Here is a 70,189-nt window from a genome sequence, read left to right on the forward strand (position 1 = left end):
TGAGAGCTGAACTTTACATTGGGAGCTGAACTTTGCATTAAAGAAGGACTGAGAAACCTTTGCAGGTATTCTCTCAAAAATCAACCAAGTAAACTTGTCACTTAAAGGAAGGCAAATGACAGGGTTTTTTTATTTATTTATTTATTGGTCAATATAAACGTAGAATTTTCAAGAGAAGAATACAATTTTGGTTTTTTTCCCCCAATACGGCTGACTAGAGGCTTTTTCTGTTCACCTTATCCACTTCTATGAACCAAAATAGTGTCTGGGCAATCACACTTCGAACATATTATCCAAGAGGGAACATAGGAGTTCAAAAGAAAAGCAAAGGGAAACTCCAGAATCTGGGGAAGAGGAGGGCAGGCAGCCTGCATGGCTGCAATTGGCCAAAAACTGGGAGCGAATCCCTGATATGGGAGAGGGTAACTGAGTGCCTTTCTGTGGTCCACTTTCCCTCTAGGGAACTGTGCAATCCAGGCCACAGGAGAGCACCTTGATTCCCCTGAGCCCTGGATCTAACTTGGGAGCAGTCAGTAGACTGAGGAGGAGCTGCTTTGGGAAGTAGCCCATGAACTCCCCCAGACCTGGGCGTCTACAATAATAGGATGTTATTCTCAATCCTAGCTCTTATAAAGCTGTACTGAGTCCAGGGAGTTAGCAGTGGCATCAGTCGACTGTGTTAGAGACTCATGCTGGGACTCAGGGAAACGGGGCTCAAGTTGGTGAGGGACTCCTACGGCCAGAATGGAGAATCAGGTCTGGTGTGTGCTCCAGCTGCTGGCACTTGAACTGGGCTGTCCCCACCTTCTGACTGGAGCAGGGTGAGAACTTCTGGGGAGGCATGGTATTGAGCCAGACAATGACTCCTATTGCCTGGGGCTGCACTGCAGAGTAGAAGGAAACTGCAGTGACTGAATAAATATCCAGATTGGAGGACACAGTCTGGGTTAGGGAGTGAGCCTTACTGGGACTGGGATGTGACAGGGAAGCAGGCCCCACTCCTGCCTGCCAAGACTGCGGTGCTGAGACTGCCCTAGTCTCTCCATGCTGAGCCCTTGACACAGGAGCACTTGCCCCTAAGCTGGGCATCTCACTAGGGGCCTGAGGACGGCCCCACCAGCCCTGTCAGTGTTAGTGCATGCACCTGTCATCGGTGATCTCAGTGCAGTCTTGCTTGGTCCAGATCTATCCAGCCTTGCCATCCCTCTGAGAGGGCATGTGGGATCCTGGCCCCTGGGGGTTTCATGGCCCAATCCACCACCTGGAACACCCAAGTACTTCTTCTAAGGAACAGAGGTTGGGCATAAATCCCACTGCTACTACTGCAGCTAGCTCATACCTACAAGTACCACCTACTGGCCTGGATGCTGGCCCACACAGCCCACTGAAACAACTCCTACTACAAGAGCACAGCACTTAGGAATGAGAATAACTGGTATGATTCAGATCTGTGTCCCCACCAAATATTGTGTTACTTTGTAATCCCCAGTGTTGGAGATGGGGCTTGGTGGGAGGTGACTGGATCATGGGGGAAGATTTCTCATGAATGGCTTGACACCATCCCCTTGGTGATGTCCTTGAGGTAGTGAGTGGTTTCCCATGATATCTGGCTACTTAAAAGTGTGTAGCACCTCCCCCCCGCCCCCTTACTCTGCCTTGCTCTTGTTCTGGCCTTGTGAAATGCCACCTCCCCCTTTACTTCCTGCTATGAATGTAAGTTTCCTGAGGCTTCTCCAGAAGCTAAGTGATGCTAGCATCATGCTTCCTGCACAGTCTGTGGAACTGTGAGCCAATCAAACCTTTTTTCTTCATAAATTACCCAGTCTCAGGTACTTCTTTATTTCTTTCTTTCTTTCTTTCTTTATTTATTTTGAGACGGAGTCTCGCTCTGTCACCCAGGCTGGAGTGCAGTGGCGTGATCTCGGCTCACTGCAACCTCTGCCTCCCGGGTTCAAGCAATTCTCCTGCCTCAGCCTCCTAAGTAGATGGGACTACAGGCATGTGGCACCACGCCCGCTTAATATTTTGTGGCTTTAGTAGAGACAGGGTTTCACCATGTTAGTCAGGATGGTCTCGATCTCCTGACCTCGTGATTGCCCACCTTGGCCTCCCAAAGTGCTGGGATTACAGGCTTGAGACTGGCCCGGCCAGGTATTTCTTTATAGCAATGTGAGAACGGACTAATACAATAAGTTGTCAGAGCAGTCTTACTCCCATTGCCCATGCCACCCCAGTTTCCCAGGAGATTGTGATCCCATTCACCTGCCTGGTGTGCTGGTACTACAGCCATCATTTGAGAAAGGCACTACACTGAGGGTATTTGTAGCCAGTGAAATAATACAGACTTTGCCACTGTACATACCTAAAAGCAAAGCAAAATGGCCCTATCCGACCAACATCATAGTCATATCATTAAGAAAAAAGTGTCCCCCCAACAAAAGTAAATTCAAAAGTAAGAAGAAGCAACTATTGCTTCATATGTGCAGAAATCAGTGTAAAGGTATAGGAGACATGAAAAAGCAAGATATTATGATACCCTGAAAGGAACATAATAATTCTGCAACAATACATCTTAACCAAAAAGAAAGTCTTGAAATGCCAGATATAGTATTCAAAATATTGATTTTAAAGATGGTCAATAAGATGCAAGAGAAATCTGAAAACCTATACAAATAAATCAGAAAATCAGTTTAGGATATAAATGTGAAATTTACCAAGAAGATAAGATACCTTCGGAAAAAAAAACCTAACAAATTATTGATCTGAAAATTTCATTGAAGGAATTACAAAATACATTTGACAGCTTCAACAATAGACTAGATTAAGCAGAAGAAAGAAGACAATTCTTTTGAAATAATCCAGTCAGACAAAAATTTAAAAATAAAAGAATGAACAAAACCCTCAAGATATTTAGGACTACATAAAGTGACTGAACTTATGAATTATTGTCATTCTGAGGGGAAAGAAAAATAAAAAAGTGTAAAAAATCGATTGAAATAAATAATCGACGAAAACTTACAAAGTTTAACAAGAGATTTGGACATTCAGATACTGGAGGTCCAGCAATCCTCAGAAAATTTATTGCAAAAAAGATTTCAACACAGCATACAATTTCAGACTGCTTAAAATTAAAGTAGAAGGAACTAATTTTAAAATCAGCAAGAGAAAAGCGCCTAGTCACTTACAAAGAAAACCCCATCAGACTAACAGTGAACTTCTCAGCAGAAACCTTACAGGACAGAACAGAAGGGGGTGGCATTTTCAAAGTGCTAAAAGAAAAAAACTTAGCCAAGAATTTTATATCCAGCAACGTTAAGCTTCATAAATGAAGTAGAAATAAAGCCCCTCCCAGACAAGCAAACACTGAAGGAATTTGTCACCACTACACTGGTTCTACAAGAAATGCTCAAGAGTCCTAACTGTGGGAATGAAAGGCTAATATTCACCATCATAAAAATACATGAATGTATAAAACTCACAGGTCTTATAAAATAATTAAACAGAGGAGGAAGACAAATAAATCAAATGGCAACACAACAGAATTCCACCAAAGCACAAAGACAAAGAGACAGAGAAAGAATTAAAAAACTTATAACACAACTAGAAAACAACAATATGACAAGAACAAAACCTCACATATCAATATTAGCCTTGAATGTAAATGGAATAAATACTCCACCTAAAAGCTATAGATTTGCAGAATGAAATTTAAAAGATAATAAAACTACATGCTGCTTACAAGAAACTCACTTTACCTGTAAAGACACATACGGACTAAAAGAAAAGGGGTGGATAAAGATATTCCGCACAAATGGAGACCAAAAACGAGCAGACATAGATATACATCAGATAAAACAGACTTTAAATCAACAGTAAAGAAAAAGAAAAAGAAAATCAATATATGATAACAGGATCAAATCAGCAAGAGGATATAATAATTCTAAATGTATATGTACCCAACATCAGAGCACCTATATTCCTAAAACAAATATTTCTAGTTCTAAGGAAAGAGACAGACAGCAATACAATAGTAGTAGGGGACCTCAACACCCACTCAGAGCAGTAGACACATCATCAAGACAGAAAAATCAACAAAGAAACATTGGACTTAAATTGGATTTCAAACCAAACAAACCTAACAGATATTTATAGAATATTCTACCCAACAACTGCAGAATATACACTTTTCCCATCAGCACATGGAACATTCTCCAAGATAGACCATATGTTAGGCCACAAGGCAAGTCTCAACAAATTTTTAAAAGCCAAAATCATATGAATTATCATCTCAGACTGCAGGGGAATAAAGTAGAAATCAACAACAAGATGAACTTTGGAAACCATACAAATATATGGAAATTAACCATATGCTCCTGAATGATCATTGGGTCAATGAAAAAATTAAGATTATAATTTAAAAGTTTTTTTTAAAACAAATGAAAATGGAAATACAACATATCATAACCTATAGGATTCAGCAAAAGCAGTGCTAAGAGGGAAGTGGATAGCATTAAACACCCATATCAAAAAAGCAGAAAGATTACAAATTAACAACCTAACATTACATCTCAAGGAACTAGAAAAATAAGAACAAACCAAACCCAGAGTTACCAGAAGAAAATAAATAACAAAGGTCAAAGTAAAACTAAATGAAATAGAGACAAAAATGGATACAATATAATGGTCCAATAAAACCAAAAATTGGTTCTTTGAAAGGAAAAAACCCTAAAACTGACAACCACTAGGTAGACTAACCAAGAAAAGGATAGAATATCCAAATACACAAAATCAGAAATGAAAAAGAAGACATTACAACTGCTACCACAAAAATACAAAAGATCATTAGAGACTATTAAGAACAATTATATACTAACAAACTATAAAACCTAGATTATAAGGATAAATTCCTGGAAAATATAACCTCCCAACATTGAAACATGAATAAAGAAAAACCCTGAACAGACCAATAATAAGGAGCAAAATTGAATCAATAATAAAATATCTCCTCCACCAAAAAAGCCTAGGATGAAATGGATTCACAGCTGAATTCTACCAAATGTACAAAGAACTAATACCAATTCCCCTAAAGCTGATTCAAAAAATTGAGGCGGAGGGAATTCTCCCTACCTCATTCTACAAGGCCTGTGTTACCCTGATTCCTAAACCAAGGACACACACAAAAAAGAAAACTATAGACCAATATCCCTCATGAACAAAGATGCAAAAATCCTTAACAGTATACTAGCAAGCTGAATCTAACAGCACATGAAAATGATAATACACATGATCAAGTGAGTGTTATACTATGGATGCAGGGATGGTTCAACATACACAAATCAGCAAATGTGATGCACTGCATAAACATAGTTAGGGACAAAAACCACACGAACATCTCAATAGATGCAGAAAAAATATTTAATAAAATTTAGCATCACTTCATGATAAAAATCCTCAACAAACTAGGCATAGAAGGAACATACTAAAAAATAATAAAGGCCACATATGACAAACTCATAGCCAACATCATACTGATGAGAGAAAAGTTGAAAACATTCCAAGAACTGGAACAAGACAAGAATGCCCACTTACACTACTGCTATTTAACATAGTACTGCAAGTTCTAGCCAGAGCAATCAGGCAAGAGAAATAAAAGGCATCCAAATTGGAAAACAGGAAGTCAAATTGTCCCTGTTTGCAAATGATATAAACTTATATCTAGAAAAACCTAAAGATGCCACTGAAAAAGTATTAGATTTGATAAATGAATTCAGGAAAGCTTCAGTATTCAAAATCAAAACAAAAAATCAGTAGCATTTCTATACCCTAACAACATCTAGCTAAGAACAAAATCAAGAAGGCAATTCTACTTATAATAGCTACAAAAAGCTCACCTCAGAATACATTTAACCAAAGAGGTGAAAGATCTCTACAAGGAAAGTTACAAAACACTGATGATAGAAATTGTAGATTATATAAACAAATGGAAAAAATCCCATGCTGTTCAGAGGAATTAATAATGTTACAATTATCATACTATCCAAAGCCATCTACAGATTGAATGCACTTCCTATCAAAATATCAATGTCATTCTCCACAGATTTAGAAAAAAAAAGTCCTGGGCTAGGTGCGGTGGTTCACACCTGTAATCCCAGCACTTTGGGAGGCCGAGGTGGGCAGATCACGAGGTCAGGAGTTCGAGACCACCCTGGCCAACATGGTGAAAACTCATCTCTACTAAAAATACAAAAATTAGCTGGGCGTGGTGGTGCACACGCGTAATCCCAGCTACTCAGGAGGCTGAGGCAGGAGAATTGCTTGAACCTGGAAGGCAGAGGTTGCAGTGAGCCGAGATCATGATACTGCACTCCAGCCTGGATGACAGAGTGAGACTCCGTCTAAAAAAAGAAAAAAAATCCTAAAATTCATATGCAACCCAGAAAGAGCTCAAACAGCCAAAGCAATCCTGAACAAAAAGAACAAAGCTGGAGGCATAACTTTACCTGACTTCAAATTATAGTATAAGGCTATAATAACCAAAACAGCATAGTACTGGTATAAAAACAGACACATAGGTCAATGGAACAGATAGAGATCCCAGAAATAAAGCCACATATCTACAGCCAATTGATCTTTGACAAAGTCAACAAGAACAAGCACGGGGAAAATACGACCTCTTCAATAAATGGTGCTGGGAAAATTGGATTGCCATATGCAGAAGAATGAAACTTGACCCTTATGTCTCACCATATACAAAAATCAACTCAAGTTGTATTAAAGACTTAAATGGAATACCTGAAACTCTAAAAATACTACAAGAAAACCTAGGGAAAACTCCTCTGGACATTGGTCTAGTTAAATAATTCATGACTAAAACCTCAAAAGCACATGCAACAAACAGAAAAAGAGAGAAATGGGACTTAGTTAAACTAAAAAGCTTCTTCATAGTGAAATAAACAATAAGCAGAGTGAAGAGACACTTGCGGAATGGGAGAAAATTTTTGCAAGCTTTGCATACAACAGGGGACTAATATCTAGAGTTTACAGGGAACTCAAACAGATCAACAACAATGAAACCCAAATAATCCCATTAAGAAGCAGGCAAAGAACACAACACTTTCCAAAAGAAGACATACAAATGGCCAACAGGCATATGAAAATATGCTCAACATCATCACTAAACATCAGAGAAATGCAAATTTAAACCACAATGAGGCCGGGCGCTGTGGCTCACGCCTGTAATCCCAGCAGTTTGGGAGGCCGAGGTGAGCAGATCACCCCAGATCAGGAGTTCAAGACCAGTCTGGCTAACATGGCGAAACCCTGTCTCTCATAAAAAATACAAAAATTAGCCAGGCATGGTGGTGGGCACCTGTAATCCTAGCTATTTGGGAGGCTGAGGCAGGGAGAATTGCTTGAACCCAGGAGGCGGAGGTTGCAGTGAGCCGAGATCACGCCACTGCACTCCAGCCTGGGTGACAGAGCGAGGTCACGGGGGAAAAAAAAGAGATATATCATCTTACATTAGTCACAGTAGCTGTTATTAAAAAGACAGGCCGGGTTGGGTGCGGTGGCTCACGCCTGTAATCCCAGCACTTTGGGAGGCCAAGGCGGGTGGATCACGAGGTCAGGAGATCGAGACCATCCTGGCTAACACGGTGAAACCCCGTCTCTACTAAAAAAAAAAATACAAAAAATTAGCCGGGCGTGGTGGTGGGCGCCTGCAGTCCCAGCTACTCGGGAGGCTGAGGCAGGAGAATGGCGTGAACCCGGGAGGCAGAGCTTGCAGTGAGCCCAGATCGCCCCATTGCACTCCAGCCTGGGCGACAGAGCGAGACTCCATCTCAAAAGAAAAAAAAAAAAGACAGGTCGAGCTCGGTGGCTCATGCCTGTAATCCCAGCACTTTGGGAAGCTGAGGTGAGCAGATCACCTAAGGTCGGGAGTTTGCGACCAGCCTGACCAACATGGAGAAACCTGTCTCTACTAAAAATACAAAATTAGCCGGGTGTGGTGGTGCATGCCTGGAATCCCAGCTACTCAGGAGGCTGAGGCAGGAGAATTGCTTGAACCTGGGTGGAGGTTGCGGTGAACTGAGATCGGGCCACTGCACTCCAGCCTGGGTAACAAGAGCAAAACTCCGTCTCAAAAAATAAAATAAAATAATAAAAATAAAAAGACAAAAAAGATGTTGGTGAGGATGTGGAGAAAAGGAAACTCCTATACACTGTTGGTGAGAAAGTAAAATTAGTATAACCTATGGAAAACAGTGTGGAGAATTCTCAAAGAACTAAAAATAGAATTACCATTTGATAAAGCTATCCTGTTACTGAGTATCTACCCAAGGGAAATCATTAGATATAAAAAAAAAATACCTGCACTCATAAGTTTATCCCAGCACTATTCACAATATCACAGGTATGGAATCAACCTAAATGTCCATGAATGGATGAATAAAGAAAATGTGTTATATATACACAACAGAATAGTATTCAGCCATAAGAAAGAATGAAATTGTCTTTTGCAGCATCATGGATGGAACTAGTGGCCACTATCTTCAGTGAAACAACTCAGGCACAGAAAGAAAAATACATGTTTTCACTTTAAGTATGAGCTAAAGGATATGTACACATGGATGTAGAGTGTGGGATGACAGACAATGAAGACTCAAAAGGTGTGGGGGAGTTTCAGGGATAATGATAAATTACCTAACTGGTACAATGCATATAACGTACAAGAGGACATGGATACCTTAAAAGCCTTGACATCACCATACACAATTGATGCATGTAACAAAATTACACTTGCACCTCATAAATTTATAAAAGTTTTTAAAAGCCAAAAACAAAAGAATTGTAGAAAACTTGTATCTGCCTCTGTGAATGTCACCTCTTCCTAATACATAAGATGAATAATGATTAGTGGATATTTTCGGTTGGTGCAAAAGTAAGTAATTGCGGCTTTTGCCATTAAAGCCGCAATTACTTTTGTACCAGCCTAATAATTCTTTTTGTATAATGAAATGTGTTGACATTTGGAAGATTCGCAAAGCTCAGTAAACCGATATTTTCCAACTGGCCAATGCACGATGTTACGAAATCATGCGTGATAAAAGAATCCATTCAAAGTGCAATGTAGACCAACGGATTTTATGTAATAGAGTAGAAAAAGTTCATCTACATGGTTTCAGATTGTACACTAACAAAACTATTCCTTGTTCGACTTGTATCTTTATATACTTTAACAAAAACAACATATGCAACAGATTAAACATAGAAGCAGATATGAGAATCCAGCTTTCTAATAAGTCAGAAAAGAGTTAAACAAAAAACGAAGCCACTCCTTACTAAATTTTTTTCTTTTGTAAAATATATGTAATTTTCATTAAAATATTATTTATGTTAACACGTAATAGGAATTTTATGAATCTTTGTTATTAAAGTGTAAAGCAAAATAAGAATTTTACCATTTCAGTAAAGCAGGGACTAGAACACTTGTAACCTAATTTACATCCCTCCAACCATTGAGCCATTGGTGTCAAGCATTTTAATTCTCTTTATAATTTAAAACCTGCAAGTGCGGGAGCTCAGGGACCGGGGCAGGAGGGCCTGAGCTACCGGGTCACCTTAGCACGCCCCCTCCCGGTGGCCCTTGGCCGGATCCCTCCGGCACGGGAGTAACTCCTCGCAGAGGCCTCTGGGAGATGTAGTTTTTTGCCTTCGACTCTTAATGACGCAATTCCTGTGCGACATTCTTAACGGCCGCCATTGCTCCGCGCCGATGGCGAGAGCCTTGTTCCGCAGATAGCGTTCATCACCCGTCGTGGTCAACGGGCCAGCCGAGTCTGGAGTGGTTGCGAACCCTTGTGGCTGCAGATCCGGAGGTGGAGGCAGTACCCCGGACTCTATCCTGCTGCCCCTTCAGGGTTTGGAGGAGCCGGAGCTGCGAAATTCCTCCGGTTTCAAGGCGGCGGGACGGGACAGAATTAATCTGCCTTAACTCTGTCCTGCTGCAGACCCGGGGCGGTTGCCTGACCCTAATCTGTGTGTTGGTGAGGGGGTGGAGATGGTGAATCCCGTGGCTGTGGGAGGGAAGGAGCCTCAGCTCCGAGAATGGCAGGCAGCCCTGCTGCCTCGGACCCTCCCCCTCTGAGTTTGGAGACTGCTGGGAGACCTCTTTCTTCACTGTGCTCTCTTCTATAGCATCCCTCGCGTCCTGTCACCTGCAGCGAGGCACACAAAACTGACCATAGCGATGGCCACCAGGGTCCGGACAGCTTCTATTTGGGTGAGTAGGGGTTTTCTTTCATTCTTGAAAAGCTCCCTGAATGCCAACGTGTGCACACTCCATCTATTCCAGAGTCTGAATTTGCCAGGAGCTTTCTCACCCCACCGCTCTTGTAGGCAACTGGATTGTCGTTTAGAGCATGTTAGACTTTCCAGAAATGCTTTTTGTCATCTGACTTACTTTTTTTCTCCTTTCATCAGTCTTTTTTCTAACAACTTTGTACGCTGAACTTTTGAGTTAAACAAGGGATACTCACCCATCTTTCAGTTTTTTCAGCCTTTATTTACTGAGGGTCTTCTGTATCTGGGATCTTGGAACCTTATTTTGGAAATTACAAACTTTTTTATTCACTTGTTCAACATTTTTGTTTATTGCATTTTGTTTGCTGGACCCTGGGGCAGGTGCTAAAAATGCAAAGATGGGTTGCTCATCATCCCTGTCTTGAAGAACAGTGGTCTAGGAATGGTGGATAAGAAAGACACAATGACAAGTTAATGAGTGCTCTGGGAGCAGGTTGTGGAAATACACGGGGGCATGCAGAAATGGGTCAGTTTTGGAAGTAAGGACACCCCCAACCCCTTACTCCCAAATGCTTCAATGATTAAGAGATTCTTAAACTTAGGTTTGAAAGATAACAAACCTAAAGTAGACAAAGGATTAAAACCAGCCTAGGAAAAAGAATTAACGTGCAAATTTGAGAGGCTTGAAACGACCTTATGTGGTGAACTTTGGGCACTTTAGGGTTGCTGAAATGTAGAGTTTAATGGTGATAGTAGAGGTGTGTATTAAAAAATGAGGCTAGAGCCGTAGGCCTAAGATCATAGAGGGCTTTGAGGACCTCATTAAAAACTTGGATTGTATCATATAGGGCAGGCGGTCCCCAACCCCCACGCTTCAGACTGGTACCAGTCTGTGGCCTGTTAGGAACTGGGGTGCATGGCAGGAGGCGAGTGGTGGGTTAGTGAGCATGACTGCCGGAGCCCCGCCTCCCATCAGAGGCTGCATTAGCTTCTCATAGCACAAACCGTGTTGTGAACTGCACATGCGAAAGATCTAGATTGTGCACTTCTTATGGGACTCTAACTAATGCCTGATGATCTGAAGTGGAACAGTTTCATCCAGAAGCCATCGCCACCCCCCACTGCCCGTCCGTGGAAAAATTGTCCTCCACAAAACTGGTCTCTGATTGGGGACCGTTGGTATAGGGGAAGGAGTTTACTTATTGAAGTGTTTTCACAACGGATTTGAGGGTAGAACAGTCTAGTCTGCAGCAGGTAAGAGAATGTAAGGGTTTAAGTAAATTAGTGGTTTTGAGAAAGGAGAGGAGGTGGCTGGGTGCAGTGACTCCCGCCTGTAATCCCAGTTACTCGGGAGGCTGAGACAGGAGAATCGCTCGAACCCAGGAGGCAGAGGTTGCTGTCAGCCGAGATTGCGCCACTGCACTCCGGCCTGGGCGACAGAGCAAGACTCTGTCTCAAAAAAAAAAAAAAGAGGAGGTAAAGATAAAGAGGCAGAAGAAATTAGATTTCGTAACTAGCTGGGTGCAGTGCTAAGAGAGGCAGAAAAGCCAGGGATGACAACTGGAGTTCTACTCTGTGGGCCTGGTGGTTGGGAGTGTCACCATTTGCTGAGTAAGGGAAGACTGTCAGAATTGTGATTGGTAGAGGGGGAAGATTTCAGTTTTATATGGATTGGCTTTTCTAGGTAGAGGTTGCTAGTGGGCAGGTGGGCAGGCATGTGTCTCAAGAGAAAGGTCTGGATGAGGTTGCACAAATTAGGTGTGGCCAAAGTAGCTCAGGGAGAATATGTACCATAAGAAGAGAACTGGGGACAGTGGTCAGAGAAATGACAAGAGAAAGCAGGGGAAGAGGTGTTGGAGACTGAGATGGAACCCAAGAAAAGTGAGACAAAATAGAGACATGTAATTCACACTTAAAGAAAAGGAAAGCTCAAAAATGCTTGTCAAGTGACATGTATGAGGGAGATCAAGTAATATTAGATCATTGTGTTAGTCTGTGCTGCTGTAACAAAATATCACAGACTGAGGAACTTATAACATACTACTTTCTCGCAATTCTGGAGGCTGAGAAGTTGAAGATCAAGGTGCTGGTAAATTTGGTATCTGATGAGGGCTGCTCTCTGTTTTCCTTTTTTTTGAGACAGAGTCTCTCTCTGTCCCCAGGGTGGAGTACAGTGGCACAATCTTGGCTCACTGCAACCTCTGCCTCCCGGGTTCAAGTGATTCTTCTGCCTCAGCCTGCCAAATAGCTAGGACTATAGGCATGTGCCACCACGCCTAGCTAATTTTTTTTTTTTTTTGTATTTTTAGTAGAGACGGGGTTTCACCATGTTGGCCACAATGGTCTCGTTCTCCTGACCTTGCAATCCACCTGTGTCAGCATCCCAGAGTGCTGGGATTACAGGCGTGAGCCACCGCACTCGGCTGTGCTCTCTGCCTTTAAGATGGCACTTTCTTGCTACATCCTTACATGGTGGAAGGGGGCAAAAAGGGAAGAATGCTGTGTCCTCACATGGCCAAAGAGATGGAAGGGCCACGTGGCTCTCTGAACCCTCTTTTAAGAGGGTATTGGCTGGGTATGGTGGCTCACGCTTGTAAGCCCAGCACTTTTGGAGGCTGAGTCGGGCAGATCACGAGGTCAGGAGATTGAGACCACGGTGAAACCCTGTCTCTACTAAAAATACAAAAAATTAGCCGGGCGTGGTGGCGGGCCCCTGTAGTCCCAGCTACTCAGAGAGGCTGAGGCAGGAGAATGGCGTGAACCCGGGAGGCGGAGCTTGCAGTGAGCCGAGATTGCGCCACCGCACTCCAGCCTGGGCGACAGCGTGAGACTCCGTCTCAAAAAAAAAAAAAAAAAAAAAAAAAGAGGGTATTAATCCCATCCCTGAAGGAGAGCCCTCATGACTTAATCACTAGTAAAAGTCCCCACCTGTCTGTTTATTTATTTATTTGAGACTGAGTCTCGCTCTGTCTCCCAGGCTGGAGTGCAGTGGCAATCTCTGCTCACCACAGCCTCTGCTTCCCGAGTTCAAATAATTCTCTTGCCTCAGCCTCCTGAGTAGCTGAGATTACAAGTGTGTGCCATCACACCCAGCTAATTGGCCCCACCTCTTAATACCGCCACAATGGGGTTTCAACATGAATTTTGGAGGGATGCAATCATTCAAACCATAGCAGTCATAAAAACCTAAATTGAATTTAGTGGTGATGGGCTGTGTGTGGTGGGTCACATTTGTAATCCCAGCACTTTGGGAGGCCGAGGCGGGCAGATCACCTGAGGTCAGGAGTTCGAGACCAGCCTGGCCAACATGGCGAAACCCCATCTCTACTAAAAATATGAAAATTAGCCGGGCGTGGTGATGAGCACCTGTAATCCCAGCTACACGGGAGGCTGAGGCGGAAAAATCGCTTGAACCCCAGGAGTAGGAGGTTGCAGTGAGCCGAGATTGCGCCACTGCACTCCAACCTGGCAACAGAGTGAGACTCTGTCTCAAAAAAGAAAGAAAGAAAGAAAGAATGCATGGTGGCTACTTTAGCTTGGGTGCTCAGGGAAGGCCCCCACTAAGGAAGTGACGTCTAAGCTAAGTCTGAGTTACAATAGCAAGCCAGCCTTGGGAAGAGCAGGTAGAAGAGCATCCAGGATGGGAACAGCCAGGGCCAAGGCTGTGAGGCAGGAGAAGTTTGATGCCTTTGTAACCTGGAAGGAAGGACTTTGTGGCTGGGGGTAGGGAGTGAGAGAGGAGAGCAGATGAACACAGGTGGCCAGAGGCCAGATCAGGCTAGGAAACCATGGGGTCCAGGAGAGCGTGTGGTGCTAAGAAAGGGAGCAACATGATCTGCTTAGGATTTCCAGAGACCCTTCTGAGTGCTGAGTGGAGAACAGGTTGTAGGTGGGCAAGAGTAGACACAGAAACCGGGAAACGAGACTGATTAGGTGAGTACAGTGGTTCAGACAAGAGGTAGCAGGGATTTTGTGTAGTGTGGTAGAAATGGAGACACAGGTCAGAGTTGGGGGATGTTTGAAGGTGGAGCCCTCATTTCTAAGAACCAGCATATGCTTTTCATCTTGTTGATTGTCATTTTGTAGTGTGGTTTATTTTCATTAAGTATTCCTGGTTTTGTGTTTTGTTTTGTTTCCTTTTGCCATTTCAACCAAATGTTAATGCTCAGTGTCTACTACGTATGAGGTTCTGTGCTAAACCTTTTATTAGTATTATCACCCTAAAACCTCACAGTAGCCCTAGCCCCAGGTGGTGAATATTGTTATTCTCCTTTGATGGGTAAGGGTACTGAGGCCCAGAAAGGGCTTGTTGGAGACCAGGTGGCACCCCTGGTCAATGTAGACCCAGGACTTGAACCCAGATAGTCTGGCTCTACGTGCATTTTCCTGGCCTGTGTACTCTATTTAGTCTCTGGATGTAGGTTGAGGATTTCTTAAGAGGCAGAGATTCTAGGATCCTAGACCCTGAAATGTAGAGTGAAATGTAGAGTGGGTAGACTGTGCACAGTGTACAGAGAGAAGGCTCTGAGAGATAAGCTGTTGGTCTCCAGGGAAGAATCTTTTTTTTTGGAGACCGAGTCTCACTCTGTCGCCCAGGCTGGAGTGCAGTGGCACTCACTGCAACTTCTGCTTCCCAGGCTCAAGCAATTCTCCTGCCTCAGCCTCCCGAGTAGCTGGGACTACAGGTGTACGCTGTCACGCCTGGCTAATTTTTTTTTTTGTATTTTAGTAGAGACGGGGTTTTACGGTGTTGCCCAGGCTGGTCTTGAACTCCTGAGTTCAGGCAACTCACCCGCCTCAACCTCTCAAAGTTCTGGGATTACAGGCATGAGCCACCGCGCCCAGCCTCCAGGGAATAATCTTAATGTTCGTTAATGGTGAATGATGAAACGTGATGGAATACTATTCAGCAACAAAAGGAACAAACTATTGATATGTGCTATGACAAGCATAAACCTCGAAAGCATTATGCGAAGTGAAAGAAGCCAGACACAAAAGACTACATATTATATGATCCCATTTATATGGCACACACATGCATGTACATATACTTGCAATCCCCCTTCTTTTTTGTAACACAAAAGCTAGCTTTCTGTATGTACTATTCTTTCCCTTGTCATTATCATTAAGAGTATATGTTGATCATTGTATTATACCAATACTGGCACATAGAGGTTGTTCGCTCCCTCTTCCCTATCTCTGTCAGCTTTTACTGGCTGTATAGATGGCCCATAGTGTTTTCAACCAGTTATGTAGTCATAGATATTTGGGTTATAAAAATGCCTCGGTGAACAGCCTTTTCATGTCATTTCATTCATTGTTTCTTTTTCTAATTTTTTATTGCTTTTTTTTTTAGGCTTTCCCCACTTTTCACCTGTGCTACCTTCTAGGTTGTTGGTGCTTTTTTGTGTTCCTCCTGAATTTAATCTTCATTTCTGAATTTTTTTTCCTAATTTATTTATTTATTCTGATATTTCTTATTTCACATTTTCCAGACGTCTAAGCATCTACTTTCTAGGCTCTTTTATTTTTTATATATCTGTCCTTTCAAAGTTTTGTTTTTCTGATTTCTTTTACTTCATTTAAAAATATTATGTTACAATTTTTGTGTGGTCAGATATTTTGGTTATGTTTTTATTGTCTATCAGAGCCTCGTTTGGTTCCTTGTTCCCTCATAATAATGTTGTATGGGTATTCCCACTGCCCTCCCAAACCAGCCTATTAAGACGCCATTTGGTTTGTGGCAGGAAGTCCCTGTTTGGAGGCTAGGATGAGCCAGGGCATTTTTCTCTAGCTTTGCTGTTTGAGGGTCTTGCCTCTATTTTTATCATGCAGTGCTCAAAACTTGACCCGAACTCTTGGTGCTAAGCCTTGTCAGGAAGCCATTTCTTTTCTGCCTCTAACCCTGCATTTCCTGAAGTTAAACCTGCCTTGTTTTCTAATGTGTTTCTCTCACATTTATGTGATGTGACCCCTATTTCCTTTTCCCAAAAGGAAATAATGCTCACTAAAGTAAATTTGCTCTTGAGTCCACAGGTCCCACCTCTCCAAGAACGAAACAGTTCATGGGATAGGATCAGAAAGCTCCAAGGTCAGGAATCCATCTTGGGCCAAGGGACTCCTGGTCTGCAACCTCTCCCTGGAGCACCCAGGCAGAAGCAGAAGAGTCACAGAACAGAGAAAGTCCTAGAGTGGCTGTTTATTTCCCAAGAGCAGCCAAAAATCACCAAGTCCTGGGTGAGCTTCTCATTTGTTTATTCCTGGTGTTTTCTTTATTACTTTTTTTTTTTTTTTAATTGGTGCAGAGAGGGATGGAGATCCTTAGGTCAGAGGGTTAAGTTAATCACTCCTCAGTTCAGTTCAAAACCCCTTTGCTTTTTTTTTTTGAGACAGGGTCTTGCTCTGTCGCCCAGACTGGAGTGCAGTGGTGCAATCATAACTCACTGCAACCTCAAACTCCAGGCTCAAGTGATCCTTCAGCCTCAGCCTCTTGAGTAGCTGGGACAGCAGGCAAGTGCCACCATACCTGGCTGATGTTTTTTATTTTTAGTAGAGAGGAGGTCTCCCTATGTGGCTCAGGCTGGTCATCAACTCTTAAGCTCAAGCAGTCCTCCTGCCTCAGCCTCCCGAGGTGCTGGGATTACAGTCATGAGCCACTGTGCCTGGCCCATGGCCCTTTTATCATCATTGGTTCATGTAAGGTCCTTATCTACCTTTATTTATATATTCTCTTATTTCCTCATACTTAATTTTCATCTCCTTCCCCATCCCCAAAAAGTTATTTTGTATTTTATGTGTATCCTTTTTTTAAAAAAGTGTGTGTTTACAAAGTATGTATTGTTTTGGAAGCTTGTTAGAAATGCAGAATATCAGAGTTCACCTCAATGCTGTTAATATCAGACTCTTCATGTTAATAAGATTCAGTGATTCATGCTCTTTAAAGTTTAAAACAAACTTACCATGAAGCCTATATTCAAATTTTTACCTCAGGTGCTTCTTTTACTTCCAATATTGGCTTGCTTTTTTGCTCTCTTAATGCTTACTTTTGATGAACAGATACTTTTTTTACTGAATCTGGATTGCAGATTTTTAAATTTTATTGCTAATGATTTTTGTGTCCTATTTTTTTCTTATCCTAAGCTCATAAAGATCTTTTTCTTTGTTACTTTATTACTTTACCTTTCACTTTTCGATTTACAGTACCTTTGGGATTGAGTTCAAATCCGTGAACACAGGGTCCCCCCCATTATTGAGATCTTTGATTTTTAAAAGTCAATGTTTATAGTTTTGAGCATACAGATCCTACACAGATATTTTAGATTTATATGTAAGTTCTTTCTGTTTTGTTGTTGCTGTTGTGAACAGTATCAGTGTCTTAATTTCTTTTTTTTTTTTTTGAGATGGAGTCTTGCTCTGTCACTCAGGCTGGAGTGCAGTGGCACAATCTGGGTTCACTGCAGCCTCTGCCTCCGGGGTTCAAGCAGTTCTTCTACCTCAGCCTCCCGAGTAGCTGGGACTACAGGTGTGCACTACCACACCCGGCTAATTTTTGTATTTTTAGTAGAGACAGGGTTTCACCATGTTGGCCAGGCTGGTTTCAAACTCCTGACCCCAAGTGATCCACCTGCCTCGGCCTCCTAAAATGCTGGGAATACAGGTGTGAGCCACGGCACCCAGCTAGTTTCTTAATTTCAAAATCAAATGATTTATTGCTGTTATATAGGCATATAGCCAACTTTTATGTATTGACCATGTATGCTGTGACCTTGCTACATTCACTAGTTAGTTCTAGGAACTTTCTTAGATTTTTTGGTATTTTCTTCATAAACAGTCGTGTCATCTTAATCTTTTCGTTGGCATCCTCAGTTTCCTTACTCTCTGTGAAAAAGGACAGTTTTGTTTCTTTCCAATCTGTATGCTGTTAACTACAAATTTTATTTCTTTAATAGATATATAATTATCAATTAAGCTTCTCTGTTTGTTTTTTTGAGACGGAGTCTCGCTCTGTCGCCTAGGCTGGAGTGCAGTGGCACGATCTCGGCTCACTGTAACTTCTGCTTCCTGGGTTCAAGCAAGTCTCCTGCCTCAGCCTCCTGAGTAGCTAGGACTACAGGCACGTGCCACCATGCCTGGCTAATTTTTTGTATTTTTAGAAGAGAGGGGGTTTCACCATGTTAGCTAGGATGGTCTCGTTCTCCTGACTTTGTGATCCGCCCGCCTCAGCCTCCCAAAATGCTGGGATTACAGGCGTGAACCACAGTGCCTGGCCCAAGTTTATCTGTTTTTGAGTAAATTTGGTAATTTGCGTCTTCCAAGGAATATGTCCTTTTCATCTAACTTATCAAATTTATGTGCATAGAGCAGTTATTCTTTTCATGTCTGTGAGTTCAGTAATGATAACTTCTTTTCATATCTGATACTTGTCATGTGTGTCTTCTATTTTTGCTTTGACGTAAGTTTTCCTTTCATTTGTATAAATGCCTAGGGCGTAGTTGCTGGATTATGTGGTAAGACTGTTTAGATTTGTAAGAAGTTGCCAAACTGGCTTCCAAAGTGACTCTACCACTTTTCATTCCCACCAGCAATGAATAAGAGTTCCTATTGCTCCACATCCTGTCCAGCATTTGGTGGTCAGTTTTTTGGATTTTATCCATTCTAATAGGTGTGTAGTGGTGTCTTACTTTTGTCTGGATTTGCAATTCCCTAATGACATATGGTATTGAGCATGCTTTGTTTGCTCATTTACCATCTGTATATTTTCATGTTTAGGTCTTTTATCCCACAGAGTGGCTGCTATTTATAGCAGTTACCTTTTTAGTCCATAAAGTTTTAATGTGTCTTCTCTTCTGGGTACCGATAGTACCCTTTCACAGATTCCATCTGACACTGTCAGATAGCATTGCTTCCTTCTTCCTTTGTGCCCACGTTGTAATCTGTGTTCTTTTTTCTTAGCTTCTTTGACTTTCAGTTGCATTTGCATATGTAACTTTTCTTCCTTCTGCAGTGCTGAAGGCTTCTTTGTGGCAGGACTCTATTTCATTCATGTTTATATTCCCGGACATAGAGGTTGGTAACTGTATTGCAGATGTAGGAGTGATCAGTCGAACTTGTTTGCCTGACTGTCCTGCCTTTAGTACTGAAGGTCCCATATCTGAGCACCCTTGTATAGATGGTTTCTAGGATAGCTTAAAACTTTAAAGAGGCCGGGTGCGGTGGCTCACGCCTGTAATCCTAGCACTTTGGGAGGCCGAGACGGGCGGATCACGAGGTCAGGAGATCAAGACCATCCTGGCTAACACGGTGAAACCCCATCTCTACTAAAAATGCAAAAAAATCAGCCGGGCGTGATGGTGGGCGCCTATAGTCCCAGCTACTCGGGAGGCTGAGGCAGGAGAATAGTGTGAACCCGGGAGGCGTAGCTTGCAGTGAGCCAAGATCACACCACTGCACTCCAGCCTGGGCAACAGAGTGAGACTCCGTCTCAACAAAAAAAAAAAAGAAAAGAAAAGAAAAAGAAAGATGACTGATTTAATGCACATTGATGCATGTTTTCAATACAATTTTTGTTCTCACAAAGTTAAACATAAATAATGGACACCCTAAACAGCTAGTTTTCCACAAACCTAGTAAAATAACTTGAGATTGGATGAGAATATTGTATTTCAGGGACCTTTGTCATTCATGGATGTATTTGTGGATTTTACCTGGGAGGAGTGGCTGCTGCTAGACCCAGCACAGAAGTGCCTGTACAGGAGTGTGATGTTGGAGAACTATAGCAACCTGGTGTCCCTAGGTAAGTGCGGCCTCCCTGAGGAAGGAGTGTGCTCGATCTCCAGGCTTCTTCTTGGTTGCTGAAAACTGGAGGCCTTCTGTGAAATACTTAGTGATTTTGGACTTAGATTTTAAGGCCAGATTTTCTTAGTTCCCTATTGGCAGCAGAGTATGCCAGTTGAATGGTCTTTACTTTGCCAAATTGCAAAAAGGCAGCTTCATCATGCTACCTCCAAATCAAATCTTTGCCATTCTTCAGAATCTCTGAATCTCAAGCTGTTTGTTCCAGGCTGTCTGTGATTTTCCATTTATAGGGTATCAACACACCAAACCTGATGTCATCTTCAAGTTGGAACAAGGAGAAGAGCTGTGTATGGTACAGGCCCAAGTTCCAAATCAGTCCTGTCCAAGTGAGTGATGGAGACAAATCTTTTCCTCTTTATTCAGAATTAGCATGAATTCCAATGTGGTGTGCTTCTCGTTTGTACTTTGCCTCATGTATTACCATGTGCTGTTTTTTTTTTTTTTTTTTTTTGAGACAGAGTTTCACTTTGTTGCCCAGGCTGGAGTGCAGTGGTGTGATCTCGGCTCGCTGCATCCTCTGCCTCCTGGGTTCAAGCAATTCTTCCGTGTCAGCCTCCTGAGTAGCTGGGATTATAGTTGTGCGCCACCATGCCCGGCTAATTTTTATATTTTTAGTAGAGATGGGGTTTTGCCATGTTGGCCAGTCTAGTCTCAAACTCCTGACCTCAGGTGATCCTCCTGCCTTAGCCTCCTAAAGTGCTGGGTTTACAGGTGTGAGCCACCATGCCCGGCCTTACCATCCACTCTTAATCTTCTTGTTGGCATCCTTATTTCCCTCGTTACTCTATCTTGGTGATAGACTCATTTCATTATGCATTTTAGCAAGCCTTTCCTCTTTCCTTCACTTGATGTGACTCTCACGCTCCTTCTCTTTCCTTTCTATATTTTGAAAATTACATTTAAATCCATTACACATAAATTCAACAACCACAGTCCCATCTTCCTTCTTTTTGAAACCTGTTAGTAGATTCTACCCCTTTTGTGCTTCTCTATGCTAATGGCTTTTTTTTTTTTTTTTTTTTGAGACGGAGTCCTGCTCTGTTGCCCAGGCTGGAGTGCAGTGGCGCGATCTCGGCTCACTGCAAGCTCCACCTCCCAGGTTCACGCCATTCTCCTGCCTCAGCCTTCCAAGTAGCTGGGACTACAGGCGCCCGCCACCACGCCCGGCTAATTTCTTGTATTTTTTTGTAGAGACAGGGTTTCACCACGTTAGCCAGGATGGTCTCGATCTCCTGACTTTGTGATCCGCTCACCTCGGCCTCCCAAAGTGCTGGGATTACAGGTGTCAGGCACCGTGCCTGGCCTTGCTAATGGCTTTAACATTATCACTCTGTACCTTCTGAGCACATTCCTTTGTCATTTGATAGTGTCCATGATCCTGCAGTGACACCTGTTGATCCTGCTCCTGTGCTGCATGACCGAGCACTTTTTCCCTTCATGTTCTACTGGGCTTCTCTTGCTCTTCTGAATCCAAGGGGTCTTTATTCTTCATTTCTCTCATATATTGTAACTTTTAAAAGACATACATGTTAGCCGAGCATAGTGGTGTGCACCTGTTGTCCCACCTCCTTGGGAGGCTGAGGTGGGAGGATTGCTTGAGCCCACGAATTTGATGCTGCAGTGAACTATGGTTGTGCCACTAGACTCTGGCCTGGGTGATAGTGAGATCTCGTCTCAAAAAAAGAAGACTTCTGTCTGAGTCCATTTGTGTTGCTATAATAAAATACTATAGACTAGGTTATTTTATAAAGCACAGAAATTTATTTCTCACAGTTTTGAAGGCTGGAAAGTCCAAAGCCAAGGTGCTGGCAGGTTTGGTGTCTGGTGAGGGCCTGCCCTGTGCTTCCAAGATGACACCTTGTTGCTGCATCCTCTGGAGGTGAGGAACACTGTGGGACAGAAAGAGGGGCAAAAAAGGCCTAAGATTGTTCCCTCAAGCCCTTTTAGAAACCACTAATCCATTCATGAGGGCACAACTTAATCTTCTCTTAATACCACCACAATGGGGATTAAGTTTCAACATGAGTTTTAGAGGGGACACATTCAAACCTTAACAACTTCCATTTGGAAGATTTAAGCTCTTTTCCTCTACTGGTAATTGATAGCCACACTGATCTTTTATCTGCCCTTTGGTCCTGGTTTTTATTGTTTCACTGGCATCTTCCTTCTACCACTCCCTGGCCTCGTTTTCAGAAACTGGAATCGTCTCTCCCACTGCTCCATAGCCTTCTTCTCTTTGTTTATCCTGTTTTTTAAATTTTAAGTTTTTTTTCCTAACATTGGGGAAGTCAGCTTGAATTTCCTTTCTGTGCAGGGCTCCCTTACTAATTTTGGTACAGTGTGTTAGCATTTTGTTCCTTTAAAAAGAGGTCTTTTAAAACCCTCATCGTCTCAATTCCCACTCAAAATGAGGCCAGTATTATCATGTCTGGGTTGTATTTAGCTAAATTTATTCATTTTACTCTTTTTATACTAATTCATCTACGATGTTACTGTCAGATATATTTCCCTGAACACCCCATTTATTCTATCACTAGCATGACAGCATAAATCAACAGTTAGTCCTTGCATTACTAGGATTGTTTTAGCTGCAGTTGTTGGTCAATCCCAGACCAACTAATTTAAGCAGAAGTGATTTATTATTGCACATCACAAAAGGTCCTGAATTGGGACAGCTCCAGGATCAACTAAGTGATTGACTCACTCACTCACCAAGGGTGCATCTAGGTATGTTGGCATTTTCCTTAGGTTATCTTCTTTAATGGTCCTCAGATGGCTCTTGCAGTTCTAGTTGATGCCTGTGGATATACCAGTGGCCAATGAAATAAAAAGGGCTGTTTCTTCACACATGAGTCTGTCAGACAGGAAAACTCATCCCAGGAAGTCCCAAGCAGACTGATCATGTTCAACAGGCTAAATTTTTGTCAAATGCCCCTGTCTGAGGAAGGCTCTGGAAAGGGAAATGGGGCTATCTCTGTTGGCTCAGATAAATTATGCTTTACCTTTTGGAAGCGGGACTGGGGATAGAAATGGGTCCTCACTTCCCTGACTGAAGCACATCACCCAGATGGAGGTGGAAAAAAATCAGGTTACTGCCAGCCAGGAACAGGGCAGAAGAACTACTGTGTAAGCAGCACTGTCTGCCTTCACCTTCCTTGGCCAGGCAGCGCCTGTCACGCCCTTCTTCCCAGCCATGCATCTTCAGATATTTGCTGCAACCCATACGTTGGTTCTTGTACTACATTAATACAAGTCTAGGATCCTGTTCACAGTTAGAGCTGGGAGTAGTTCTTTATGGTCTATAGACCTATAATTAAAGATAAATTAAACACATCCAGCCATCCAAAGGTAGAGGGATAGAGACAAGTCTACGGTCCCCCAGTTCCAGGAGGGCAGCAGCAGTGAACACCACATGGTAGCCCTGGTTTACACTGTTGGCCTTGTCAGAATTTCTTTCTGTGGCAGTGAAATAAGCTACTTGGTGAACCTTTGTTTCTGCGCTCCAAGCATAAGTTCCTTTTCCATCATCATTTGTGATTAAACTCAAGATGGTCATTGGGGAGACTGCTTTTGTGTAGCTTCAGAATCTCAATTCTCTTGGTGTATATTTGGGTTTCCAGTAATTGCCTTTGGACCCGAGCCAGGAAACATATTTAATATGGTCTTGAATCATGTTTAAATAATCTCCAAGCTTAAGAATGCCTGATCATGTTCAACAGGCTAAATGTTTTACAGGAACCATGTGCCAGGTGCAGTGGCACATGTCTGTGATCCCAGCAGTTTGGGAGGCCAAGGTGAGAGGATCACTTGAGGCCAGGAGCTTAAGACCAGCTTGGGAAACATAGTGAGACCCCAGCTTTACCAAAAATTTTAAAAAATTAGGTGGTCATGATGGCTGTTGCCAGTAGTCCCAGCTACTTGGGATGCTGAGGTTGGAGGATCAGTTGAGTCTGGGAGGTTGAAGATGCAGTGAGCAACGATTGCACCACTGCACTTGAATCTGGGTGACAGAGAGGGATCCTGTCTCTTTTTTGTTTTTGTTTTTTTTTTGAGATGGAGTCTCGCTCTGTTGCCTAGGCTGGAGTGCAGTGGTGTGATCTCGGCTCACTGCAACCTCCACCTCCCAGGTTCAAGCAATTCTCCTGCCTCCCCCTTCCAAGTAGCTGGGATTACAGGTACGCACCACCACACCTGGCTAATTTTTGTATTTTTAGACAGGGTTTCACCATGTTGGCCAGGCTGGTCTCTAACTCCTGACCTCAGGTGATCCACCCGCCTCGGCCTCCCAAGGTGCTGGGATTACAAGCATGAGCCACCATGCCCAGCCAACCCTGTCTCTTAAAAAAAAAAAAAAAAAAAGGCCAGGCGTGGTGGCTCATGCCTGTAATCCCAGCACTTTGGGAGGCTGAGGTGGGCAGATCATGAGGTCAAGAGATCAAGACTATCCTGGCCAACATGGTGAAACCCCATCTCTACTAAAAATACAAAAATTAGCTGGGCATGGTGATGCATGCCTGTAATCCCAGCTACTCGGGAGGCTGAGGCAGGAGAATTGCTTGAACCTGGGGGGCGGAGATTGTAGTGAGCCGAGATCACAACACTGCACTCCAGCCTGGCGACAGAGACTCCATCTAAAAAAAAAAACAAACAAAAAAAACCTGTCTTTTACTTTCTGGGTTTGGTATTCCCTGATTTTTTCAATTCTTTGAACTCTACCTTGAGGTGTCAAGTATAATCCTGTTTTTGCCATTATTGTTACAAAGAGCATGCTGTAGAGAAGAAACATTAGATTTCAGATGATGAAAGCAGAGATACAGGAACCAAGCAAAGATAAGGATGGGTGTGTTACCAGCATCAGAAGGAATGGAAGGATAAAGTACAGGGTTTGATAGTTAGGATGGCTTCAGTATGCATGAACTATGAAAGTCTACCAAAAAAATAGTGACAGTCAAACACAGGAGCAAATCTGATTCTAGGGCACAGAGTAATTATTCACTGGCCTATTTTCATTTTGTTGGGGACAGTTTTTACTATAGGACCATTTAATAATATCACTCCTTCTCAAGCCATTGTGAAAACCAAAAGTGCTCATATTTATTTGTCACTGCATTAACGGAAGATAATGCCTCAGTAGGGAATTGATGTTTGAGGAGATAGAATTTGATGGTTGTATACAAAATGAATAAAGAGGGATCAGATTTAATAGGAAAACTACCTGCAGGTTTTCACAGTAAATCTGGAGTGAGATGTTAAGATCCCCTGATCTGCTCTGCTTTCTTTTAATATCCTTTTCTTTCATTACCCTGGTTAGTATGTTGTTTTGGGGCATCTGTCTATTTTCTGCTCAACCTCCAGATATTTCCTGTTGTGACAATGGACTTGATCCTTAGTCTTATTTCCTATCTGTTTTCTGTCTTTCCCTTTTTGTTTTTGTGTTCACTCAGCTGTTTGCCTACCCCGTGCCCATTCTTTTCCATGCCTGATAGAGAAAACATCTTCAGTCTCTTTTTAACTCTTGTGGTAGTTGCCTCCATATTTCTAAATAATCAGCTTATTCTGCTACACCTTGGCTTTCTCCCCTAATGATTGCTTAGTATAGAAAGGTGATTTACTTCTCTTTCACTCTCCTCCCTCCATACCTTCCCACCGTATACACACTCATGATGGAGACATGTCTCTTCTCATGTTCCCATGCCTCCATCATTCTGATACAGTTATTTCATATTTCTGGTTAAATCTGTCTTCAGTTTTTATGTTGGTAGGACTGTAATTCCTGTTTATAGGTAAATCATGCAAGTATACAGTGATTTATTTTTGTTTCTAAATTTGTATTTTTTCTGTAGTTAATTTTTTGCTTGTTTAATTTTGTTATCATTAATGTATTCATCACATATTCAATTCCAGACTCTCCTTTCAGTATCTGAATATTCTTGGCTGATACTTTCAGCCAAATTATTAATTGTATTCCTTTTTTCTTCCTAGTGATATTGACTGCTCAGTTTTTCTGACTTGCTTCAGAGTAGCTTAGTTGTTTTTTTTTTTTTTTTTTTGAGACAGAGTCTCGCTGTCGCCCAGGCTAGAGTGCAGTGGCGCGATCTCGGCTCACTGCAGGCTCCGCCCCCCGGGGTTCACGCCATTCTCCTGCCTCAGCCTCCTGAGTAGCTGGGACTACAGGTGCCCGCCACCTCGCCCGGCTAATTTTTTGTATTTTTAGTAGAGACGGGGTTTCACTGTGTTAGCCAGGATAGTCTCGATCTCCTGACCTCGTGATCCGCCCGCCTCGGCCTCCCAAAGTGCTGGGATTACAGGCGTGAGCCACTGCGCGCGGCCAGAGTAGCTTAGTTTTTTTAAGGCCTGCTGTGCAATTTTTATCCTAGGATCTCCTTTTTGATTTTATTTTCTATATCCTCTGTCATTTCTTTTCTTGGAGCAACTCAAGAGTAGCTTCCTGGAAAGGGGTGATACAAACATTGAGACCTGTGCATCTGAAATTGTTTTGACTTTATTCCTCATTGCTCTATTTTCTGTCTTCTAGTTTTCCTAATGAGAAGTCTGATGGCATTCTAATTTTTGTTACATTGTAGAAAGCTTTGTTTTTGTTTCAGTTTTGATTTCTCTGAATGGTTTTAAGAACTGCTTCTTGTCCTGTTAAGGAATGATGTTCCCTCTCGGTTTATTTTTATCCATTTACTAGGTATTGAGATGTTATTCCCAGGAGGACTGGGAAGTAATCTGCATTGTTCTCTGCCATTTCTCCAGAAGTTAGCATAGTGTTTGGCACATAGTAGGTATTTAATTATTTTTTGAATAAATCTAATGTTCATAGATCCCTAATGACATCTTTATATTATCTTCATTGTTCCTTTTGCCTATTTTGCCTTCTTTATCCAATATGCAAAACTTGTAAACTTCTTATCAGTTTACTATGCCTGTCTTCAGTTGGTTTTTCTTTTTCTCAGTACCCAGTAGTTTGAGTGTTTTTATACCTGAGAATTCATTTATATTCAGATCTGATATCTGAAACTAAAAACCTCATGATACGGCATTTCATAGGGAACTTTCTAGTATACCACAATCATGTGATTTATAACATGTGACTAATTGTTCTCATTTCATAGGCAACTTTCTAGTATACCACAATCATGTGATTTATAACATGTGACCAATTATTCTCATTTCTAGACACAGTCTGGAAAATTGATGATCTTATGGATTGGCATCAGGAAAATAAAGACAAGCTGGGAAGTACAGCAAAAAGCTTTGAATGCACTACATTTGGAAAACTATGTCTTCTTAGTACAAAGTATCTTTCAAGACAGAAATCTCATAAATGTGGCACGCATGGAAAGAGTTTGAAATATATAGATTTCACTAGTAATTATGCTAGAAAGAATCCTAATGGGTTTCAGGTACATGGAAAATCATTCTTCCATTCTAAACATGAGCAAACTGTTATTGGAATAAAATACTGTGAAAGCAATGAATCTGGAAAAACTGTCAATAAGAAATCACAACTTATGTGCCAACAAACGTATATGGGTGAAAAACCCTTTGGATGCAGCTATTGTGAGAAAGCCTTCAGCAGCAAGTCATACCTTGTAGTGCATCAGCGAACTCATGCCGAAGAGAAACCCTATGGGTGTAATGAATGTGGGAAAGACTTCAGTAGTAAATCATACCTCATTGTACATCAGAGGATTCATACAGGAGAGAAACTACATGAATGCAGTGAATGCAGGAAAACATTCAGTTTCCATTCACAGCTTGTTATACATCAGAGAATTCACACAGGTGAGAATCTCTGTGAGTGCTGTGAATGTGGGAAAGTCTTCAGTAGGAAAGACCAGCTTGTTTCACACCAGAAAAGTCATTCAGGACAGAAACCATATGTGTGTAATGAATGTGGGAAAGCTTTTGGTTTAAAATCACAGCTCATTATACATGAAAGAATTCATACAGGAGAGAAACCATATGAATGCAATGAATGTCAGAAAGCCTTTAATACAAAGTCAAACCTTATGGTACATCAGAGAACCCATACAGGGGAGAAACCTTATGTTTGTAGTGATTGTGGAAAAGCCTTTACATTCAAGTCACAGCTCATTGTACATCAGGGGATTCACACAGGAGTGAAGCCTTATGGGTGTATTCAGTGTGGTAAAGGATTCAGTTTGAAATCACAGCTCATTGTACATCAGAGAAGTCACACAGGAATGAAACCTTATGTATGCAATGAATGTGGCAAAGCCTTCAGGAGCAAGTCATACCTTATTATACATACAAAGACTCATACAGGAGAAAAACTCCATGAATGCAACGATTGTGGGAAAGCCTTCAGTTTTAAATCACAGCTCATTATACATCAGAGGATTCATACAGGAGAGAACCCCTATGAATGCCATGAATGTGGGAAAACCTTCAGTCGGAAATACCAGCTTATTTCACACCAGAGAACTCATGCAGGAGAGAAGCCTTATGAATGCACTGACTGTGGAAAAGCTTTTGGTTTAAAGTCACAGCTTATTATACACCAGAGAACTCATACAGGGGAGAAACCATTTGAATGTAGTGAGTGTCAGAAAGCCTTTAATACAAAGTCAAACCTGATTGTACATCAGAGAACTCATACAGGAGAGAAACCCTATAGTTGTAACGAATGTGGAAAAGCCTTTACATTCAAATCACAGCTCATTGTACATCAAGGAGTGCACACTGGAGTAAAACCCTATGGATGCAGTCAATGTGAAAAAACCTTTAGTTTGAAGTCCCAGCTCATTGTACATCAGAGAAGTCACACAGGAGTAAAACCATATGGATGCAGTGAGTGTGGGAAAGCCTTCAGGAGCAAGTCATACCTTAGTATACATATGAGAACTCATACAGGAGAGAAACCACATGAGTGCAGGGAATGCGGGAAATCCTTTAGTTTCAATTCACAACTCATTGTGCATCAGAGAATTCACACAGGAGAAAATCCCTATGAATGCAGTGAATGTGGGAAAGCCTTTAATAGGAAAGACCAGCTCATTTCACATCAGCGAACTCATGCGGGGGAAAAGCCTTATGGGTGCAGTGAATGTGGGAAAGCTTTTAGCAGCAAGTCATACCTAATTATACACATGAGAACTCATTCAGGTGAGAAACCATATGAATGTAATGAATGTGGGAAAGCCTTCATTTGGAAGTCACTACTCATTGTACATGAGCGAACTCATGCAGGGGTAAACCCTTATAAATGCAGTCAATGTGAGAAATCCTTTGGTGGGAAATTACGCCTTCTCATACACCAGAGAATGCACACGAGAGAGAAAACATATGTATGCAGTGAGTGTGGAAAAGCCTTCATTAGAAATTCTCAGCTTATTGTACATCAAAGAACTCATTCAGGAGAGAAACCCTATGGGTGCAGTGAATGTGGGAAAACCTTCTCTCAAAAATCAATTCTCAGTGCACATCAGAGAACACATACAGGAGAGAAGCCTTGTAAGTGCACTGAATGTGGGAAAGCCTTTTGTTGGAAGTCACAGCTCATTATGCATCAGAGAACTCATGTAGATGACAAACATTGATAATTTTATGAAACTCTGAAAAGTAAATTCACAAGAGATAGCAACAGAATCATATGTAAAGAGAAACTGTAAGTGGAATCATCTTGTCATCTTCCAGAAAACTCAATACTGAATAGAAACTTTATGAATACACAGCATATGGAAAGGCATCCACAGAAAGCTGTTCTTTACATACATGCAAAAAGATAGTAGACAATACACAGGAAAACTGAGTTTAGTAACCACTCTGAAAATTTTGAGCAGCAAGTCATACCTTTTTTTGAAAAGTTCATACAGGTGAGGAACCATGTTAAACGTTGTAAAGTCATTTTGCTAAATTAGATTCACAAAGAGGAAACTTCATGAACCAGATGAATATAGAATAGACTTCTTTGAAATTCATAGTTTACAGGATTTTAATGAGAGAAATTATTGAGCTAATGAATGGCAGAATTAACAAAATTACAAACATGTATTGGAAGCATATACCTTGGAGGAACCATGCTATAAGGGAAAGTTTAAATCTAGAAATGACAAACCCCTAGGGAAAAAATATATAGGAGTGAACATCCATGAATGTACCAAATAAGCCACAGCTGGACTGTTAACCTCACCTTAGAAGCTTCATTCTAAAAAAAAAAAAAAAAAAAAACCAACCTATTATTATATCTTAATATTAATTTTGAAGAATTATTTCCTTTAGGAATCATTTTAAGAGAAATTTTATTCCAGGTGTTCCAAAATTTCAGGAAAAGATTTGAGAAAATTCTCAATTATAAATAATAAGATACAGATTATTTCAGTGTACAAGCGAATCTAGTAAGGAGGTTAAGAATAAGAAATAACATCCTAGAGTCTACAGGGATATTTAGATATCTTACTGTGTGTACTACATAATATGAATTTTGCAGTTTGGCATTTTACTTGTGAATGCCATATGTGAGACAAAAGTAAGTATTATCTTCCAGAGATTTCTACTCTGCATACCAACATTGTTTCTTTGTGTCTTACCAAATGCAACTTGTTACTAACATATGACTTATTTAAAATGCATTTCCACACTGCAAACATTTTCTAGGGCTATCTTCTGCCCTTTGGAAGCAGTCTTGGCAGGAACCTCTTTAGTTATAGTAATCAATATATGGCACACTTCATGTGTTTGTGTAGCCTGGAACCTATTCTACCTTCACTGGTTAGAACATCTTGATTTCCTCTTAGAGAAACATTCCCTCATGGTGTATGTAGTGCCCAGGACTTGGCATGAGCACTATGGTCAGCTGAGGCTCAGAACTGTACATTGTTAATGGGTTTTCAAGTTCAGAAAAGCAACATGAGCTTTTGTTCTATGGTAGCATCTTGATGTAGTAAGTAGCTATTTCAATAGAGGTTCCCAGAACAGCTTTTGTTACTGTCATTTTCTTAACTTTGTTCACTTGTCTTTTATTTTGAGCTATTGGGTGTGCTTTTAATACATTCTTTATTTGATTGCATTAGCCATTGTGTATCTATTGCATACAGCTTACTAAATCAGACAGCTTCAGAAATGGGTGGTAGAAGAGTAGGCAGAAACTTGCAAGGGTATGTGGATATTTGGAAATCGTTGTTTCCCAAGACAGGGTGGAAGTCTTTCAAGTCTCCATTTATATTCCATGGCAGAAACTTGGCCCATGCTATGAAGTCATGAAATGGATTGTTGGCATCATGTGCTCACTGAGGCTCTGGGGAAATGGATAAGTTGTCATTGAAAAATTTTAAACAGAATTCTGGAGTGTGGTCAAGACGGGACTGCTTTTGATACCCATGTATAACATGGAGAATAATGATCTTAAAACTTCAATTTAAGATTATGTGTCATCAGTGATACTACTTAGTTATATGTAGCTATAGAGTCAGAATGGTGAAAAATTCTGCCAGTTGCTTACTCACAAAATTAGTTTTATTCACTATCTCATCAGGTTTGTTATGTGAGTGGGCATTAATCTGGGAAGAGTGGGACCCTGGCAATTAGATTAGGGCTATCTTGGAGGAGTATGAGGATTCAACACTGCAAATATTTCTGAAACACCTTGTGCTTTGTACTCTATTAGATACCCAAAGAAATTTTCATCCTTGAAGCGGAGGAATTTAATGATTTCTGAACGCCTAACTGTTGTGTTCTGCTTATACAGAATCCAGTCTCAAGATACTTGGGGTGAAGAATGATGATTCACAGAAGGGAAGAGAAATCTTACATAAACAAATAATTGCAGATATTTGCTAAAGTATATCCCCCAGTCTGGGAAATACTGTAAAGGTGTATATTATTATTGATGTACCAAAGAAGACAAATTCATAAGAGAAAGTTTATATTCAGCTTACTACTATCTGGGGTTAGATTTTACTTTGTTGTTTTTTCAGATGCAAATCTACATGCAGCCTTGCCTGGTAGAAGCCAGAAGTGTTGACAGTATTGAGGACAGCACTCAGATACTGTGGGAAAGAATAATACTTGATTAGGACTTAATATTGTTAAAGAAATGAAAATTGTACAAAACAGACATTGAGTTATTGGTTTGTAAATATACCTAGTCCTTCTACCCCAGCCCCAGAAAAGAAAGACATTCCAGAGAATTTTCAGGAATAGTTATTAGTTACAAGGAAAATCCAAGGAAAGATAACCCCAATATTTTACAACTTCCCCATCAAATAGAAATTTAGGAGAAAAAATGACTTGCAAACCATATTTGTGAACATAGGTTTAAAAATCCATATTTGTGAACATAGGTTTAAAAATTCTAAATGGAATTATAGCAAACCAGTGTATAGCTAACAACAAGAAAGTCATGATATTAGGTTTAACAGACTATTAGTGGATCCAGCAGCATCCTTTGTTCATTACCAGCAGAATCACTATTATTTATAATGGCAGTGTGCCCACTTAAAAAGAGATATATGGGGCCGGGCACGGTGGCTCACACTTGTAATCCCAGCACTTTGGGAGGCTGAGATGGTGGGTCACCTGAGGTCAGGAGTTTGAGACCAGCCTGGCCAACATGGTGAAATCCCTCTCTACTAAAAATACAAAAAAATAGCAGGGCATGGTAACTGACGCCTATAATCCCAGCTACTTGGGAGGCTGGGGTGGGAGAATCACTTGAATCTAGGAGGCGGAAATTGCAGTGAGCTGAGATCGTACCACTGTACTCCACCCTGGGTGACAGAGCGAGACCCTGTCTCAACGAAAGAGTATGTTTGGAAGATTTAATATTAGGAAATATTTTAATTAACTTTACTACCAGATAGAACTCATAGGGATTATCTCAGTATATGCTGACAAATCACTTGATGGAATTTAATACCCATAGATGACACTAAAATACTATTAAGTTGGGAATTAAAATTAACTCCTGTAACTTGGTAGGGAATATATGTTCCAAAAACACAAATGTCATACTTAATGATAAAATGGTAGAAAGATTCCTTTAAGGTAAAATTAGCCAGGTGCAGTGGCTCATCCATGTAATCCCAGCATTGGGGAGGCTGAGGCTGGAGGATTGCTGGAACCCAGGAGTTTGAGACCAGCCTGACCAACATAGGGAGACCCTGTCTGTACAAAAACTTTTTAAAAAAGATTAGCCAGGTGTGGTCAGGTGCTGTGGCTCATGCCTGTAATCCCAGCATTTTGGGAGGCCGAGGTGGGCAGATCACTTGAGGTCAGGATTTCAAGACCAGTGTGGCTAACATGGTGAAACCCTATCTCTACTAAAAATACAAAAATCAGCCAGGTGTGATGGCACGTGCTTGTAATCCCATCTACTCAGGAGGCTGAGGCAGGAGAATTGCTTGAAACCAGGAGGTGGAAGTTGCAGTGAGCCAAGATTGCACCACTGGACTCCAGGCTGGGCGACAGAACAAGACTCCATCTCAAAAAGATTAGCCAGGTGTAGTGGCATGTGCCTGTAGTCCCAGCTACTGAGGAGGCAGAGGCAGGAGGTTAGCTTGAGTCCAGTAGTTCAAGGCTACAGTGAGCTATGATCATGCCCCTGCACTCCATCCTGGGCAACAAAGCTAGACCCTGTCTGTTAAAAACAAGGCAAAATTACAAGAATGCGCATCACTTTTATGAAATGAGTAACATCTAGCCAATGTGTGAAAACAAGGAATGTGAGGAATTAGGGATGGGTGCAGAAACAAAACTGCCATGAATTGGAGATGTGATTGTATAATTAGGAAGCCCAAAATAAGCCACAAACAAATGTTTAGAACTGCCAGTAGAGTAGCAAGTATACAGTTGTCAGTATCCATGGAGGACCCACCCCCCAACCACAGATACTCCCTGTGGATGCTCAAGCTCCTTATATGGCATAGTATTTGCATTTTTTTTTTTTTTTGAGATGGAGTCTCGCTCTTGCCAGGCTGGAGTGCGGTGGTGTGGTCTTGGCTCACTGCAACCTCTGCTTCCTGGGTTCAAGCAATTCTCCTGCCTCAGCCTCCCTAGTAGCTGGGATTACAGGCACATGCTACCATGCCCAGCTAATTTTTGTATTTTTAGTAGAGATGGGGTTTCACCATGTTGGCCAGGCTGGTCTTGAACTCCTGACCTCGTGATCCACCCACCTCGGCCTTCCAAAGTGCTGGGATTACAGGCGTGAGCCACCGCGCCCGGCCAGTATTTGCATATTTTCTATGCACATTGTTCTGTATGCTTTAAATCATCCCTACCCCTAGTACCTAATGAAATGTAAATGCCATATGTAAATAGTTCTTAAACTGTATTGGTATTTGTGTTTTTATTGTTATTATTTGTTTTTCAAATATTGAGCCAAAGTTGGTTGAATCCATGAATATAGAGCCCATGGATTTGGAGGGCCCACTGTGTGTGTGTGTGTGTGTGTGTGTGTGTCTTAAATAATACCACTGATGGGTCCTGCAAAAGACATCTTGCTAAGCAGGAATTAATGTCAAATCATTTAAGATTGTCATTGTGTCATGAAAGATTTTGTCAAACATGACAATTATGTCAATTGAAAACAAGGTAAGTATATTTTTAAAATATCATTGACAAAAATTAGCAAAAGTATATAGGATTAACAATTTTATGTAATCCCAGCACTTTGGGAGGCTGAGGTGGGAAGATTGTTTCAGCTCAGGAGTTTGAGATCGTCTGGGCAACATAGCAAGACCCTATCTCTACAAAAAATAAAAAAATTAGCTGGGTGTGGTGGCATGTGTCTGTAGTCCCAGCTGTGCTAGAGGCTGAGGTGGGAGGATCACATGGGCCTGGGAGGTTGAGCCTGCAGTGAGCTGTGATTGCACCACTGCACTCTAGCTTGGGCAACAGAGTGAGAAGAGAATTGTGTAAAATCTAGAAAGAGGAAAAATTAAAAGTCATATAAGAGAAACCTATTGCATCAAAGTGGAAACCTAGAGGAAATAGTTGATTTCCTAGTAAAAATACATATGTTAGGACCTTGAAGGAAAGTATAAAAAATTAGCATAGAAAAGCTTAGAATAATGCTTCAAGAGCTCCCATTGGAAAAGTCCCCAGGATCATAACAGGTTCACAGCTGAGTGTCAACTGACCTTTAACAAATTGATTTTATTTAAAATGGTCAAGGCCTGGGGAAAAAAAAGGGTTGACTTTCTTCAATTAATTTTATGGTATAATGTCAATTTTATTTAATATATATATTTTGAGACGGAGTCTCACTCTGTTGCCAGGCTGGAGTGCAGTGGTGTAATCTTGACTCACTGCAACCTCCGCCTCCCAGGTTCAAGTGACTCTCCTGCCTCAGCCTCCTGAGTAGCTGGGACTACAGGTGTGCACCACCATGCCCAGCTAATTTTTGTATTTTTAGTAGAGATGGGGTTTCACCGTGTTGGCCAGGATGGTCTCGATCTCCTGACCTCGTGATCTGCCCCCCTCAGCCTCCCAAAGTGTGAGGATTACAGGCAGGAGCCACTGCACCTGGCCTAATATATTTCATCTAATGTGTGACGTCAATGTTTGTAAAACAATCATTTATGCACCAGTATAGATATAGAATGAATTAACTGTGACTTTCTCAGGAAAAGAAGGAAAAATGATGAGTTAACATCCGTTAAAGCCACAAACTCATTTTCTTTTTTTGAGACAATCACTCAGTTATCCAGGCTGGAATGCAGTGGTGTGATCATGGCGCACTGCAGCCTCAACCTCCCCGGCTCAGGTGATCCTCCCACCTCAGCCTCTGGAGTATCTGGGACCCATAGGCAAGTGTCACCATACCTGGCTAATTTTTTGTGTTAATTTATGTATTTTTGAGATGGAGTCTTTTTTTTTTTTTTTTTTTTTTTGAGACGGAGTCTCGCTGTCGCCCAGGCTGGAGTGCAGTGGTGCGATTTCGGCTCACTGCAGGCTCCACCCCGCGGGGTTCACGCCATTCTCCTGCCTCAGCCTCCCGAGTATCTGGGAGCCACCTGCCACCTCGTCCGGCTAATTTTTTTTTTGTATTTTTAGTAGAGACGGGGTTTCACCGTGTTAGCCAGGATGGTCTCAATCTCCTGACCTCCTGATCCGCCCGCCTCAGCCTCCCAAAGTGCTGGGATTACAGGCGTGAGCCACTGCGCCCGGCCGAGATGGAGTCTTGTACTGTCGCTCGGACTAGAGTGCAGTGGCGCCATCCGGCTCACTGCAACCTCCGCCTCAGGTTCAAGTGATTCTCCTGTCTAAGCCTCCCGAGTAGCTGGATTACAGGCACCTGTCACCACGTCCGGCTAATTTTTTGTATTTTTAGTAGAGACAGGGTTTCACCATGTTGGCCAGGCTGGTCTCAAACTCCTGACCTCATGGTTTGCCCTCCTCAGCCTCCCAAAGTGCTGGGATTACAGGCGTGAGCCACCGGCCTGTTATTTATTTTTCTTAATTCTTTGCTAAAGGGCCAGGTAGAGTTATTTATTTATTTATTTCTTGTAGAGATGGGGTTTTACCATGTTTTCCAGTCTGGTTTCAAACTCCTGGGCTCAAGCAGTCCACCTGCCTTGGCCTCCCAAAGTGCTAGGATTACAGGCGTGAGCCACTGCACCCAGCCATAAATCTTAAATAAAATCTGATTTTGGTATAAATGATATATTTAAATTTAAATAAAGTTGCAAGTTTTAACATGTCTACTCTTTAATTTTCAATATTGTTTCAACTACTTGTTAGAAACACAAGCCATTAAAACATTAATAAAAAGGCCAGGCATGGTGGCTCATGCCTGTAATCTCAACACTGTGAGACTGAGGCAGGTGGATAACTTGAGGTCAGGAGTTCGAGACCAGCCTGGCTAATATGGTGAAACCCCATCTCTACTAAAAATATAAGAATTGGCCAGCTGTGGTGGCACGCACCTGTAATCCAGGCTACTTGGGAGAATTGCTTGAACTGGAGAGGCGGAGGTTGCAGTGAGCTGAGATTGTGCCATTGCACTCCAGCCTGGGCGGCAGAGTGAGACTCCCCAAAAAAAATTAATAAAAGCAAGCACATAGGGTGCACATTTGCCCTTCCCTCTTGGGATCCAGGGTGACCCCACTGGTGCTGTTCATCCCCAACTTTGACCTGGACTGTTCCAGTGTTTTGTCTCCGTGTTTCTCCCTTTTTTGTACTGGGATTTCTCCCCAGAAACAAACCCATATGTACAAAAAGTAGTTGGGCTTGTTATAAAGATGACTAGTGGAAACCTCAATAAGGTATGATTTCCTAAAATAAATCTTGTTCTGATATTACAGGGCAAAGTAAAACAGCAAAGCTCCCTCCTCAGCACTCAGGGTGCAGGCCCCACTTTTCCTCATCTTTTCCTCCTGTGGCCTCCATGTATCCCAAAGGTGAGGTGACATCTCCCCAGATTGGTCCGGAAAATGAAGCACTGGTCGTCACTGTGGGTGCATCCACAGGAGCCTTCAGATGTGGAAGCTTTGGATCTCACTGTGATGCACCCCCTAGGGGGTCCCAAGGTTGTGAGGAAAAGGAAGCTTTAGTCCTCACTGTGGTTGCATCCCCCACCAGTGGTCCTCAGGTTGGTCTTGAGAAGGAAGTTCCGGTGCTCAGTGTGATGTACCACCACCCAGGGGTCCCCAGGTCCTGAGGAGAAGGAAGCTCGGAACCTCACTGTGGATGTGCCCCACGAGGGTCCCTAGGTCAGTCCTGAAGAGGAACAAGCTCCAGTCTTCACTGTGGTTGTGCCCCACAGTGGTCCTCAGGTTGGCCAGTGGAGAAGGAAGCTCCGGTTCTCAGTGTGATGCACCCCCCACGTTGGTCCTGAGATGAGGCAAATTCTGGTCATACTGTGAAGTGCCCCTCGGGGGCCTCCGGGCCCTGAGAAGGAAGGGCTGTCTGCCACTGTGGATTCCCCCCTGCCAAGGGTCCCAGGTCAGTCCTGAGGAGAAGGCAGCTCTGGTCTTTGCTGTGATGCAGCCCCTAGTGATCCCCAGGTCCTGAGTAGAAGGAAGGCCTGGTGCTCTGTGGATTCAGCCCAGAGGTCTCTAAGCAGAATGCAGGTACTGCAAGCAGGCTAGACAAGGTGTTTGCACCCCTTCCTTACTACCTAGGCACAGTCTCGGATGGTCAGTGCTTCCTGTTTTGTGATGGCCATGTGCCCCCTCTTGCAGTCCCAGTGAACCCCTGAAATTCAATCTTATGATTTCCCATGCCATAATTTTGGAAAATGAAACTGAAATAGAGTCCACCATTCCATGCCTTAATTGGAATGGATAGAGATAATAAAAGGCAAAGTAGATGGCCAGTAGACAAAAGTCAAGTGATTTCCTATATATTAGAAATAATGTATAGGAATAATTGGAATTTGTAATGGAAAAAAATCATTCAAAAAAATCTGAAAAAGTGTTTGTTTGCAAAATATACAAAAAAACTAAAATTGAACAAGAAGACAACCCAATTAAAAATGGGGATAGATCCAAATACATACTTTCCAAAGAAGATATACAGATGGCAAATAAGCATACCAAATAATGCTCAGTGACACTTGTCATGAGGGAAAAGCAAATTAAAACAACAATGAGATAGCACTGCACATCTATTAAAGTGACTACAATCTAAAAATAAGTAAATTTGCAATTGCAACAGGAAGTCTTATTCATTGCTGGTGCAATGCATAATAGTATAGCCATTTTGGAAGATAGTTTGACTTTTCCCCAAAGCTAAACAAATCTTCACAATATGAGCCAACAATCACACTCCTAGGTATTTAGATAACTGCTTTGAAAATGTATGAGTTTGATCTAAACAAAACCCAGCATGTACTCATGTACAGCAGCTCTTTTCGTAACAGACAAATACTTTAAGGAATCAGGATAACCTTCAATAGGTGAATGAATAACTAGGCTGGGGTACATCCATGCAATGGAATCTTGTTCAGCAAGAGCAAGCTCTGAGGCCATGCAGGACATGGATGAATCTGATAGACATATTGCTAAGTGAAAGAGGCCAGTGTGAAAAGGCTGTATGATTCTATTTCTATGATGTTATGGAAAAGCAGGAACTACAGGGGTAGCAAACATATCTGTGATTGATGATGGTTTGTAGAGGGCAGGGAGTGAGTTAAATAGGAGGATGTAATGATAGAAACAGGCACAAATGGGCCTTTGGAGAGTGTACTCCCTCTGCTTGGTGAAATTATGCTGGGTGTGTGTGGAAGAGCCTGGGATGTATAATGCCAGCATGAACAAAAAGGCCACTTATCACTCCAGGAGAGCAGGGTCTTCTTTCATCACACATGAAATTATTTCAGGATCAGTTCCAAGGGAGACTTTCGTGTGTGATTATATATATATATATATACACACACACATATATATACACATATATACACACATATATACACACATATATAATAAGAAAATTTACCATTTTAACTATTTTTAAGTGTACACTTCAGTGGCATGAAGTACATTTCCATTATTGTGCAACTATCATTTTACATTCCACCAGCAGTGAACAAGGCTTCCAATTTCTCCACATACTTGCCAATGTTAATTAGTTTGTTTCTCATTTCATAGGCATGATCATGACTCACTGCAGCCGCAACCTCCTGGGCTCAAGGGATCCTTCCACCTCAGCCTCCTGGTTAGCTGGAACTACAGGTGCCACTACACCCAGATCGTTTTTTGGTTTTCTTGAAATGGAGTTTCACTCTGTCACCCAGGCTAGAGTGCAGTGGCACCATCTCAGCTCACTGCAACCTCTGCCTCCTAGGTTTCAATGATTCTCCTTCCTCAGCCTCCTGAGTAGCTGGGATTACAGGCATGTGCCACCATGTCCAGCTATTTTTTGTATTTTTAGTAGAGACAGGGTTTCACCATGTTGGCCAGGCCAGGCTCGTCTCAAACTGCTGTCCTCAAGTGATCCACTCATCTTGGCCTCCCAAAGTGCTGGGATTGCAGGCTTGAACCACTGCACCTGGCCTCCATATTTTTTATAATAGCCACTCCAACATGTATGAAATGGTATCTCTTTGTGGTTTTGAGTTTCATTTACCTAATGGCTAGTGATGTTGAAAATCTTTTCATGTACTTCTTGGCATTGGATTTGGCAATGATTTATTGGATATGACACCAGAAGCATGGGAAACAAAAGAAAAAATAGATAAATTGGACTTCACCAAAATGGAAAACTTTGGCATTAATGGACACTATCAAGAAAGTGAAAAGCAGCTGGTGCGGTGGCCAAGGCGGGAGGATCACTTGAGGTCAGGAGTGCGAGACCAGCCTGGTTAACTTGGTGAAACCCCATCTCTACTAAAAATACAAAAAAAGAAAAAAAAAAAAGCCGGGTGCGGTGGCGGGTGCCTGTAATCCCAGCAACTCAGGAAGCTGAGGCAGGAGGATCGCTTGAAGCTGCGAGGTGGAGGTTGCAGTGAGCCAAGATCATGCTACTGCACTCCAGCCCAGGCGACAGAGCAAGAAAGCAAAATTCCACCTCAAAAAAAAAAAAAAAAAAAAAAAGGCCGGGTGTGATGGCTCACGCCTGTAATCCCAGCACTTTGGGAGGCTGAGGTGGGCGGATCAGGCGGTCAGGAGATCGAGACCATCCTGGCTAACATGGTGAAACTCTGTCTTTACAAAAAAATACAAAAAATTAGCCGGGCATGGTGGCAGGCGCCTGTAGTCCCAGCTGCTCGGGAGGCTGAGGCAGGAGAATGGCGTGAACCTGGGAGGCGGAGCTGGCAGTGAGCCCAGATCTCACCACTGCACTCTAGCCTGGGTGACAGAGCGAGACTCAGTCTCAAAAAAAAAAAAAGTGAATATGGGAGAAAAGACACTGTAAAATGATATACCTGATAAGGGTCTAGTATCCAGAACATATAAAGAACTCTTACAACCCAACAACAAAAAGACAACCCAATATCAAAATGGGCAGAGGACTTGAAGAGACTTTTCTGTGAAGAAGATATGCAAACAGCATATGAAACGATACTCAACATCACTAGCCATCATGGAAATATAAATAAAAAATACAATGCGATAACACTCCATACCCATCAGAATGTCTATTATTTTAAAAACAAACCAGAAACAAGTGCTGACAAAGAAGTGGAGAAATGTGAACACCGCTGTAAAATGGTAAAGCTGCTATGGCTGACCCTTGCTACAATGTGGAGGAACCTCAGAAACATTGTGCTGAGAACCCAGCACAGGGCCACACACCTGTAATCCCAGCTACTCGGGAGGCTGAGGTGGGAGGGTTGCTTGAGCTTGGGAGTTCAAGTCCATTCTGGGTAGCAGAGCAAGACTCCATCTCTACAAAGATAAAAATAAAAACAATGTGCAGAAAGAAGCTGGACACAAAAAGGTCACATACTGTATGATACCACTTATATGAAATACCCAGAATGGGTAAATCCAAAGAGAGCATATTGGCAGTTTTCAAGGGTTGGAGGGAGGATGGAATGCGTGACAGCTGCTTAATGGAGGGAGGGTTTCCTTTGGGGTGATGAAACTATTTTGGAACTAAGAGGTGGTGGCTGCATAGTGTTGTGCATGGACTAAATGTCACAGAAATGTACATTTTTAAAAGTTAATTTTATATTGTGTAAATTTTACCTCAGTAAAAAAATCTAGTCCACTGCATTCCCTCACCAGGGTGAGCCCTCTTAGCCTCGCATTTAAGTCCCTTCATAGCCCAGTGCTGCCTGGGCCTGGCCAACCACATTCCAGACATGTGCTCCAGCCACACCATCTGCCAGCTCCTAAACCCATGGCCGTTTCATCATTCCAGGTCCAGGTCACCTTCTGATGCCTTCACAGACACTAAATGATCAGCAATGCCTCCTTAGGGCACACAGGGTCTTTTGAAACTTTCGTTGCTGTAATTCATACCTCAGCACGTGGTATCCAAGGGTTGTCCCATTTCAATAAGGAGAAATCAGTGTTTTCTGACCACCACCATGCAGGTGTCTTGCTCAGGTGACTCACAGTAATCTGCTAGGTATGGCTAGTTCCTTGTGCAGAGGGGAGGGCCAGGCTCAGGTGATTGAGTGATTCACCTGCAATCACACAGCCTTCCAAGTGACTTCACACTCAGGTTCCAGCCCAGAACCCCGTCTCCAGGTGCCACTCAAAGTTTGTGAGTCATATGAACCTGTGTCCAGGCCGCACAGGAGAGAACCCAGCTGTGGGGGCACTTGTCTGGTCATTACATGCCCAAGTCCCGCGTGAAGCCTCATGAGCCACACAGACCCTATCATAAATACACCAGCCTGGGGCTCCCCAGAGGCCAGCTCCAGGAAGTGGAATCATGCTAGTATTGTAATATTTAGTTAGAACTGAGGCCACCTGCAACTCGTTGCCATCTACACTGCTTCCACTCTCTGGTTGCTAAAGATCAATCCTAGGTCCTGCCTCAACCCTGATGATTCAGCTCCACTGAGGCCCCCCAGAAAACCTCAGGGGCTCTGCAGGCAAGCAGAGTGGGAGGGATGTTATCTGAGTCAGAAGGGGCTTTTGCCTTTGGGGGCCTGGGACTGTATGTACTTTTTGCCCAGGCCACAGGAGGCATGGGAACCCCCATGAGAGGTCCCTTGCTGTGGCTCACCATCCAGAGAAGGACCAGCCTCTGGTTTTTCCTGCCTTCAAAACACGAGCACCTCAACCCCAGAACAGTCTGGATCCAGCCCTTACTGGGCAAGGGATCCCAATGCCAGCCCCAAACCCAGCAGTTAGGCCCTCCTGTGAACTGCCTGGAGCACCAGGTACAAGGATGGGGCACCCTGGGAGGGGCCATGGTTACCTGGCACCAGCAGGGATATGGAGATCACCAGCAGAGACAGAGACACTGCTGGGGTTGAATTATATCCCCCAAATTCATATGTTCAAGTACTGACCCCCAGTAGCTGTGAATATGGCCTTATATGGAAATAGGGTCTTTGCAGATGATAAATGTGAGATGAGATAGAGCCAGCCTTAAGCCACTGTGATTGTCCTTATAAAAAGGGGGAATTTGGACAGACATGCATACAGGGAGGAAGGCTACTGAAGACTGAAGCTTCGAAGTCACAAGCCAAGAAACAAGCAGAATGGGGAGAGGCCTGGGGGTGATCCTTCCCACTCTTCAGAGAGAGCATGACTCAGTCTCCTGGATTTCCCAACTCGGAGACAACACATCTCCGTTGCTCTAAGCCTCTCAGTTTGTGGTGCGTTGTTACAGCAGCCCTAGGAAAGGAACACAGGCATGTTCCATCCACCACTCTCTCCAGACCACAGCTGCCTCCCAAGCCCACCCGAGACGGTGAGTCAGGGAAGTAGGGCTCTTCATGGGCCACCACTGCTACTGGGTGATCATCTCTACTCTGTCTGGAAGTCCTGGTCTCAGTTCTCAGTCTCCTGGAGCTGTTTCAGCCTCCACCCTGCTGTCACTGGAGCTGCCCTGAGCCCCCACCTCGCTGTCCCTGGAGTCCAGAAAGCCCAGGGCTGGCCAAACCCCACCCCTCATACCTCTCTTGACCCCTCCTCCCAGCCATCAATCCACTGAACAGCCATTATGTCCCTTCATTCTCTAGACAGGTGCCTCAGGAAGACACAGAAAGGGGTCACACCACTTGCTCATGGTGCCTTACCTGTGTCCACTGGACTCAGGCTGGTCCTTTAATGGGATGAGGGCAGAACAGGCTGTGGGGCCACATCCCATTGTCAGAGAGGCCAGGGATAAAGCCAGAAAGGAGACGGGAAGGAAGGGCCTGTGGGCAGCAGCTCCTCCTCACAGGTGCTGAACAGAGAAGGTGAGGAGCCTCCAGCCTCCATCCTGGCAGGACCTGCAACCACTGCTAGAGGTCCCCTTTTGGGAGGTCCAGTCCTAGCCAAGGGCCAGCTCCAGAGACTTTAGTCCATTTTCTCCAGAATGGACATGATACAGCTGTTGGAGTCAGGACTCTAGAACATCCAGGACTGAGCCCTGCTGAGGACAGGAGGGAACAACATGCCACAGAGATCCTTGTGCAGCCTGGGCCTCTGGCTGTGACCAGCTAGCACCCAGTGCCTCTTTGCTAGGTCTCTGGGCCCTGCTGGTTGCAGGAAAGGCCTCAGCCCACGGATGGGATGGGCCCAGGCTCTGCGTGTTTCCTGGGAGGGCCAAAGGGTGGTGCCTCCCATAGCAGCCCAAGGCACAGTAGTCATTGCTGCTGCTTCTGCCCTGAGTCTGGGGGATCCGGCCTGTGGGGAACATGGGGGCTGGTTCTCCTGCGACAGGGAGGCAAGCAGTTGTGCCCTCCACTCTACACCACCCTGCTGGCAGCACATCCTTCAAGCTCAGGATTGCTGGGAAGCTGGTCCCAGTGCCCTCCTGCTTCTCCTCCAGGCCTGGGGATTGCCAGGGTTGCATGGGGCCACAGGTGAGCAATGCAATGGTTGCCAGACTCCAAGGCTCCTGTTCTCTTTGCCACACTACCCCATTCCCTTCCTATCACAATGCCCTTCTGCAACCTCCGTCGAGATTCTCCTGTTCTCCCGACCCCGTCAGGTCTCCCAGACATGGCTCCTCCTCCTGTCCCACCCATGACCCCACAGGAAGGTTAGTATTTGTGCCTTTGTCTCTCACAGAGCAGCTTGGGAGCTCCTGAGAGCAGGGCCAGAGTCTGACTTCTCTGGGTTAAGGGCTACTGATCTCAGCCCAGACCACGTGTGGCTCTCCCCTGAGATGGGCACGTGGCCAGGTGAGCACAAGGTCAGTCACAGACACTCCAAAATCTACAGTCCACACCCAGGGCTACCATAACCGACCCAGAAATTCAGCTTCCAGGAATTTATCCTAATAATAGCCAGGTGAGGGGCAAAGGGCAGAGGACAGGGCTGCCCACCCTAATGCTGCATATAAAACAGACACACTAGAAACCATCCAGATGTCCATCTGTCAGGCACTGCTGCATGATTAATGTATACCCACATCATGAAACACTGGCCCTGGGTGGAAAGGCGGATGTTCATCTCTGTACTTTGACATGGACAGATGCCCAGGATACATGGTTAAGTGAATACAAGGGGGGAGTTCAAAACATTAAACTTTAATTGACTACAACATTTGTGTCATAGACACAGTGAATTACAACCTGGAGGGGAAACCCACCCTACTCTGCCCTGCCTGGGCCATTCGCAGACAGGTTTGCCTCCCAGTACTCAAGGGAGAAGCCCCTACACACAGAAATCTCAGAACACTCCTCATACCTCACTCAGTTAACTTGGTGGAAAAGTCTGGCCGTGTGCACGGGCAGACGGCAAGGCAGCCAGCAGCAGAACACTCCCCTCTCTAGAATGGCCTTCTCTGCACGAGTGCCCTGGAGCCCGACTGATCCAGTGCTGCCTGAGTGGGACAGACCCACCTTTGACTTCTGATCTCACGAACATTTCTCAAATGCTTTCTCTACTACAGGGAATTGCCAAGCAAACTATTCAAACACGGCAGTGGGAAAGAATCTCTGCTTTTCAGCAGAGCCCCCAGGGGAACTCTGGGGACCTTCATTTTGTATTCAGGATAAAGCTCTGTAACTCCTTGTGTTGACCAGGCAGACCGTCCACACCTGCTCCTCCTGGGGTGCTGCCTGGCTCCTGAGGGTAGCTCAGCCCAGGCTGTTCCCTGAAAACTCAAGGAGCATCCTGGCTCCCCAGAAGGCATCACCAGAGGCCTGGCTATCGGAACACTGCACCTGGAAGACAACAGAGTGTTGAACACAGAGGCTTCCTTTCCAGGCTCAAGACCTGCCCCCCGACCTGGGCACCTCCTGACCTTGGGAAGACCCCCCCGCCACCAGTCTGGACTCAGGAGGGAACGTTGCCCCACAGCATCCCTCACCCCAGCTCCCAGTCCAGTAATGTCAGCCACAACTCATCCTTGCCCCTTGTTTATCTTTGCCTGGTGTATTCCCTCCAGTGGCACTAGCTGAACCCTCCTCAGCACCATGAGCTGCAGATCCAGGAGTAAAGAGGGAGCCCTTCAGTGCTCACAGGGAAGCCTCACCTGGCCGGAGGGCAGGGCCTGGCTCAGCTCCATGGCAGACACAGGGCCGGGGAAGGCAGATGGGGCTGGGGCCAGCTCTGGAGGGCTGGAAAAGAGACAATGTAAGAATAGGCCCTATCCCAAGGGGACACTGGGTGACAAAATCCACCCAGCTGTGCTTTCTTCCTCATCAGGAGACATTCCAGTACTTGACACTCATCAGAACAGACTCTCTTCCTGCAGGGCTGTCATGTATGTAGGGTGTTAGGAGGGGAACGTGTTACACAGAGAGCAGGGTCACCCGGTGGGTCATAGGGGCAACTGCACAGAGGGCTCAGAGCAGGCTCATGGAAGAGCCAGTGAGCAGAAATGTGGAGGAAACAGAGACCTCAAAGGAGGAAGAGGCCTGGGGTGTGGAGACAAGACTGTGGGGAGCAGGAGGGAGAGCAGGGATGCATGGCACAGTCACTCAGGACAAGGGGCGGTGGTTCCTCAGCAAGGTCAACGCATACCTAGCATGGGACATGGCCATGGCACTCCTGGGCACGCACCATGAGAAATGAAGGCAGGTGTGCAGACTATACACATACAGGACGTTCACAGCAGCTTTATCTGTGATGCCCCCAAATCCCCATCCATAGGACAAGGGTGAAGAAGCTGTGGCACATCCACGCCATGGCACGTGGCTCCCCAGAGAGAGAGATGAACTGTTCATGCATCTACAACACGGTGACTCTCAAAGTCGTCATGCAGAGTGAAGGAAGCCAGACCAGAGCAAAACAAAGACCCGAAAGTATACCATATTTACATGAAATTCTATAAAATGCAGCTAATCCTTAGTGACAGAAGCAGATCCATGGTCCTGGGTGGCCAGGGAGAGGCAAAAGGCAGGAGGGTACATTGAAGACCTTCATCATGGTGGTGGCCTCGTGTGGATGCGAAAGTCACACTGAGAAAATTCAGGTGCTCTGTCTACACATGTACAGCCAATTACACCTCAATGAAGCCACTTTTAACGAAGGATCTGATGTTCTCAGGTTGAAGCATGGCCTTCAGATTGGAGCAGGGAGGCATGGGAGTTGGGGGACCAACAGAAGGGGTCAAGATGGCCATGTGGAGAGGTCAGGCGAGACACACAAGGGGACACCGTGGCCATGGCAGCCTCTGCCTGGTCTCAGCTCTCAGCCATGAATGGAAAAGTGAGTCCATCTGGGTGGTGTACATTTTCTCACAATCAGACTGTCTGAGCAAGCAGACCATATGATTTAGGGGCTACTCTGCCTTTTCTGCTATGTCCCCCTGTAATTCTGCCCTCACTAGCATGTGCCTTGAGTCAACCTGGTATCAGCTCCCTGATGAGGGAGACCCCACACCCTGGGGATCTGCTCTGCTCCTGGTGGCCCTAGTGTAGAGAGGATGGGGTGTCTGCTAGAACAGGAGTGGCGGGGGTGATTGCCTCCCCACCAGAGGACCCCAGGCCATCCTGCCACACTCCTCCATCCCTCCTGTCTCTGCAGGATCCCACCTGCTGGGCTGGCCCCGAAGGCCCTGGTCATCTTCTGTTTCTACAGCACTGACACTATCAACAGCAAGTGCTCATGGAGGCTGTTCAAGACCCCAAGTCCCTTTAAAACTACAATTCAGAATATAAAATCAGGATCTTGATTCTGCTCAGAAACTGACAGTGTTTGTTCAGGGAAAAGAAAGGCTGCTGGGGTCCAGGGTGATTTGAGGGTAAGGGTGAACCCTGATCATGTCCAATACATGGGATGCCCACATCTGCTCTGATGTTTTGGGGTGCTCTTTCGAGAGAAAAACTACCCTTTTCTTCATAGGTGTAGGCTGGGGGGGACTGTTACAGTTTTCAGCAATCCAAAGGAGAGGGCTGTATCTGCACAGTCTGGGATGGTGAGTCTATAAGCTGGGCATTACCCTACCTTGTGGCCCGTGGAGAGTATTGTCCAGGCCTGTGGCTCTGCACAGTCTGGGATGGTGAGTCTATGAACTGGGCATTACCCTACATTGTGGCCCATGGAAAGTATTGTCCAGGCCTGTGGTTCTTCAGGGCTTACCTCTGGGTGAGGATGAATTCAGGAGCTTGCAGTGGGGGCTGTGTCACCAGGAAGCTGCCCACCCGTAGCTCTGTCTGTCCACTGCTTGTGCCCAGACCCTCCTCCAACTGCACGCTCTGGGGATGGCCGCTGGGGGGGCCAGCAAACCCTGCATGTAATGAGATTCCACGGCACACTGGCAGGAGAAAGGAGCAGAGCTCACATGTGACACAACCAAGACCTCAAAGCAGGGAGGCGGATGCAGCCTCCGGCCCAGCCAGCCCGCGCCACGTGAACCAGACTCACGGTCCCTGGGCCTCAGTCTCCCTCTCTGAGGAAGGAACTGTCACAACCATTGATCTCAACAGCTTTCCAGGCTTCCAGAGACCAAGACACGGTTGCCTCTGCTGACTTTAAATGCTGCTGTCATCGCAGACCTCACGTGCCCTCAGTGCCAGTCACAGTCTGCAGCTTGCTCCATCCTGCTGGTGCAGAAGGATGTGCCAGGAGCCCTCAGTCTCCTCTTGTGGCTGGTTCACGGAGTGCTCGGCCACCAGCCCTTGGTGGTTTCCACTTTTACCTCTTGCTAAGGTTACCAAGATGTCACTGAGGGCTGTCACTAGTTTCCGCTCCCTCTGACTTTCCAGAGCGTATCTCAGAATGTCTTTCGCTCTTAGACAAGCTACTGCGGTTTTGGTCAATTCTGGGTGGATATTTAGGAGAGCTGCGGCCTGAAAAGGCAGGTTTTTTTTCCTGCCTTGAGTCTATTAGGCTGTAAAACAAGCATTACGATGGCCCTGATCTCAAGACACGGAACAAGAGGCCTGGGGGTGAGGCTCATGTGGTCCTCCTTCCTGTACCGCAGAGTGACCACTGGTGCCCAGCTGCCCAGGGCCTTCTTAGGTTGAAGGGACCTTCCTGACCATGTCCCTGCTTTCTATTTCCTCTTTCATGCAGACCTTACACTCTGGAGAGAGGAAATAATGTTCAAGCACTAGTTTGGACATTCTGGTTCCATCCATCATACTACAGCAAAAGATTACACATTCTCTTTCCAAGAGAAAGGGAAAGCCATGAGCACAACATCCACAGTCGTGCAGTCAGGACACAAGTGCAGCCCATGGTGATGGGGTGTCTGGCAGGGAGCTGGGGTGTGGGGCAAGGGCTGAGATTCCCAAGGAGCTCGAGAGGGAGAGCATCCGGGTGCCCAGGCGGCAGCAGGGAACCCGAAAGCAGGGGTTTCAATAGACAGAACAAAGGAGTTCGCTGATTCCCACAGAACATCCCCCATCACTCGTGCAGGCCCCAGGTCTGAAGACCAGCTCCTCTGGTCCCAATGTGAAGACACCTAGTGACCGTCCCCACTCCAGCCTCGTTAGTAAGTACAGACAGGCAAATGTGAGTGTCCAACAGTTAAATAAAAAGGACAGCAAAAAATGAAAGGTCAGTATGATCAAACTGACAAGTCCTCTCCAGAGGAGCGAGCCCTAAGGTCCCTTCCTCTTTCTGGCCCTGCATCAAGGAAGGGCCAGAATCCACAGTCCCAACAGTCCTGCCCTTCAGACAATGAAGCACATTTTAAAAAATTATTATTAGGAACCTTAGAGAAGTGTAAGATATTGCATCCATAGAAAGTAACATAATCTATGAAGGAAGAAGAGTTCAGAGATCAGTAAAGAAGGATTGAAATTCTCTTAAGATATACAACTGTTGGCCGGGCACAGTGGCTCACGCCTGTGATCCCAGCACTTTGGGAGGCCGAGGCAGGTGGATTACTTGAGATCAGGAGTTGGAGACCAGCCTGACCAACATGGTGAAATCCAAACTCAACTAAAAATATAAAATTTGCCAGCGTGGTGGCACATGCCTGTAATCCCAGCTACTTGGGAGGCTGAGGCAGCAGAATCGCTTGAACCTGGGAGACAGACATTTCAGTGAGCCAAGATCGTGCCACTGCACTCCAGCCTGGGCAACAAGATCAAAAGTCTGCCTCAAAAAAAAAAAAAAGATATATAACTGTTAAAGCAAAAAATCAGAAGACAGAATTTAAGAAATACCCAAAACGCACATCAATAAAAAAAAGGTAAGTTATTTGGGAGACTGGTCCTGGAGTTCCAACATCCAAATAACATTTGTGCTCTGAAGAGAGAGCCGAAAACATGGAAGCAGGAACTTATCAAACATACTATCAAAGGATATTAGAAAAAAATGCCCAGAGCTTACAGGAGACTTTATTCTTTTTTTTTGAGACGGAGCCTCTCTCTGTCACCCACGCTGGAGTGCAGTGGTGCAATCTCAGCTCACTGCAAGCTCCGCCTCCTGGGTTCAAGTGATTCTCCTGCCTCAGCCTCCCAACTAGCTGGGACAACAGGCACCCACCACCATGCCCAGCTAATTTTTTAATATTTTTTAGTGCAGATAAGGTTTCACCATATTGGCCAGGATGGTCTCGATCTCTTGACCTCATGATCCGCCTGCCTCAGCCTCCCAAAGTGCTGGGATTACAGGCGTGAGTCACTGCACCCAGCCAGGAGACTTTATTCTTTAAGATTAAAGTCTTAACAGCAAGATGAAGTAAAAAGACCCACACCTCAGACCCTCAGTGTGAAATTTCAGAACTTCAAGAACCCCCCCAAAAAAAATAAGAAAAAAAGAATCTAAGAGCTCCAAAAAATTATGAGGGTGGGAAAAAGTATTTCAACTCAGAATTCTGTCCTTGCAAAAATGTTAACCAAATTTGAGGACAGATTAGAGACATTTTTAGAACAAATGAGGACTCGGATAATTTATCTTGCAGGCACTCTTTCTTGCAAAGTTAACTGAAGCTGTTGGCTAACAAAACAAGGGAGTCAAATAAAGAAAGAACTAGACCTGAAATTCAGGACACCCTGGAGTAAACCCAGGGAAGCAGCATGGGAGCACTGGGGACAATGGCTTCACTCCAGGCCTAGGGAGCTGCCACTTGAGAGGGGAAAGGGAAAATGGAGGCCCCCAACAGTGAGTTTTCAGATGGGCTGCTTCGAAGGCTGGGAGGTGTTAAAAATGTGATAAAAGCAGACAATGTAAAAAGAAAAAGGAAAGGCACGGAGAAGCTCCAAGAAGGAAAAAAAACCTGAAGAGAAAAGATGTATATACCCATAGAATATTAAATATAGGTGAATTTGGCTGGGCACGGTGGCTCATGCCTGTAATCCCAGCATTTTGGGAGGCTGAGGCAGGTGGATCACTTGAGTTCAGGAATTCGAGACCAGCCTGGCTAACATGGTGAAACCCCATCTCTACTGAAAATACAAAAAATCAGCCGGGCGTGGTGGCAGGTGCCTGTAGTTCCACCTACTCGGGAGGCTGGGGCAGGAGAATGGTGTGAACCTGGGAGGCGGAGCTTGCAGTGAGCGCAGATCGCGCCACTGCACTCCAGCCTGGGTGACAGAGCAAGACTCTGTCTCAAAAAAAAAAAAAATACAAAAAAGAAAGAAAGAAATTTGGGTGAATTCATAGCGCCAATTTCCTCCTTACAAAGTGAGAAGTCACAGGATTCTGGTGTACTGGATGGGCAAAATATACATCTAAATACATACTCTTTAAATGATTTTACAGCTTCAATACCATAGAAACTAAAATCATGGGATCTCTGCTATGAGCTAAGGGGGGTGGACAAGTGAGGAGTCTAAGGAGCTCAGCCTCCTCTGCTGCACCCGGTTTAACAAATAAATCAAGTGGACTGCAGCAGAGAGCACAGGGTGGCAGCTCTTTCCTTTCAACTCTTCCTCTTCAGTGATACGCATACACACACACACACACACACACACACACACACACACACACACAAACAGATGAGAAATAATCTGGGATGTTTGTGGGAAGAGTCTTTGTTCTGGCTACATTGGTTCCAGGTCTAATCAAATACCATGGGTTCAAGCCATGTGGCCCTACCCACACTTCTATCCCCTCAAACAGGACCTGAGTAGTCACAGTGTCTGGTGCTGAAACTCATGGTCTGTCTGAAGTGGACCCACCTGTAGGGCTGGGATCTCCAAGGGTGGCAATGGACACAGCCACAGCGGTGTCTGCAGCGCCCATCATGAAGTCCAGCCCATGGCTGTGGACCAGCTGCCCAGTCTGGAAGGAAACTTCCTTGGAGGACGCCAGTGCAAGAGACATCAGCCAAGATTCAGGGGCAGCCAGAGAGGGGTCCAGCATGTCATTGCCAGCAGCCACAGGGCAGAGGCCAGGGCCAGGGCAGAAGAGGGGGAGGGTGGCAGGATCATGGCCAGGCCCCTCCTGGTACATCTCGCCACCCGGCAGAGACCTGAGGGACATGGAGAACACTGTCTCTTGGTGGGCAGAGCCTCCCTCAGGGCCGGGCAGGAGGGGGCATGGGATGCACAACGGTGCTCAAACAGTGCTGGTGTGCAGCAGGAACCCAAGAGATACTGGGTGGTATTAACTCAATGAAAAGCAAAACAGAAAAGGTACTAGAAACAAACCACAGGGACAGCTGGGTTTGTCTTTAGGTGGCAGGACTGCATGTGTTTCCTTCTAACTCTGTCCCCCCGTTGTCCAAGACAGACATGAACTCAGGTGACGAGTCAGCCTGCAGGAGCACGTGTGGGGTCAGAAGAAGCCGTCCCCCACCCCAGTCCCTGACATGGGCTCCTTGCTGGAGGCTTCCCTCTCCCTGGGGTCTGACCTGATCCCAGTGTGGGGGTCCTGTCACCCTTATGCCTACTTCATGCCCTAGTCTCCACCTGAGGAGAAAAGGGAACTGAATAGGTGAGATGATTCCATGGCCATGGAGATGACAGTACCTGACATCCAGTGGCTTTGAGACTGTCTCATCTGCAGGAAAGTCCGGGGCTAAGGCCAGTGGCTGCCATGGTCCTTGGGTGGTCTGTGGGGACTTTGGAGGCCCCTTTTCCTCACGTTCCTCTGCAAGTGATGAGATGGGAGGGGAGGCTTAGTGAGGCTCTGGTTCCCAGCCTCCTTCCCAGCAGGTATGAGCAGCCCTGCTGGCTGGAAAAGGCTGTTGCCATGGGGCCATCCCAATATTTTTGCTTCTTGTCCTGTCTTTGGTGTGAACCAACAATCCATAATTGCCAAGCCAGGACACCCCAAATCCTGGTGCTTGGTTCACTTCTCAAATTGACTCACCATCTCCTCCTCTGGCCACACGATGCCCTCCTCTCCAGCCCAGCTCCTGGCTCGGCCACACAGTGACCTCAAAATGCATAGGGGCAGCCACAGCCCGGCCTGGGCATCTTGAGCCTCTGACCCTCGGACCCTGTGATCTTGCTCCCACAGAGTGACACCTGGAACCTGCTGATTGGGGGAGGGCTACCCCTGTAACCAGTGTGACTAGCTAGGCCTGGCCCTTGTCAGAAATCAGCTCCCCAACCACAAGGAGACTGGGGCCCTCAGGCCACTCACCTGACCACTGAGGCCTGTCCACAAACCCAGAGTCAACATAGGGGTTGCCTGAGGGCTGCAGGAGGTCGGGACCCCTCTCCTTTGTGCCAGGGTCTTCAGCTGTGGCCTGCTGGGCTGGCTCCGTGTGCTGGGGAAGGGCTCTTTGGCGGCGCCGGTAATTGGCAAACCAGTTGTACACCTGCTCAGGGGTCAGGCTCGTCTCCAATGCCAAGTTCTCCTGCCCCCAAACAACAACACTTCTAGCCCTGCTTCCATTCCCTGAGGACGGGGGTGTGTAGAAGTGGCTCAGACAGCTCATTTACACCAAGAAAGGGGGTGAGAGCCCAGCCTAACCTCTCCAAGGACAGCAGAGAGCGTTGAGCAGGAGCAGAACATGCAGGCTTCACCTCCCTGGGCTGATCCCCATCCCCTGAGCAGTGAGGCCCAGGTCAGGCTGTCTGCACAGCCACATGTGCACGTCCCCCCGAGTGGGGCCCTTGCTAGGTCCACCCAGACAACATGCCCAGGCCCACCCCAAGCCCCTGGAGGGGCAGGGCCTGCAGAACCACACTGCCTGCCTGGCACAAGCCCACTGTGCAGTGGAGAGCGTGTTGGCCGGCAGATGCCTCGACCCATCGTGCCGGTGCCTGGCACACAGTGGGTGCCGAGTGAGCAGCCGTGGGGCCACATACACGGATGTTATGACTCCACGTGAGAAAATGAAACGCTTCATGTGGCAGACAGGACAGTCTGCCAATCAACAAGGTCCGTGTCCAGAGGAGGGGCTGAAACCACCAGCACCCTGGGGGATGAGGCCACTGAGGACCCTGGGGTGGGGGTACCCCTTGGGGGAGGGGGAGGCACCAGGCAGGGATCCCCTGGGTCCTGGGTATCTTCTATTCTTACCCTCTCAGCCTTGCTGGGGTTGGTGTTCACCCCCACAGCAAAATTATGCAGTTTCTCACGAACCTCTCTGGGGAAGTTCCGGCTCTTCAGCCCCTCCGGGCAGAGGGAGGGGGGCGGGGGGTTCCTGGGTGAGGACAGTGAGGAGGTGGTAACAGACAGGACCCTTCCAAATCTGTTCCCTTCTCCAGGCCCGGCCCTCTGCAGAAGGTGACCCTTCCTTCCCTGTGCCTCCTCCTGGGGGATGCCTCTCTCTGCCTCCAGTCAGTGAAAACTAGAGTCTCTCCCACAGACATGCACAAACCCTGACATATACTGTTCCAGAACATCTACAGGCCACCGTGAGGAGCCCTCTGTGGGCCCTTGCGGCGCTCCTGGGTGCATCTCAGCCCATGGAGCCCCGATGGATGGCCCTCCTGGACATCCTCACACGTAGGCATCCTCACCCATGGAGGCCGCGTGCACAGCCTTCCTGGATGTACTCACACACAGGTGTCCTCAGCCCATGAAGCTCCCGTGGATGGCCCTCCTGGACACACATACACACTGTTGTCCTCAGGACCTGGCTGCCACCCTGTGTGTGCTTTTCCATTCAGTGCTTTCTGTTCATCGCTGGTTTCCAGGCATCAGCCCCATTCTTGCATGAGCCCTCTGAGGCTTGCAGCACTCACACCCCTGCCACCCTGCATGGCCACACCAGCTTTCTCCCTTCTTCTCTCACCCCCAACACCTCCTCCCAAGACCTACTGTCCTTGGGTGATCTGGCTTTCATTTCACCAAGATGTTCTCAGAAGAGAAGCACCACCTGTGCCCCCACCAAACCTGCCAGCCCTTCTGCACTCCCCAAATGCCTGTGGGGCCCCTGGTGAGGGGAGGCTCCAGCTGTGGCACCTGCTCATCCCCCACCTCACTAAGAATGCTCCCCTGAACTAATTCCCTGCTTGCCATCAGCAGTATTTCTTCTAGTAAGTCATTCTCATGAGCTGCTAAGCTCTGTAAATTTCCCACCTCCAGTGGTTACCCCATGAGTCTGCTCCTGTTCCAGCTAAACTTCTCAAAGAATGATCTTGGATCACTGCCACTGTCTCCTTGTCTCTGTGACACACCTGGATCCTTGCACCTTGCCACTAAAAGCACTTGCCCAGCTCACAAAATCCAAAGTTCATTTCTCAGCTCTCCTCTTAACTGGTTCCTCCTCAGCCTCACTGGCTTCTGAACTCTGCACTGCTGGATTTCCTCTTCCTCTCACTGGCCACGTCTCAGCTGAATCTTCCTCATCCTCCTCTGGGCTGCAAAGTCCCAGAGGTCTGTCCCCTGAACACAGAGGACCCCTCCTTTCTCTGTGCCCTCCCAGGATTTCAGTGTCAGTCACAGAGATGACAAAGGGACGCGTGTCTGAGCAATGCTGGAGCCGGACACCGGGGGGTTCCAGCTGGTTATGCTCCTCTCTAGTGCTGAGCAGATTTGAGTATTTCATAAGAAAAAGATGATATATGCACCAATATTACTTGTCTGTAGAAGGCGTGTCATCCCAATGCCTACTTGGACATCTAAAATGCATCTCACACATCATGAATACCAAAAGAACTCCATCCCCCGTCTCCAAACTTCTCCCCAGCTCCTGTGCACCTCAGTGAAGGACCCCTCATGCTCCTGATGGTTCCCACACAGGCCAAGAGCCCTGGAGTCTACTTTAGTCCTCTCTTTACCTCCTGCCATGTGTCCAGCCCATCAGCAAACCCCCCAGCTCCACCTCCAAAATCTACCCTGACACAACCTTGTCCACTTTCCCTAGCCACTATCCCAGCCCTGGGCCATACCTGGAACCTCCTAGAAACTCCAGCATCTACTCCTGATCCCTGTATCTGCATCTGCTGTGACTCAGATGCCATCCCTTCCTGACACCCCCCGGGGACCATCAGCATGGTCATACCCCAATCCAGCAGCTACCATGTCCTCCTGCTGCTCATCAGCCTCTAAGGCAGGGTGAGTGAATCCATTCCACCACCTGCTTCTATGGCCACAGGCTAACAATTGTTTCTACATTTTTCAAGGGCTGTGAACACATACACCCCGAAATACTTCCCATCTGCCCCTGAACACCAGGCTTCTCTGATCCCAAGTCTTTGAATGTGCTGCCCCTTCCCGGAAGCTTCTGCTCACATGGCTGGCACGTCACCACACTCAAGACTCTCCTCCAAGACTAGGACCAGCCTGCACTGACCACCCCATCTAAAGCAGCCAACCTCGCACAGCCCTCTTCTGAACATATTCTCTGCATAGCACTTCTCACTCTCTAAACTATGTGATCGACTTTATTTCCTTGTCTGTTGGCTACTGTCCACATCCCAATGTCAGTTCCATGGAGGCAGAGCCTGGCCTTTATCCCCAGCACCTCCCAGAACCCAGCAGGCAGGGGGTGCTTAACAAACATGTTGACAAGATGACACCACTGCACTCTGGCAGGTGTCAGCATGCCCATGGGGGGCTACAATCACATCCCCTGAAGACCCCACAGCTCATTTACTGCTGGGCTTCTGACGACTTGTCTTACTCTGTCACTCTATTTGATGGATACCACACAAGAAAATTCTCTGAGCCCAAAAGGTATCCATGTCTTCTTCCTCCAGCGACCAGTATTCTTACCGACCAGGCCCTGTGGCTCAGGAATCTTTCGTGACTTAGGCTGTCAGGAGTTCACAGCAAGATCTACAGCCCTTTCCTGACCAGTGGAGAGCACCTGAGATGAAGAATAAGGCTCCCAGGAGTTTCATACCAGCCTGGGAAATATAGCAAGACCCTGTCTCTACAAAAAATTAAAAATTAGCCAGGCATGGTGGTCACAGCTACTTGGGGGGCTGAGGTGGGAGGATCGCTTGAGCCCAGGAAGTTGAGGCTGCAGAGTTGTGACTGTGCCACTGCATGCTAGTCTGGGTGACAGAGCAAGACCCTGTCTCAATTTTTTTTTAAAGGCTCCAATTTCTCAGTGTCTGGGCTAGAGTCCTGACTTTGCACCTCTCTCTCGTGTGGAACCTCAGGTTACCCTTTCTGTGCCTCCGTTTCCTCATCCATAAGTGGTGACGATGGTGATAATAGTAATTACTAGTAACATTTATTTAGTGCTGATAATGGTGGCGATGATAAGGACTCTACCACTTATGTAATGCCTATCATGTGCCTGGCACTGTTCTGAGCACCTAATGTGTAACTCATGCTAACACTGGCAACATTCTCACCCTTACCTCTTTGAAAGGCCTTGCAGCCCCTCAGTGGCCACCCAGAGCCCAGATGTGGGGATTAGATGACCTGGGGACTTATGCTGAGCTGCTCCCACCTGCCCTCCATCTCCACTGTCCCTGGCCCGATAGCCCCCTTTCTGGCCAGTCCCTGGGTAGATGCCGGGCAGAGATGATGAGGATGCCCACCTCCTGGCCTTAGCCTCAGTCACCCTGTGGTCAGCCATCTGTTTCCAGCCATCGGCTGACTGAAGTGGCTGGTGGAGAGTGTAGCTCGGTGACCACCATCCAGCACACGTGTGACACACACTGAAGTCATCTTGTGCTGACTACACTGTGACTATTACTGCTCCATATCTCTTGTCCATATCTCCTCACCTCTACTTTGTTTCAGCCCCTCTGGGGTTTGCATGGTACATGTAATCCCTTGGGATCCCCATGAAATATGCACAAGTCAATGCTCATACGTTACCTCTTCCTGCAGCGGAACTTCTGCACCGGGGTGAGCGCAGCCACGCCCAGCCTCCTCATGACCAGACGGTAGTGGATGTCGTTCCAGAGCTGCACTAGCTCCGGGCTGCCTCCCGGCACCTGGCACCCCTGCCAAGAAGAGTGTACTGAGCCCTGGCCACCTGCCCACCCTGGAGCACTGTTGGGGCCTGTGTCTGCCATCCCAAACCAACTCAGCCTTGGGAAAGGCAGTGATGGGAAGAGCAGGGTTCTGGGTTCAAATCCACTGATTTTACAAAGTGCCAATGTGGCCACGCAATGCAGGCGTGAGTCAGACGGCCCCTGCTCCATTCCCAGCAGGCTCAGCAGTGTGACCCTAGGCCTGACAGGTCGCCTCACAGACCTTGGGCAGATGCACTCACATCGGTCTTGAATGGGCCCCTGCCTTTAAACCTTCAACCCTCCCCAAAACACAAGATGAGCACAGCTCCCAGCTGTCCCTCAAAGGTAAGGCACATGTGGCAAGGGGAAGTCCAATGACTCTCTCTTGGCCAACAGCAAAGGAGAGGTGGAGCAGTGGTTATAACCACATGGTGCGATGTGAGGGCCTGACTTCTGATTCAAGTCTTACGTGAAAGACCTGTCTCCCAGCAGTAGTGCTGGCCCCTCAGGTACTCGGCACAGTCTAAGGTCAGGGGGATGAAGGGGTCCCTGTCTGTGGCCAGTACACCCATCCACTTAACTGGACTTTGCTGATGACGGAGGATGCCTGGTGCTGGTCTCCTGTGATTCCTGTGTAGCTCCCACCATTTCCTTAATTCCAATCATCTGCCACAGGAGTGATCCCTGTGGCCCCACACTGGCCTTTAACTACAATGTTGCCTGGACCATCCTGCCAAGGGAGGTGCTGAGAATCATTCACCTTTCTCTCTGAGGTATCAGAGAGGCCCAGTCTTGCTCGGCGGTGACCCCTCAGAGCCGACGGCTCTGTGCCCCAGTCTCCTCTCAGCACGCGGCCTTCAGGGAACCTGCATGGGAACCTCCCCCTGCCCTGACTTGGGGGCAGGACTGGGCAGGAACACCCTGCACAGGCTGGGGTTGCAGCCCATTCTTGACGTGGGGGTCCCTTCACGCTTCCCAGGTCTCAGCCACAAGTCACCTCCTCAGACATACCCGTGCATCACCCTGACTGAGCCAATTCCTCTCCAGGAGGTTTTCATCACTGATGCCAGCGGTTGCCTTCATGGCAGTCGTTACAACCCTAACTCTGCACTGTCTCGTTTGTTTACTTCATTTATTCTGACAGATTTGAAAGACCTCGAGCCCTGCTAGGTTCTAGGTATTGTGCTGTGTGTCAGCCAATCTTCCAGTGAGAAAGGCTGTGGTGGCCCTGCCTCGTGGGCCTTCAGTGCAGTAAGGGAGGCAGATGGAAGGCACATTGACAAACAACCTTCTAGTTACAAACAGAGGAAGGGACAGAAAAGGGGTAACCACGGGGAGGCAATACTGGAGAGTGAAGGAGGCACCACCTCCATGGACTGACATTTAAAGTAGAAACCAGAAGGGTAGGAAGGCACCGGCCACATGGAGAGCCAGGCGCCAGCCTCTAACAGAGGAAGACACCTGCAAAGGCCTTGGGACAGGGAAATATCTCAGGAGTTGGAACAGCAAGGAGACTGGTGTGGCCACTGCAGAGGTGGCTGGGAGGAGCCAGCGGTGAGAGGACAGCAGCAGGCTCAGGCCCCGGTTCTGGGAGCTGCTGCTCAGGGGCACACCGTGACACCATTGTAAAAACTCCCTCTGGCTGCTGTGTGAACAGGTGGAGGGGGCAGGAGGACACCACACTAGCTTGGTGGGGGGTTGGAAGGAACCGAGTATCTTGAAGGTAAACTCACAATGAATTATGCATGGCCTGTATTACAGGGTCAAAGAAAGGAAAAATACGCATTCAAATTCCTTTTTGGAAACCCTTTGGGCCACGTGTTTTCTGCGATTCACAATTTTTCAGATTTCAGCAAGTAACGCAGGCATCCAGCACACGACATACACCACTCAGCACCACCTGGGGCAGCATCCTGTCATCGAGCATACTCTTATTTAGGCAGCAAAACATACAGTGGTCACCTTAGTTGGAACAATAAACACTATAAATAGCTTCAGATCAGCGCAGGTCAGGTTCAATGCCTAATGCGTTGAGGTTGAAGGTATCAGCAGGTGAGTGACAGATACTTCTGGTTTTCAGAGTTCTCCACTGCAGACTTGCAGCCAGGGAATGAGAAGGGGTCTGTCTGAATGCCTTGCTAAGATGCTTGCTCTCCAAAGCCAGGACTACATTTTATTCACTCATTTTATTGGCATCATGCCTGTCACAGATCACCACTCAATAGGGATTTGACGAATGAGTTTTAACTCAGATTACCAAACTAGTTAGAGCTTAGTAATGTGAGAGTGGACTAAGCTTATATAAAACCTGCCTCCCAGGTTTTTCCAAGGCCTGGGGGTGGCCCTCCGGCCGGTGGGTTCCTACTAACTCCTGGGTACTGCTGCAGTGCCAGGGATGGGTGGAGGCTGCCTGAAGAAGTTGCTACCTCTCTCTGTACCCCACCCCTGCAGCCCAGGCCTACCTCCAGGAGCCGGCAAGCCGCCTGCTGCTGTTCCTGCTGGTCCAGGACACGGGCGCACGCCAGGGCCACGTCTGCGTTGTCCAGGAGGTGCAGGCGGAGCTGGCTGTCCAGAATGGCTGTGACCAAAGGCTGCACTTGGGCGAGGTCATCCTGGAAGTCCCGGCACAGTCTGCCTGCAAGGGTCACCAGCTCTGCCGGGGGTGCGCAGGTGTCCTCATGCTCCTTCAGCAGAGTCAGGAAGCTCTGCATCCTGTGCTGGGTCGTGGCCACTCTGCCAACATAAACAGTCACAAGAATGGCCAACACTGGCCACGTCCTTTCTGTCAGTCAATCGCCCAACCCACTGTGCAAAGCAGGTGATGCCACGGCTGTTGTGCCATGGACACTTGTAGAGTAGGAATAAGACCTCACACATCCCAAGAGAGGGCAGCACCATAGCAGACACCCTCTAGAATTTCCTTCTAATCCCCCAAATACTTTAGTCCTTAATGAACACGGCTGTGCACCAAGCACTGGGTTGGGTACTGTCTGCAACAGCTCCTCCACTGCTCTGAAACTTCCACCTGGCACCCTGGTCCACAGCCCACCCTGTTCCTCTCAGCTCTGCTTGCCCTTCCTTTCCTCCACGCTGTCATACACGTTGTGATTATGTTTCATCTCACTCCTTCTCTGGGCTCAGTAGGGCAGGGACCTTGTGTGCAGCGGTCACCAGTGGATGCCAAGGCCTTCCATCTGAACCCACATACATGCACTTGTTTTAACAGCAGAAACTGCTCATGCCAATACTTAATCCAAACAGTGTCAAAGACACACTTCGCAATCACACGCTTGGTGCTGCATCCACACGGGAGGGACCTTTACTTGTTCTAATGGAGCCTCACCTAAGGGCATTTAGGCAGCTGCCAATGACGGCTTTTCCCAACATAAAACCTTTCCCAATCGATCTTACTTCTGCAGAATACACTTTTATTCACAGACGTGGGGGTAGGGTAGTAGGTGTTGCCAAACTGCTTCCAAAAGGTTTGTAAATCCTCACAGCCGCGAAGAACTAGGCTAGGCTGAGCCTCCCTGGCGAGGGTTTCTTTCTGCCTGCATCATCTGCCGTGCGCCCGCCAAGGGGGCGCGACCTCGTCTACTCCACCCCTTCCCGGGCTATAGCGCCATCTCACCCGGGTCCTGACTCGGGGCTCTGAGTTTCCAGCTCTCACAGTGGGCAGGAGGCCCTGGACCTGGGGTCCCTTGGGGGAACAGAGGCTGCAGGGGCCTTGGAGGAGGGCAGAGGAGGCTCCCAGGCCTGGGTTTCCTGCAACGCCGACCCCCACTGGCTCTGGGAGGGGCGGGGTTCCTGCTATTTCAGGAAGGAAAAAGGTTCCTGTGGGGTACCTTGGCCCGTCCGCCCGGTGCCCTGAGGGACACCCGGCTCCAGCTGAATGGAGGGGAAGGGTCGCGGGAGGTGGCTCTGCTTGGCTTCCTGACAGTGGCGGGACCCCCGCCCATGGCCCCCAGCACCCCTACCTTTCTGGCGCGCGGCTCCCTGCTGGAGGCCGAAATTCCTGCCTAGGGCTCCAGCCCGGGAGGCTCCACCCTCAGCCCCACCCCGTCCCCCGCACCCCTCACCCTCCGGGGCCCCCCTCACTCTCTGGGACTCCTGCCCTCGCGCCCCTCACCCTCCGGGACCACCCCCCTGCGCCCCTCACCCTCCAGGACCCCCCTGCCCGCGCGCCCCTTACATTCCAGGACCCCCCCGCTCCCACGCGTCCGTCACCCTCCGGGACCCCCCCCCCCGCCCGCGGGCGTCTCACCCTCCGGGACCCGCTTTAGCGCTGGCGCACGTGCTTGGCGCGCACCCGGGGCTGGCGAGGAGGCGCGGGGCAGCGCAGAAGGTGCGGGTGCTACAAAGCATCCAGGCCGCGGCCAATCCCCGCGAGGCCCCGCCCACAAGCCGTCCCGAGGGCCGGCGCCCCTCAGCCCCCCGCTGCGACCGCGGAGTCCCGGGGAGCTGAGGGGTCCGTGGGGGATCCGGTGTCCGTGGCATCTGCGGGTCTGAGGAGTCCCGGAGGACCTGGGGTTTCTGGGGTGCGCAGTGCGGGGTCAGAAAGGCCTGGAGCTTTGCGTCCCCCAGCGCCGGAAGGAGCAGGCTCTGCGGGGCGCCGGGCATGGGGTGCGGGGTTGGTGGGGGAGGGCGCCGCGACCCCCGCCCTGCAGCGGAGCCGAGGGAGTCGTGACCCACGGCTGACCCCGCGCCGCCCGCCCTGGCTCTGGCTCTGGCTCTGGCTCTGGCGCCGGCGCAGGCGCAGCTGAGTCAAGCTGGGGTCGCGGCTCAGTGGGGTGCAGCGCTTTCCTAGCGCGGGGGAGGAGGGCGCCTCTGGAACGCAGACCCCCAGGGGACGTGCCTGGGTCCGAGCGGAGTTCCGACCTCAGCCTCGGCGTGGGGCTCCACCCAGGTGGGCCCTGCGGGCGGCTCCCTCAGGGGAAGCCTAGAGCAGCCTGACCACGGCTGACCTCCGTGACCCTCGGCGTTCCAGGCACGACGGGGCGATCCTGGGGCAGGAATGGGGTCCTCGCAGACCTGGTCAAAAGGTGGCGGGGAAATGACTGAACACCCCAAGTCCTGCACGGGTGCAGTCCAGCCTCTGCCCTTGTGGAGTTTATAGTTTTTTTTTTGTGGGTTTGTGGTTTTTTTTTTTTTTTGGTGTTTTATACGGTGAGTTCGGAAGGTACCCGGAGGCCTTGAGTTGTTTGTTTAGAGGCAGGGTCTGGCTTTGTGGCCCAGGCTGGAGTGCGGCGGCGCAATCAGAGCTCACTCCAGCCTCAACCTCTTGGGGTCAAGCGATCCTCCCTCCTCAGCCTCCCAAACCACAGGTGCGCGCCACCGTGCCCGGCCTTAAGTTTGTTTTCAAAGGTAGTCAAGGTCTAATTGGAAGGAAAAAAGTCAATAAATGCATAAGACGCAGGATAAACATTTCAGTGTTTGTTCCAGTGAAGATGCGAAAACAGCCCAAGCCTCTGGTGGAAGATTTGAGCAATAAACCACGGTTCAGACAGGGAATGGGTTTCTGGCAGGTTATTAGTAGTGATGCTGAGGTCGCCTGGGCCCAGCTGATGATCGCGATACATTGTACAGCAGAAGGCTGGGTTCTAAGACAGAGGTAGGAGCCCACGTGGAAAGCAGAGATAAAATGATGCATGCCACATCCGAGACCCTGTTGGGTCTGGAGTGATTCAATTACCACTTTGTTTCAGTATCTTTTTTAGGCATTTTAATTTTCTTCTTTTTGCTTATCCACATTTTCTTTTTTTTTTTGAGACAAAGTCTCGCTCTGTCGCCCAGGCTGGAGTGCAGTGGCGTCATCTCGGCTCACTGCAAGCTCCGCCTCCGGGGTTCACGCCATTCTGCTGCCTCAGCCTCCCGAGTAGCTGGGACTACAGGCGCCTGCCACCACGCCCGGCTAATTTTTTTTGTATTTTAATAGAGATGGGGTTTCACCCTGTTAGCCAGGATGGTCTTGATCTCCTGACCTTGTGATCTGCTCGCCTTGGCCTCCCAAAGTGCTGGGATTACAAGCGTGAGCCACTGCGCCCGGCCGCTTATCCACATTTTCTAATTTTTATAAAATGATTTTGTGGTTTTCTATTTTTAAATTTCTTTTTAAGGATTAGAAACAACAGGACAACACGGTTGTGGAGAAGCAGTACTGACTGACTGAGTCTATTGGGACTGGACTCCCTGCGAGGGGTGGAGAACAGACTGCAGCTGTCTGAGGTACAGAACAGAGTCGAGTGATAGTCCTCTCTTTACATCCTGCCATGTGGACTAAAGATTGCTCGTTACCCATTAAGGACCAATGAATGTAAAGCAATGGGGCCTAAAATGTTGAAATATTTATACTGTTAGATTTAAATGAATTCAACACATTTTTAATGTATTTTTATTTTTTTAGGCACGTGACCTTGCTATGTTGCCCAGGCTGGCCTCTCTTAATTGTCAGACTCGAAAGTCTACGTTCTTTTTTATTTATTTTATTATTTTTTTGAGATGGAGTCTGGCTCTGTCACCCAGGCTGGAGTGCAGTGGCACGATCTCGGCTCACTGCAACCTCTGCCTTCAAGGTTTAAGTGGTTCTCCTGCCTCAGCCTCTCCAGTAGCTGGGATTACAGGCGCGCACCACCACGCCTGGCTAATTTTTGTATTTTTAGTAGAGTTGGGGTTTCACCTTGTTGGCCAGGCTGGTCTAGAACTCCTGACCTCAAGTGATCCGCCCACCTCGGCTTCTCAAAGTGGTGGGATTACAGGCGTGAGCCATTGCACCCGACCTCTTATCTTCTTTTTTAAAACAGTATGGAGCTTCATGAATTTCTGTGTCATCCTTGCACAGGGACCATGCTCATCTCTGTGTCATTCCACTTGCAGTACATGCGCTGCCAAAATGAGCCCAAAAGTCCACATCCTTGGTTAGTTCAAGTGCAGTGGCATTTACAACTAACTGGTCATAAGCATGTACAGATTTCTTTCTCTATTCCCACTGCTTCACTTGACTAGCCAAAAAAGTCCTCATTCTTAACTTCAGCACTTCAGTGTTTAAATTGCAAGTGTTCTAAATGAGGACAAACCTCCCCCCGACTTTTTTTTTGAGATGGAGTTTTGCTCTTGTTGCCCAGGCTGGAGTGCAATGGCACGACCTTGGCTCACCACAACCTCCGCCTCCTGGGTTCAAGCGATTCTCCTGCCTCAGCCTCCCGAGTATCTGGGATTACAGGCGTGCACCACCATGCCCGGCTAATTCTGTATTTTTAGTAGAGATGGGGTTTTACCATGTTGGTTAGGCTGGTCTCGAACTCCCGACCTCACGTGATCTGCCTGCCTCAGCCTCCCAAAGTGCTGGGATTACAGGCGTGAGCCAGTGTGCCCAGCCGAGGACAAACCCCCTTTTTAAAAAAATTTATTTATTTATTTATTTTTTGGAGACGGAGTTGCACTCTGTCGCCTAGGCTAGAGTGCAGTGTCGTGATCTCGGCTCACTGCAAGCTCCACCTCCTGGGTTCACGCCATTCTCCTGCCTCAGCCTCCCGAGTAGCTGGGACTACAGGGGCCCGCCACCACACCTGGCTAATTTTTTGTATTTTTAGTAGAGGTGGGGTTTCACCGTGTTAGCCAGGATGGTCTCGATCTCCTGACCTCGTGATCCACCTGCCTGGGTCTCCCAAAGTGCTGGGATTACAGGTGTGAGCCACCGCGCCTGGCCAACGAACCCTTTTTAAGCATTACTTTTAAAAAAGGGCAGTGCCAACATTTGAGTTACCAATGCCTATTGTAAATATAGGCTGTCTCCCCTTTCCCTCCATGCTCTCTAATGTGAAATGCCGTTAGTAACACATGATACATTCTAAGGCATACTTACCCACTATTTCTAGATTTTCTCTTCCTTCCTGGACCCATGCTTCCTGGGGTAGACTGTCAGTTCAGTTACTTAATAGCTGTGTGACCTTGAGCAAGTCACTGACCCTCTCTGTACCTTTTTTCCTCTGGCATAATGGGGATAACAATAGGGCCTCTTCCTTGGTGGGACTGAGATAATTGGAGTCAATATTCAGTAAGTGTTCTTTTCTTTTTTCTTTTTTCTTTTTTTTGTTTGAGACAGAGTCTCGCTGTCGCCCAGGCTGGAGTGCAGTGGCGCGATCTCAGCTCACTGCAGGCTCCGCCCCCCGGGGTTCACGCCATTCTCCTGCCTCAGCCTCCCGAGTAGCTGGGACTACAGGCACCTGCCACCACGCCCTGCTAAGTTTTTGTATTTTTAGTAGAGATGAGGTTTCACCATGTTAGCCAGGATGGTCTCGATCTCCTGACCTCGTGATCTGCCTGCCTCAGCCTCCCAAAGTGCTGGGATTACAGGCGTAAGCCACTGCACCCAGCGTAAGTGCTCTTTTCATCATCATTTTACTTTCTATATACACTATCTTTAGCACATGCAAAATTTGGTAAGTTTTCTATCATTATATGTCTGTTAAACAAATTTCCTGGGAATTCTTGCATTTCTTCCGTCGTAATTAGCTGAACCACAGAAGGCTGGAAGATGATTTAGATCAACATGGTAAGAACCTCTGTTCCATCCTGAGCTGCTGTTCTCCATCTGGGAATGCCCACCATCACCGGTGCTCCCCTGAGGGAGCCCTGCCCTATCCGCATCTTGAAGCCACTGGATGGCCCTGGGATAAGTACCTCTTAGGAGACCTGTCCAATGTCTGCCTGCTTATTAGGGGGCTCATAGCTGTTGGGGATCTGTCATTTGGGCCCCTTGTGTAGGCTCACAGAATTATAGAGAGCCAGTCTTCTGGGGAACACCAAGGGAGATACATGGGCAGGAAAAGAGAGGTCATGTCTGGTGTCCTGGGTAGAATTTTGTAGAAGGACAGAGGGAGCCTAGGGCTTCTGGGAGTGATTCATCAGCCCTTCCTTTCTTCTTGGAGTTCGATCCCTTACAAAGCAGATGTGGACAGGGCCAGAGAGCAGGAAAGCAGGATCATCCCCCAACATACGACCCAGAGAGGATTAGGAATGACCCCTTCTTTGGTGTGACAACCCTGCTCAGAGGGCCAGAGGCTGTTATTTCACAAGCTCAGAACGGGCTGGCTGCAGCCCTGCAGTTCCTTCCTCTGGGTCATGGTCGAGGCCTTCCCCAGGACAGGCTGCTCTAATCACCCGAGTTGTAATCTCACCTCTCAGTGAAATGACCCAGCAGGTGGGGAAGATGACACCCCCTGGATTCTGGATCTATAAGCACCACCCAGGTGTCCCAGATGATTTTTCTCCCAAATAAGGCTAAGAATAGGATGAAAGCAAGTGAAGTATCAAAAAACTCAGTAATCAAGATAAATAATACTGCAATGTGTGGGCAACAAGCCATCCAGGTGCCGAGGCAAGAGACCGAGGGCATGAGCTGTTCTAGTATAATAAAATATATAAAACAACAAGAGTTAAACTAGCTCTAGATCATAGACATGATTATATATGAATATCATTAATCATTAGTTTGTAGCAGTCATTCTTTATTCCAATATTATAATAATCCTCACTTTACAATCATAACCTAGGAAAAACCAGGCCATACAGAGATAGGAGCTGAGGGGACATAGTGAGAAGTGACCAGAAGACAAGGGTGCGAGCCTTCTGTTATGCCCAGACAGGGCCACCAGAGAGCTCCTTTGTCTAGTGGTAACACCAGCATCTGGGAAGAAGCCTATTGCCAAGCGGACCGTGGTCTAGTGGTAGCCTCAGTGTCAAGGAAAAACACCCGCTACTTAGCGGACTGGGAAAGGGAGTCTCCCTTTCCTGGGGGAGTTTAGAGAAGACTCTACTCCTCCACCTCTTATGGAGGGCATGACATCAGTTATCCGGAGGCCTAACCGTCTCCTTGTGATGCTGTGCTTCAGTGGTCACGCTCCTAGTCCGCCTTCATGTTCCATCCTGTACACCTGGCTCTGCCTTTTAGATAACAGTAGCAAAATTAGTGAAGGTACTAAAAGTCTCTGATATGCAGAAACAATGGTGTAAGCTCTCTCTCTCCCTCTCTCTCTCTGCCTTGGCTGCCAGGCAGGGAAGGTGTCCAGTCCAGTGATCCACGTGACCTTGCCTATCATTGGAGATGACTCACACTCCTTACCCTGCCCCTTTTGCTTTGTATCCAATAAATAACAGCGCAGCCAGACATTCGGGGCCACTACTGGTCTCCGCGCATTGGTGGTAGTGGTCCCCCGGGCCCAGCTGTCTTTTCTTTTATCTCTTTGTCTTGTGTCTTTATTTCTACACTCTCTCATCTCCGCACACGGGGAGAGACCCACCACCCCTGTGGGGCTGGTCCCTACAGCAATGTAGTGCTTTTTAAAAACCAAAATATATGTCAAAGAATCTATGATTAATATCAAACTTTTGTATAAGACAATGTATATTATTGAGTTTTCCTTTACCTGAAGCTGCACAGAAGCAGTAGTTGCTTCTTTCCCTCGTAAGTCAGGTATAGGATGGGAAGTGGGGTTGGAGAGTTCAGAAGTATTTTTGGAGCATATGTGCCAGGTCATCAAATGCTCCCATGACTCTGAGGTGGGCAACTGCCATCACTGCCACATGACAAAATGCCCACCTGAGGTGACTCATGAATCTGCAGTCACAGAAATGGTACGGGGTGGTTTGATTAAACCAAAGCATTTTAAGTTAGCAGAATATTTCCTGTGTACAGTGGCTTAGAGGTATAAGCCAAAGAAAATAAAAGTACATTGTGAAAGGACAGAATGATAAAGATTTTTAAATCTGTATTTTCTCTACAGAAGTAGACATTAGTCAAAACAACTGATTCTTAAAAATGTACATGTTTCTATAATCTTTCTAAAAATGGTTAATGTTAGATTGAGAATTTAGGGATTAGGCTTCAGTTAAGGGTTAGGTGTTACAGAGAAGAATTAGAGGTTACAGTTTAGGAGTTAGGTGTTATAGTCAAGAATTACAGGTTAGGCCGGGCGCGGTGGCTCACGCTTGTAATCTCAGCACTTTGGGAGGCCAAGGCGGGAGGATCACGAGGTTAGGAGATCGAGACAATCCTGGCTAACATGGTGAAACCCCGTCTATACTAAAAATACAAAAAGATTAGCCAGGCATAGGTGGTGCACGCCTGTAGTCCCAGCTATGCAGGAGGCTGAGGCAGGAGAATGGGGTAAAACCCAGAGGGCAGAGCTTGAAGTGAGTCGACATTGCGCCACTGTACTCCAGCCTGGGAGAAAGAGCGAGACTCCATCTCAAAAAAAAAAATTACAGGTTAGGGGTCAGGGTCAGGGTGAGGGTCAGGGTTAGGGTCAGGGTGAGGGTCAGGGTTAGGGTCAGGGTGAGGGTTGGGGTTAGGGGTTAGGGTCGGGGTCGGGGTCAGGGTCGGGAGTGGGGGTCGGGGTGGGGGTCAGGGCCAGTGTTGGGGGTCAGGGTCAGGGTGGGGGTCAGGGTCGGGGTCGGGGTTAGGGTTGGGGTCGGGGTTGGGGTTAGGGTGAGGGTGAGGGTTAGGGTTAGGGTTAGGGCTTAGGGTTAGTGTTAGGGTTATGATGAATTTCGACTCTACATGATTTTGAAGGGTTCCAGATTTCAGTGGAAGAAGTAGCTGCAGAGTTTTAGTCCTATATCTGCACTAATTTCACTTATTCAATGTGTAATGTGTTTTACTTCTTTCTCTATGCTAATAGTTATCTTGCGTACTACACTTTCGCTAACATGAAAAACATTATCCTCTTAAATAGGAGGAATCAGTTGAAAAAGGATTGCTGGAAGCTACTCAGAGTAGCCAGCAAAGAACTGAGATTTCCTAAAGCAGACGTAAGAGCATCTCAGCGGCAGTGCATTATG

At 46.5% G+C, this 70,189-nt stretch overlaps 2 protein-coding genes and 1 non-coding gene across 6 annotated transcripts; 1 reads left to right on the top strand and 2 right to left on the bottom strand.

The window, feature by feature from the left end:
• Positions 1–9,724: 9,724 nt before the first annotated feature.
• On the top strand, positions 9,725–32,697 carry ZNF268 (zinc finger protein 268). 3 transcript variants are annotated; one of them, XR_004032106.1, is made up of 7 exons: positions 9,725–9,878; positions 10,198–10,282; positions 16,339–16,539; positions 19,969–20,095; positions 20,388–20,483; positions 27,340–30,002; positions 31,874–32,697. XR_004032106.1 is itself a non-coding variant. In XM_003281793.4 (6 exons), exons 2-6 carry the CDS (start codon positions 10,250–10,252, stop codon positions 29,724–29,726), a joined length of 2,844 nt encoding a protein of 947 aa, XP_003281841.2. In that variant the 5' UTR covers positions 9,725–9,878; positions 10,198–10,249; the 3' UTR covers positions 29,727–32,242. The 3 variants fall into 3 exon arrangements, 2 of the variants coding, with proteins under 2 accessions (XP_003281841.2, XP_030677618.1); XM_003281793.4 differs by having other exon boundaries at positions 27,340–32,242; XM_030821758.1 differs by lacking the exons at positions 9,725–9,878; positions 10,198–10,282; positions 16,339–16,539; positions 19,969–20,095; positions 20,388–20,483 and adding an exon at positions 21,931–22,036 and having other exon boundaries at positions 27,340–32,242.
• A 12,496-nt stretch (positions 32,698–45,193) lies between these two features.
• ANHX (anomalous homeobox) lies at positions 45,194–63,037 on the bottom strand. Of its 2 annotated transcripts, XM_030819417.1 has the most exons (10): positions 62,616–63,037; positions 60,814–61,084; positions 58,212–58,339; positions 54,507–54,630; positions 53,622–53,838; positions 53,003–53,123; positions 52,211–52,503; positions 48,216–48,363; positions 46,165–46,249; positions 45,194–45,853 (listed from the first exon to the last, which is right to left on the bottom strand). In XM_030819417.1, exons 1-10 carry the CDS (start codon positions 62,969–62,971, stop codon positions 45,767–45,769), a joined length of 1,830 nt encoding a protein of 609 aa, XP_030675277.1. In that variant the 5' UTR covers positions 62,972–63,037; the 3' UTR covers positions 45,194–45,766. The 2 variants fall into 2 exon arrangements, with proteins under 2 accessions (XP_030675277.1, XP_030675278.1); XM_030819418.1 differs by lacking the exon at positions 52,211–52,503 and having other exon boundaries at positions 48,216–48,344.
• A 2,107-nt stretch (positions 63,038–65,144) lies between these two features.
• On the bottom strand, positions 65,145–65,248 carry LOC115837103. The gene has a single exon (XR_004032143.1). It is a non-coding gene; the product is annotated as a U6 spliceosomal RNA (small nuclear RNA).
• Positions 65,249–70,189: the final 4,941 nt, after the last annotated feature.

This window comes from Nomascus leucogenys, chromosome 10, assembly GCF_006542625.1.
Source record: "Nomascus leucogenys isolate Asia chromosome 10, Asia_NLE_v1, whole genome shotgun sequence".
Classification (NCBI taxonomy): Eukaryota; Metazoa; Chordata; class Mammalia; order Primates; family Hylobatidae; genus Nomascus; species Nomascus leucogenys.

Excerpts from the sequence above, each read along its gene's own strand:
- ZNF268 (XM_003281793.4), top strand. The coding sequence starts at position 10,250 with ATGGCCACCAGGGTCCGGACAGCTTCTATTTGG. Across the intron at positions 10,283-16,338 it reads TCCGGACAGCTTCTATTTGG|GTCCCACCTCTCCAAGAACG; the intron begins GTGAGTAGGGGT and ends TTGAGTCCACAG. Across the intron at positions 20,484-27,339 it reads TCCAAATCAGTCCTGTCCAA|ACACAGTCTGGAAAATTGAT; the intron begins GTGAGTGATGGA and ends TCTCATTTCTAG.
- ANHX (XM_030819417.1), bottom strand. The coding sequence starts at position 62,971 with ATGCCCGGCGCCCCGCAGAGCCTGCTCCTTCCGGCGCTGGGGGACGCA. Across the intron at positions 54,631-58,211 it reads AAGTTCCGCTGCAGGAAGAG|GAACCCCCCGCCCCCCTCCC; the intron begins GTAACGTATGAG and ends GTCCTCACCCAG. Across the intron at positions 53,839-54,506 it reads ACCCCAGCAAGGCTGAGAGG|GAGAACTTGGCATTGGAGAC; the intron begins GTAAGAATAGAA and ends GTTTGGGGGCAG.